We start from the raw sequence: 53778 nt of genomic DNA on the forward strand, positions 1-53778 counted from the left end.
AAAAAAAAACATGTCGTAGTTCTTTCTCTATTAGATACACAGGGAGAACTACATATTGATATGCTAATAACTACATATCAATATGTATCACCACAAATTGATATGCTAATAACTAATACATATTGATATGCTAATATGTAGTAGCATATTGATATGCTAATAACTACTACATATTGATATGCTAATAATTACATATCAATATGTCGAACTACGTGTACTTATCAATATATATTTTTATTATGACAAAATATGTACGGCAAGTTTACCTGATACTTAGAAAGATCAATATCCTTTAGGAACTCAGCACATATCTTTGTATGATTCCACCTAGCCACTCTTGGCACATACATTCCTGCAGGTTCTGTCACTATATCCTCGGGCGCCACCAAATGGGTATGCTCCGCAAACCATGGCTGCAAAATATTGATATGAAGTATTAGATATACTATCAAAATGTAGAAAACACATAAAACAAAAACATTTTGAAGTAGAATAAACAAATAAATAGATTCTTACCAACAAATAAATAGCACAACCATTTGTGCGTTCTACGGATTCCACGTTTTCATTCAGCTCTTTCTCTAAATGAGAATGGATGAGGTCAGGCCATGAAATATTCTTAGCCTTCTCAAGATCAAGAACGAAACCAATATATTTTTCAGTCAAAGCGTTTGCATCACTTGTAGCGAAAAATAATGAAGTGCACATATACAAGCAGATAGCCTAACAAGATCTTCGGCATCTTCCTCGTCTTCCTCGTCTTCTTCAGAATCTTCATTTGATTGATCACCCACGCTTTGCAGAGACTCTTCATCAGACTTCTTCTTTTTCAGATTAATTGGTGTTCGTTTAAGGATATTCAAGATTGCCTTCACAATCATTTTCCTAGTCACTTTATCACTAGCTTTCATATCAGTAGGAAAAGTCCTTTTGAAAAATTCTGTTTCACGCCATCCACCTTTTTTATTGACTTGTGTAAGCCTATAATCAAGATATTCCCTATTTGGAATTCTCGGCATCCCATAAATAAGTGTCATTTCTTCTGGTGTGGATACTAGCCCATTCGGTTGGCCATGCCTTTTAAAGACAAATCTAAGCTTGTTTGGATCTTGACCCCTAACGTAACAACGTAACATTTTCGTCATTGCATCTTCAATCTTCAACTAATGTTCCAACTCAAATCTTGTGTACCAGAACATTAGGAACAGGTTACCGAATGATGCTTCAGAAATCATCTTCAGCTGCAACTCACTCAACTCAAGGTTTTCAGTGGACTTCGCAATAGCCTTCTTAGTGGTCCTAATAGTCTTCGCAAGCCCACACAATCCCCTGAAACCGCCACGGTATAAACTTCGTGGTTTTCCATCTCCTTTCTTACGCTTATTAGCACCTACACAATAACAAGAACCAAAAACTAATACAGTACATATCAATATGGTATATCAAATATGTAGTTACATCATTAATATGTAGTTGTAATATCTACCAAGTCTTGAAACTACATATTATTAACAGTACATACGAGAATATAAGTATCTACCTCTACATATTGATATGTAATATGTTATGAGAATATAAGTATTTACCTCTACATATTGATATATAATAGTAGATACCACTACGTATTATTTTAACTACATATCGATTTGTTATAGTACGTATGGCATATGTATCTGCTTTAATACAGTAAAAATGTAAAAACACTTAATACCAAAAACAAGCACAACAATGCATCATTACATACTCATAAACATATGTTATTAAGGATACATATTATTCATACGCTTTGTTCTTATATGTAGTTGTACTACATACCTTCTACATTTGCTTTCCCCCCTTTTGTTTTTGGTGAATGAGTAGCAGCTCTCAAGGCAACTGCTTTCTTCCCCTTCTCTTCCCCTACACCATATCAAATATGTAGTTAATGTATCTACCATGAACATGAAACAACTACATATCAAATACCACAACATACTGGTAATTTTATAACTACATACTGATAACTACATATGAACCACAATTTACGGGGGTCGAGGGGGAAGCGCCCCCTCGTTATTAAGAATTATCTTCAGTTTTAACATTACAAACCTTCTTTCAGGAGCGCTTTTGCTTTCCCCCTTTTTTCTTTTCCCTTTCCTTTTGGAGAAGGAGTAGAAGCTCTCAAGACAAGTGCTTTGTCCCCCTTTGCTGGTGGTGAAGAAGTAGCAGCCGTTGTCGCTGTTTTTCCTTTTGCTTTAGTAGTTGCCGCTGCTGTTTTTCTTTTGCTTTTTGCTTCAGGAGCAGCAGCTGCTTTCTTTCCTTTGGTTTTTGCTGTTTTTGTAAACCAAAAGTTTTGTACACATTACATATTACAGGCAGATAATAATATGTAGCACACATATCAATTTGAGATGCTATCATTACATATCAATAACTACAAATTGCAGACAACATATTGATATGTAGTACAGATATAAAACATATGAATCACACACTGCATGTCAATATGTTGTGTCAAATTACATACACAACAGATGAAAAACATGTAAAACATATGACTCACAGAGATGTTGTGTTTCTATTGAACAAAAAACATATGAATCACACATTGAATGTCAATATGTTGTCTCAAGTTACATATACAACATATGAAAACATGTATACCAGACACTACATATAAATATTTAGTGATTTCATTGAGCATAGAAACACACACTGCATGTCAATATGTAAGAGTAAATTGCATATGCAACAGTTGAAAACATGTAAAACAAACACTACATACAGAGATGTAGTGATTCTATTGAGCATATGTAGGATATTAGTTGAACATCACTACATATCTACAGTTTTTCATCAGCATTACATATTGATATGTATTGCATGTCAATATGAAATTCAACAACAGTTTTCTAAGTATTGCATGTCAATTTGAAGTACAAAATTAGGCTTTACTTTCTTCTGATTTTTGCTTACCTTCTACCTGAGGAACATTTGTTCGTGACGGAGTACCAACTTTACTCATACTCCTTGTTGTCGGAGATTTAGCAGCAGGGGAGGATTGTGTTGGTGAATCATCAACATTTTTTCTTCTTCTTTTTACCTGGGTTTCTTCTACAATTTCTTCTGTAATTGTCCGCTTGATAGTTCTAACCATTTTTTCTCTTCAATTGAATGAATAAAAATTAGGTTAGGAACTGATGATTTATGTAATTGATTAGGTCAGGAACTGATGATTTTTCTGTAATTAATGATTTCCGAAATCGTTTTTCAGATGAGTTTGATTGAGAAGAAAGAAGAGATAGAAGTGATTGGTAAAGAAGAAATTGAATGTCTAAAGGAGCGGTTCTGTAACTGAAGAAACAAGAGAGAGAGAATCGAAAATGAAACTGAAAATTACTTTTAACGTGTCTATGGGTAGATAGGTAATTTTAGGCAGGTTTAAACTTTATTGGACCAACCGATAAATGTGTTATCCCTCTGGACTAGCCAGTAACACGGGCCGGAATTACTGGACTAAATAAGAAATGTCTCTTTTTTTTTTGAGCCGAGCGATCCACACCCAGATCCATATGTTAAATCGGAAGTTGAATCCCTAAATTATGTTCTCCCTAACCCGGGGAGGGAGATTTCTGGTGCTGCAAATTAATTACTGTATTAGAATGGCGACGAAAATCATTAAGAAAGCGATAACCCCAGTCTTACTAGCGTATACGAGGAAGACTCCTCTTAGAAATTACAGCTCTTCTTCTTCCATCTTCATCACCCCGCAATTGAAGAACAGCATTGCCCGTAATCTAATTTATTGACGAGCTCTAAATCTCCAGCTGTTCTCTTCTCTTTCTAAGAATAAAATGAGACCGTCTAGTTCTGATCAAATCATATGTGCTGCTGAGGTGAAAGCTGAAGATCTTCTTCACAAGGTATGTTTCGTTTTCTTCAGTTTTTATACTCAATTCTATGTCCAATTTTAAAACTGAAAACTTTTAAAATCTTCTTCACAAGCTGAAACTTTTAAAATTTGAACATCACTTCACTTCAATTTTACAGCCTACTATCTTCAATTTATTATTTTTTCCACACAACTGGTTGATTTATCTAAGATACTACTAGAGATACCACTGTGTTAAGCTGTGACAGTCAAATTGAAAGATTTTCCATTCTTCAGCCGAATAACAGTGGTTAAGTGGAACAGAATTGACGAACCGTTGTGAGACTTGTTTTATTTTCCATTTTCTTTACCTGCTGAAAGATTTTGGAATAGACATCTTAGATAAGAAAACGCTGCTCTGTGCAGTTGTCATGATGTTCGTAACCGTAAAAGTTGTCTGGCTGACAATCTGTGTAGCACGGGCACTTCAATTTTGGGGCTCTATCTGCATCAGACGCTTGGATGTGCGCTTCTCAGTGACATCACATGCATATGGCGCACACAGTTTTAGTATAATTGTCCACTAATAGTGCCCATCTTTTAGCATATAGGTTATTACATTGGTTTCTTTCTCTAAGCCTTAGGCTAGAAAGAGAACACATCGTCGATTTGGCATTGAAAAAAGGGATCCTTCCTTCTTCCAGTAACATGTTCAAATTGTTTTATCAATACGAGTGTTCCATATCGACTAACTTGCCAACTTTTTTTGAAACCATAACTCCCCAAGTAGTCGCCAATCATGTTACTTCTCTCACCATTTCCTAAGATTTAAACCAAAAGAGGTACACGAAGACTTCCCAGGCGGTCACCCATCCTGAGACTGCCTCGCCCTCTTTTAATCTATCGTTGGCTTGCGACACCTATCACGATCCCCCTCCTGTATCCTGGCTTGGGACAGGCTGTCTAGAAGCTACACAGGCAGAGTTGTCGGTTATTACATTAGTATATATACTTTTTTATCCCCAAATAATTTGTTTACCAAAATTTTATTAGTATTATGGAGAAGTCACATTTATAAAGCTATCTATTAGTATTGTTGAGAAGTCACATTCATAAGGTTATCTAGAGGAATCTGTTTAAGTTAAGAAACTACACAGTTAGATTGATCTTGACCATCTTTTGTCTTCTGCTCTATACGATCAATCATGGCTGTCCTTTGTCTTCCACAATTAGATCAATCATGTTCATTCTTTGTCTTGACATAGATTTAACGGATCATGATTATCTTTTGTCTTTTTCGATTGATGCTGGTTGTCCTTAGTCCTTACGTAGATAAATGCATCTTCTTTATATAATATATAGGTTTTAGTAAGAAATAATATCGTCGATTTTATAACGTGTCTACATCCTAGTTTCTTGAGAAATTACCCCATCTTTGTGTTCGCTTCTCGTGTCTGCTTTCTAGTGGACAATACGTCCCTAATTAACATGAAAAATAGTTTATTTAGACGTTCAGGGACATAACTTCGATATAATTATGAAGGTAGAATTTGAGATACAAATAAAAAGGTTGCCATTTTAGATTCCTTTTCTCTCACTACTTGCAAACAAAGTATATGTGAATCTGCATACACCAGCAATCAATATTGGCTGCTCATTTTGGGCCTAGTTCACTAGTTATGGACCTACGGAGTGTTGCCTACACTATATAGAGTTAAAAGTGAGTGTTGAACACCATGAACTGCTTCGCAAATAGTCTTTATGTGTTTGTTTGGTTGTGCAGACACCAAGTGATTTTCCCTTCAAAATTGAAGACAAACCAGGAAACCAAACCGTAACATTGACTAGAAAATATCGGGGTGCTGATATCAAAGTCATAGTTCACATGCCTGCTGATCATTCCTCTACTGTCGAAGAAATGGGTGATGAACTGGATAGCGAGAATCATGACCAACACAAGGATAGTATTGTTAGTGATCCGCAGTCCAGCATTCGATTAGTTGTAACTGGTACGAATTCTCTTGGGACTACGTTGGAATACGGTGTCATTGCCTATCCAGATGACTTTTTGATTGACAGTTTCTGTGTCAAGTATGCAAATGCTCCGGATGAAGAAAATATATATTACAAAGGGCCTGACTATGCGTAAGTACTAGCTTTGATATTATATACGTGTACTTTGATTTTTATCGGTTGTTGCACTTGCTATATCTTGTGGTATTATTATTGGTTTCTTATCGTGCATCTTTTATTTTCCTTGAATTGGTTTCTTATCATGCATCTTTTATTTTTATTGAAGGAAATTGGATAAGAACTTGCGGAAAGAATACCATAGACGTTTGAAGATCCTAGGAATCATACCCAGCACCGCCAACTTCTTGCATAAGTACATGGCTAACAGAGACATGTGTTTATCAGATTCATCCAATTCTCCTCCTCCTCCACGTACTACTACTTCTACTGATCAATCTACTCCTAAATCCGTAAAAACAAGACATATTTTGTTTAGTGATGAAGGGCTTGCCGTCCACCGTGTAATCGGTAAAATTGTTTAATCTTTTGATCAGATATTTAATGTTTTGATTTATTGGACGAGTCGTATATGTATTGATTCTTACTGAATTTATTATGGTTTATGCAGAAGTATACAGACAAAGAGGACATCCACTTGTCAGTGCTGATGATATCCGGAACAGTGGAAAAGAATCCCAAGGACTTTGTTTGGATTCCTTATCCATATACTCGGTATTAACTATTAACTAGTTTTTATTGTGAAATTACAGTAGTTACTTTTTTTACTGTTGTGCTGAGTTATTTTGTGTTTGTGCCAGTAGCAGTGAGAAGCTTATGTGGATTGAAGTTCCTAGCAAGGGTTTCGACACTCCTCGAAGGTGTTATTATGTTTCTTTTTCTTTTATCCTAGTTGGTCAAAGCCAGAGGACAAACTTTCCTACTTGAGGTTAGAAATTTGAGTTCCGTCACTGACCGTTCCCAAAAGAACATACCGAAATAAAAAGTCGAATGCATGTATTACAATTGTCATTGCAATAGTTTTATCAGATTAGTTGTTGATTGATAAGAAGACAAATTAACTTTGTTTGCTCTTTACTAATGGCAGTGAAGTTGAACGTATACATCATGATGATGATTCTAAGTTATTCCTTGATGGCGAGGCTTGGGGCGCGAATCCTTATAGATGTTTACCTCCCAAAGCATTCGGGACCCCCCCTGTTATCAATGAAGAGATGGATAAGATATTGTATCCTGATTTGAAACATGCGACTGATCCTAAAAAAGCTTGGAAAGAATGTGGTGCTGCCCTAAAAGCACACAATGATGAGATGGAAAAGATAAAGTATCCTAATGGACGTATTAATATAAGTGATTCAGATCTTGAATATTATCAAGTATATTGTATGTAAATTTGATATAGTCATTTACACTCTGGTGTTTTTTTTGTTTTCTGGAAGTTTTGGTAACTTTTAATAAATTAGTAACCAGAAGAAGTGATTTGTCGAATTCATCTTCAATTCACCATCTTGCTTATTGTATCGATCGTTTTCTCTTTTCAATCATGTAACTAAGCCATGGTCTAAGCTAAGATGTCCCAAATATAAGCTTCATACAATACCTGTCCGCAATCTGTAGAGTCTCTGTGGCCTGAAAGTGCCCTTGATCAGCATCAATGTACATTGTTTTTCCTTCACCACCCCCTTGATATAGTGGAAGCTGAAACGTATTCATGTACAAATGAGTGGATTAATAAGTTTTGAATAGAAGGAAAAAAAATCTCTATAAACTACTCTAGTTTGTTTGCTAATCATCAGCTCAGGGTTCTCTAGCCAGTAATAACCCTCTAGAGTCTAGTCGTTTGTGGTGTTACCAGTCATGCCCCCAACAAAAAGTCCATTAAGATATTACATAGTCTGCCAGTTCAACTCATCCAGAATGGCTCAAATAAAACTATACGCACATTCAACAGGATAAAGTACCGGTTAATGCAGGACACCTAAGACACTAAGCTTACTATCTTATCTAATGAGCACAATAATATAGGATAATTAGTTCGGCTCAAGAAACTTGGTTTAACCTACTATATTTGTTGTGTTACCAGATATGCACCCCAACAAAATCCATCAAGTTTATCTCTCAACGGCTTAAGTGCGAAGCCAGAAAGTTACCAAGTGTTCTTCTAGGCCATGGTGTAGAAAATTATTGAGCATGCAATTCTAACCAAAAGAGTATCATACCTCGTCTCTACCATCATAGAAGTTGGCTTCAAGAAGAAGTCTTGACTGATGATCAGTGTTATAGGCTCTAGCATACGCCACATTTTCCAAAACATCAGCACCATTCAGTCCAAACCTACAAGCATCAGCAATTCAGCATAACTAAGCCATGGTATATGTTAAAGCTATAATGTACAAAAAATAAGCTTCATATAATACCTCTCTGCAATATGTAAGAGTCTATGTGGCCTGAAAGTGCCTTCTGCATCAATGTACATTGCTTTTCCTTCACCACCCCCTTGATCCAGTGGAAGTTTTATTCATTCGAGAATACATATGACTGGGTTAATAAGCTTTGAGAAGATAAAAAATCTCTATAAACACAATAGCATCTCTTAGTTTTTATTCATCTCAGGGTTCTCTAGCCAGTAATAACGCTCAAGAACTACTTTTGAATAGATCAATGTAATGAAAACACGATAAAATCTTACTTGACAAGTGACGCATAATATGTGACACAGCTGAGTCTTTCCAGAGCGAAATTCACCGTACAATTCAGTAATAGTCCCAGTCTCGATCCCACCTGTTAGACGCTTAATGTTGCCACACTAAACCTATCTGCTATCTTTCCTTATAGATTTACTTTAATTAATACTTAGCTTTCCTAGTTTGATTACAACTTCTTTTAATTGCATTACTTGCTTATCAAGAAATTACGTAGTATAAATACAATGCTCGAGTTTGTATGAAAAAACACAACTTAATCAATACAATTTAGTTTATTTAATTTTTCTTCTCTTAATCTTCTAAGCAGAGGTGGTTAATCCCCAATTCAAAGGGTTTTATCTAATGTTTTTGTTCTTCTTTTCTTGTGTTCTAACTAGTGTTTGGTCAAGGACCCTAACACCTGGTTCAGAGGAGGTTTTGATCAAACCCTAAATGAAAAAGCGGGGGTCTAACAACACCACCCAATATTTCTCTTAGCAATCTGTATGGACAAACTCGAATACAATTTTAAGAGAATCGACAAGAATCAACCAATTAAAAGTATATCGACGAGTTTATATCTCTATCCTTATTTGATATCCTCAAATAGAAACTGTGAGTACTAATCAAATACAAGGAATAACTTGGACGGTACCAAAGACCAATGTCCAAGGATCAATCAATATCAATCAACAACCGTTAGGTCGGATTTCCAATTGATTAGATCAAACGCACAACCTGTATTATTTCTATTATATAACAAATATAATGCGGAAAAGAAATAACACAGACACCAGAAGTTTTGTTAACGAGGAAACCACAAATGCAGAAAAACCCCAGGACCTAGTCCAGATTGAATACACATTGTATTAAGCTGCTACAGACACTAGCCTACTCCAAGCTAACTTCGGACTGGACTGTAGTTGAACCCCAATCAGTCTCCCACGGATCCAAGGTAAAGTTGCACCCCCCACGCCTCTGATCCTAGCTGGATACTACGCACTTGATTCCCTTAGTTGATCTCACCCACAACTAAGAGTTGCTACAACCCAAAATCGCAGGCTTTAACAATAAACAAATCTGTCTCGCACAGAAAAGTCTATCAAAGGATAAATAGGATAAATCTGTCTTCCACAGAAAAACCCTAAAGCTTTTGTTTCGTCTTTTGATATTAATCAAGGTGAACATAAACCAATTGATAATATGGTCTTATATTCCCGAAGAACAACCTAGATTAATCAATCACCTCACAACAATCTTAATCGTATGGTAGCGAAACGAGAGGTCGTGGAATCACAAACAATGAGACGAAGATGTTTGTGATTACTTCTATATCTTGCCTATCGGAGAACTCTCACGATCTCAAGCCAATCAATCTGATTGTACTCATACGATAGAAGATGCAAGATCAGGTCACACAACTACGATAAAAGTAGTATCGGTCTGGCTTCACAATCCCAATGAAGTCTTTAAGTCGTTAAACCGGTTTGAGAAAAGAAAACCAGAGGGTTAAAGGAGAATCAACTCTAGCTTACAAACTAGTATCACATGGACGTGTGGGGATCAGTTTGTAGAGTTTCTAGATGTCCTCGTATATATCCTTTAAAATCAGGGTTTCGCCTTGCTCACAAAGAAAACACTATCCACCGTTAGATGAAAACCTGATTTAGATTCAAGCTAATATATCTCAACCGTTAGATCGAAATCTTAGCTTGTCATACACAAATGAACTGCACGCTTATAGGTTTTTAAACCGTACCCAAATGTGTACATTGTTGGTTCAATAATAGTCAACCAAAAGGTTATCCATTTGAGCATTTCATACCAACCACTTTCTTCTTCACCATAACTAGTTCAAATGACTCACATGAACTAGTTAGAGAGTTGTTCAATTGCAAGGAAATCGCATGTACTACACAAGACACAATTGAAGAAAAGATGATTCGATTCACATGAATCGGTTCATGAAATTTATAGCCACGGTTTGCGAAAACATTCCTTAGTCTTTATGAGTTAAATTCAGAAATCATCTTAAGATATATAACTTATACAAGTTCGCAGACTAGGTTCGCGGACTTGAAGTACTGGAAAGAGTTTTCAAACTCCAGCAGAAATTCTCGGGTTCGAGAGCTTCGCTGGTTCGCGGACTGGGTTCACAGACTTGGCTCACGCAACATAGTTTGATAACTTAGCAGAAATTCTCGGGTTTGAGAACTTCGGCAGTTCGCGGACTGAGTTCACGAACTTGGCTACTAGCCGATTTCAAGCATGGGACTTATGCACATATGTGTTTCCACAACATACTTATGTCCACTATGGTTATGTAATCTAAACTCTCATTCCAATCATTGAAACATTCTTAGAGGACGTTATATAGTTGTCACACTATTTCTCGTCAAAGCAATTTTCAAGATGATCGAAACATACATGACTTGCGTCACTAGGTAAAGAAAAACATGATCGAAGTGAAACGCTTACCAACACATATTTCGAGATATAGATAGGCGACGTATACTCGGCTCGAAATACCAAATGTGTATAATCTAAGTCTATATATATAGCATACGACTTTTGTATCAAGAAGTAGGAGATAGAATAGATAGACTTTTGAGTGACAGATAAGTTCAAGTCTTCACATACCTTTTTGTCGAGAAGTTCCACCGGTTCCTTGAGTAGTCCTTACACTTGTATGATGAATCGCCATGAAGTCCTTGAGCTCAACTACACTTACTATCCTAGTCCGAGACTTAGTTATAATAGACTAGAAATCAAGACTTATAGTTTTGACAAACATGCTTGAGATAGCAACGCATGCGAGTTTGACCGAGCAGTGCTCTAACAATTTCCCCCTTTGTCAATTTTAGTGACAAAACTATCAATACATATGGAATACAAAAAAGATAATGAAACTTTAGTAGCTCCTATTCCATAAGTCTAATTCTTCAATATTCCTTGAAATCTTCGTCCTTCCAAGTACTCCAATGATCCCAAAGGTTGTAAGTTTAGCATCACCGTTGTTGAAGATCCGTAGCTATAACAATGAGAGAACTCGAGATTCTCAATCATCATTATACAGTGTCATAGTATTACTACACAATGTCAAAGTCCGATTGTATCACAACTTCAACAATAATACTATGGTGATATGTATCACTCCCCCTTAGTCAATACTCCATCTCGATCATGGAAACCACTCCCCCTGACACAATGGTCCGAAAACCATATGTATTTGTAGTGTGAACTACATATTAATTCTCCCCCTTTGGTCAATCAAATTGGCAAAGGTACAAGAACGGGATCATAATGAATTTCCACAATAGACATTTCATGACTAAAAGAAAAGATGCACATCATCTTAATTTAGATGCAATCATATAGCCGAAGCTAATAGCATTCATCAAGGAGTTTAAAGATACAAGATAACCCCTCTAAAATTCCACATCCGCACACCCCCTCAAGATATGACCATTAAGCACAAGTTCAAAAGAACTCTCCCCTATTTTATGTCATTTGCAAGGGAACAACAACAACGACCTTAATTTCGAGAGAAAAGAAGGATTTTTATTGGACACCAAAAACCATGATAAGTGATTTTCTATATCCAAAAACTCAATCAAATTAATCACAAGTAAACCCATGATTAATTTAATCGGAATACGCAATCAAGTTAAACACACAAGGTGATCAACTTAATTGTTTTTGCTCAACATAAGTAAACATACAGAACATATGACTACCAAAACCATTGGAAAACGATTAGGATAGCCGCTCATATACTCGACACAAGAAAAATCTTATGGAATATATGAATGCTCAACTAGACTAATTACAAGAGAACCCATAATTAATATAATTGGAATACAAACAACCAAACTAATCACAAAAGTAATCAATTTAATTGTCATTTGTTTTGCTCGACATAAGAGAGCTTACGGAGCAATCAGCTAAATAACCAAACGAGATGATTGATTTAGTTTGCAAATGGTCAACATAACACACCTTATGGAACAACCAACCAAGTTAATCAAAAAAAATCAACTTAGTCGTATCGTGCTCAACATAAGACACATTACGGAGCCTCACAGTATTTCATAAGATATGAACCAAAGAAGATCAATACTGTGGAATATACAAGGATCTATTCTATTTTCAATCATTATTTGCATAACAATAATAGACTTTATCCTTGTTCACAAAATATTTTAACCTATCTTCCATCAAAGAATTGACATTATAGGCTTCACTTTTGTGTTTTTCAAAATTCTATTCATCCTTTAATCAATACATGAATACCGATCATGAACGACTTTACTTTTGACAAAATATGGGACAACAAAGTTCACGGACGTAAACGCGCAAATCCCATAAACATTGCAATATAACAAACCAAAGATTAAATATTGCAAACCATCATCCTCCAAATATTTTTAGAATTTTAAACCAAAAAACCTAAAAAAGTTGGTTTTAATAACATCTCTTCCAATGTATCAAGAAATCTTTGATGATGGTCATTTGAGCTTCGAAGTTGAAATTATAACCTTTCCATTTTCTCCATTCCTTGTTAGCTTGAGCTACGACTTCTTCATCAGTCTCACCTCTAAGTCGAAGTTTCTTGCACATACGAAGTAAAGCCATATACTCTTCCACTTTTTTGCGTATGTTTGAGAATCGAATATACAATTCAATCACATGGCGGTTATTAGTGTTACCTGTTTCACTACAGAAATTTTCAAAAATCTTACTCAAATAAGATTGACTTGGTACACCACCATTCCTTCGTTCTTCTCCCTTCTTTGGAGAGCATGGCACAAAATTTTGGCAAAGAGATAAGTCTTCATCCAAAGTAAAGTCGGGTTTATCCTTTGAGTATATTGCATTGAGTTTGTAGGAGTTTTAGTAGAGTTTGTAAGTGTGATTTTGATTTGGAATGGGCGGTTATATGGAGAATAAGGTATTTCAAGTTTAAATAGGTAGTTGAATAGCTAAAACCTTCTATAGATTAGTCTTCAAACGGATCTGTTTTTCAAAATTCAAAAAACTAGCCGATTTGAAGTGGTACAAAAGGAAATTATAGGAAATTACGGCTAGGAAATAGCTAGGTCAACCAAGTTGTAATTCTGTATAACCTGCCGAGTTTATGTTCTGTCACAGTTACGGTTGGGATTCCTGTCCGTAAATCTGATTTATTACTTTCTGTTAACGGCTGGGATTCCTGTCCGTGGAAAACTTTACGGCCTGGATATGTAGTCGTTACAAGGAGCCCTTTTTTTTTGGTTTTACCAGAATACTATATGGCTAGGAAAGTCCCAACCGTAATTGGTCACAGATGGGTTTCCAAACCATTGCAAATAACGGCTAGGAAGTACCTAGGTCGACCAAGACGTAATTACATTTACGGTTTCAATTCCTAACCGTGATCATGTACACGGCATGGATATCTAGCCGTAAATATGACTCATTGTTGTTCAGGGAATTCAAACCAAACAATGGCTAGGTTTTTCCCAACCGTGAAACTACAACGGACGGGTTTCCAAACCGTTCTTCCCTTTACGGCTGGAAGTTTCTAACCATTTTCTTGTTTACGGCTATGAAAGTTTATGTTACAAAAATTATAGGCATTTTCGGCTAGATTTTGTGAAGCATCGACCTAGCCGAAAGTGCACCAAAAAATCAATGATGTTGCTTTTTTCCTAATTTTTCTTAGATTAGACACATTGAAAGACTAACATTAATTCATAAATGCAAAGTTATAAAAATCCATCCATCCCAATCCTTAACCAAACTACGAAAATAGTAAAATTTCAAAGTCTTAGAGCACTGCTCGGTTGAACCCACTAGCGTTGATATGTCAAGTTAGTTGTCAATTTTAGTTGCATTTTTGATTTAGCATACTAAAGATAGTTTCAGACTAGATTAGGTTAAGAAGTTGAATCAAAGCTATTCTTAAAGGATGAAGGTTGAAGATTGAAGACTACAAGAAGACATCAACAAGTACTTCATCAACAAATGTATGTGATTGATTTCATTTGGATTCTTGTTCAATTCTACCTTTCTAATCTATCAAGATAAATGCTCACTCTATGGAACAATTCCAATGACGGTAAATGTACATTTATGTATATATACTTGAGTTTACTTGATTCATGACCTTGGAGACAATAACCTTTATCCTTATAAAGAATCTCATGTTATAGTGAATGAGTTTATGAATCCAACGAGCCAAGAATCACTCAATTCCGAGTTATAACGATGAAGCTATGAGTGATTCATTAAAGTTCGTTAGTAGGAAACAATTCATGGGTTGTTTGTAACAATTCATGGACTTGGTCCCAATTACGTGACTAAAAGCTATTTTTGGTCAAGTTGGTGATGTTTCCTTGTCTAAGCAAGATGGTTATTAATCCAAACATATTTAATTACCATATTAAAATGTTTGTGATAACTTTTAATTCCTGCCTAAGTTAGAATGTGATTTATTCACATAAATAAATAATTAATTATTTATGCATAATATTTGTAACTTAGGAAAGACTCTCATATTTAGGAGAGTCTTGAAAAAGGAAAATATCTTTGCTTAGCTTCCAAGCTATTGTTCATTATAAATAAAAGGTTCGTGAGTTTACACGTTTTTCATCCCTTTTCGAAAATAGTCGTAAGCTTTGCAGGTTGTTTCCATGTCTTCTGTTCTTCGTGAACAAGAGTGAGATAAAGTATTTGTATTGGGGATCACAAAGCCAAGTTGAATTAAATCTTCGTGATTGATTATACAACTTGTAATCTAGGTTTTTCACCTCTTGTCTATTCTAAGGTTTTCTCTTCTGATATAAAACCATTCATGAGTTATTGATCATAAACCCTAGGTTTTGATAGATTTCAGTTTCCGACGTATACCAACACTTGTTAGTCGAAATCGGAGACTAGAAATAAAAACTTCTATTGAGGCATCTCGTAAAATCCTTGAGAAGTTTTAAACAAGATATCTCTAGATTTATTCTAGTTGTTCTTGTTGTAGAGTTATTAGATTTCTCTTCCTATTTTTGAAGAGTATAATAATCCCTAATCTACAAGTTTTTATTTATATTACTTTTACCTAGTAATTGTTTTTATCAAAATAAACACAAGATTTCCAAAACCTTGATTCATATCTAAAGGGAAATCAAACTGGTGTTTTGTGCAAACAAAATATCGAATCGTATCAATCGTGTTGTGGTATCTTCTAAAGATAACCTCGGGTTCTGCTAGAAGATTTGCGTGAAGAATTTCTAAAGAGAATCGGTATTTTGCTAGGAGTTCTACAAGTGCTGAAGAAGGTATTACATCTAGTCCGAATAGGTAGTAGGAATTTGGTGTAACAGCTTATAATCAGTGTGTGTTTATTCTGGACTAGGTCCCGGGGTTTTTCTGCATTTGCGGTTTCCTCGTTAACAAAATCCTAGTGTTTGTATTATTTATTTTCCGCATTATATTTTATTTATATAATAGAAATATCACAGGTTGTGCGTTAAGATCAATCAATTCTTGTATCCGGCCTTTGGGTTGTTGAGTGAATTGATTGACACTTGAACATTGGTCTTTGGTACTGTTCAATTTAATCCTCTTATATTCAATCGGGCTCGCGAATTCCTATTTGCTGATTGTAGATTGAATCAAGAGATAGAGATATAAAACTCTTTGATATACTTTTTATAGATGAAGTCTAACTGTCTAGTTGATTCTCTTGAAAGTATACTGGAGTTTGTCTATTCAGATTACCAAACGAAATATTGGGTGTGGTTGTTAGACCCCGTCTTTTTCACAAAGGCTTAGATAACAAAATATCCATGAGGTAAAATACTAAAAAGCGAGTAGATTGTCATTCACTTGATTCCTCCCCCGAAGACTCTTGCAAAAACGAATCCAAATCGTCCTCTTGGACCTGTTCAACAACTTATTCTACAACTCTAGTATTTTTACCTCCTTTTCCCTTGCCAGCTTGAGTTGGAGTCTTTTTACCTCCACCACGTACGCCTCGAGCACTTGTTCCACCTCGAGCAGCAGTTGTTCCAGCACGGCCTCCTTTTTCACCTCGACCACCTTTTCCTTGCTTTGATGGAGCTTGCTCACGTGAGGGATTATCCGAGTCGTCGCTAGAAGAAGGAGACCTAGCCCTCTTACTTCTCCTTGATCGGTCATCTTCATAAGCATATAAACCCCCATTCTCAGGGATTATTATGCCTTGAACTCGATTCCGAAGTAATCTTTTTTCAGGGACGGTTAACTTCTCTCCGAATCAATCATATGGCTCATGTCCTTGACCACCCAATTAACTCGTTCAACCTATTTTTTAATATCAAATACACTTACTATAATTATTCATAGCTAATCAACAAAAAAAAAACATTTCTAAACATAATTAGTAGTATACGTACCACCATCTTCTCCCATTCATTTTTTTCATTTTTATCTTCCGCTGATTTTGAACTCTCTTCTGCTGATTTATCTCCCTGGATCCATATTTTCCACATAAGGATGAGCCCACTCTTGATACCATCCTATGTAATTAGCATCCTCTTCAGAAGTCCCATGAGCAGCTTGAAGCCCTCTTCTACTCATTTGGTTTTCTTGTTGGGAACGAGCATTCCAATCATCGATCGACGGTGTCGTTGCATAGTTCAATTTGACATCTTTGTACTTAAACACGGAGTTGGCTACGCTTAGTGGAAAACTAGATTCTTGAGGTACAATTTTCTGGACAATACCAATTTGGCGGAGCGTTCTACGAGGATCCAAAATGACGAACCCAGTTGAGTGAAACAATGGTCCCGTACAGGCCGCCACATTAGAAAATACTATATCACCAATTTTCTCATCTACATCCTCATCAAGTTTCAAATATGGATCAAAGTCCACATCATCAATTGTCAAACATCCAATGTTCTCCTCATTTCGACCATTTCATTCTCCTTATCCTTATGTTGGGTCCCGTTAAAGTGGTATTTTCCTCCTGTAGGTTTCTATAGAGGACATTTTGTATCCATAGTAGGCCCCAAGGATTTAAAATGGTCGTAAACCCATGACTTCTGAACAAAAATTAATCAATTATACATACAAACCAATATATAAAAGTAAAGTAAACCAATATTTTTTATATTACCACAAAAATATACCTGGATAAGAGCAACACATCCCGTAATTTGTGTTATGTTTCACCTAGAAGCTTTGCAAAGACTCTCCATCACACTAGCAAGGAGGGCGGTGCCCCACGAGTACCTAGGAACCTCGTTTGTTTTCGGATCGAGACTGAGAGTCTTCAACCACTGCAAATAACAATCATTTACCTTATTTCCTGAGAAATCGGGAAAAAATATGGTCCCAAGAGCGTGCAACAAGTAAGCTATAGCAGTATGTCTAGCTCTTTCTGCGTCCATCACGATCTCTCCATTTTTGGTCTTACGGGGCAGAATCCTCAAAGTGCTCCTTCAGACGAACAAGGTTAATCTTCCTTGACATATTAACTGTTTCACGACGTTCACCTGATTGTTTAAATTCCCTTTTAGCTCTGGGCGCGGCTCCATAACCAATCTCAAACTCTTCTTCCGCTTGATCTTTGCTCCATCCAAGACAGTGTTTAGCCAAGACATAAAGCTCATCATAAAGTAGAGAATTGTTGAAAACCTCATACACAGCCTTTCCTTCCAAAGCAACACCGGTGATTTCCTTTGCATCATCCAAAGTCATAGTCATCTCGCCGAATCGGAGTAGAAAAGTCATGGTTTCGGGCCAGAATATTTCTCTAAAATTACAAACTGGCACAACATCATACGACTTCTGCAGCGCCTCGATTCCAAACCATAACCCCGAAGCTTTTACCAAAGATACCACATCATCATGCTCACCCTCCAACGCCCAAAACTTTGGTTAGTTTAGGAACCGCTTTATTGGGAAACTACAAATAATATAAAATTATGGTTATTACAATTAAATATCCATAATAAAATGAAAATAACATATATTAAATTTGATTTATTACCTTTGTTGCACAGATTCTAGCAGCCCATGATGACTGGTAACTAATCAAGACAGAACGATCTCTTGGCGCACCTCAAGGTCTCCCATTCTTCTTGAGAGGTAAAAACACCATAGCATCAATGATTTCTCTTGCACTATCCTTTGGTGGATACTTATTTTTTCCATCCTTCTTGTCCTCCTCAACCACTAATTTACCTTTATCAAGAGTAGCACCACTAGAAGTGCCAACTTCAGTAACAACTCTACCTTCATTTCCTCCAGCAACAACAACTCCACCTTCATTACCTCAAAAAATAACTCCACCTTCATTTCCTCCTGTAACAGCAAGACCTTCATTTCCTAAAGCAACTTCACCTTTATTTCCTACAACAACCTCACCTTCATTTCCTCCAGTAACAACTCCACCTTCATTTCCTCCAGAAACAACTCCACCTCCATTTCCTCCAGCAACATCACCTTTATTTCCTCCAGTAACAACAAGACCTTCATTTCCTCCAGAAACTCCACCTTGATTTCCTCCACTAACATCAAGTACACCTTCACTTACTCCACCAACTCCAAGTTCACTTGTATTCCTTGTGTTTGCACCCAATGGTTTTCTGTAACGAGGTTGCGGAGTGGGCTCACTAGAAGGTGTTACTTATATTGATCTTTTCTTCCTCTTTGGTGGATACATTTACACGGCTGGGAAACCAATAGATCCCAACCGTGAGACATATTTACGGCCGGGAAATCAAGAACTCCCAGCCGTAAACACTTTCTGAAACTGTTTTTTCAGACCTAAAATCTTCGAAACAAACTGAAAGATCGATAAAACGCTTAAATAAAGAGTGGGTATTTCAATTCATACCTTATTGTTGTCATCTCAGGAGTCTGGGAGGGCTGGTGCATCTCCTTCACTCAATGCCTCTTCATCTTCAATTTCTACTTCATTTGTTGAAGTTGGTTTCTTTGCTTCAAGAGGAGGTTGATTCCACGAAGAATGACCTAATTTTTCCTTTGCTTTCATGCTTTTATACAATTAGTATTAATCGACGACGATTTTTTTTTTAAATCAACAATTAATTGTTGATAAATGAAGAAGAAGAAAGAAGAAGAAGAAGAAGAAGAAGAAGAGAGGTAGAGAAGAAGAGGGGGAAGTGAATGAATGGGGGGAGAGTTTTTTATTTTTGCAGTTTTAATGATTTTTCAAAAAAAGATTTCATTAAATGATTTTTCAGTTTTTTTTTTTTGGATTAGATTAATTAGTTAATGGAATGGTAAAAGTGTCATAAGTGAGAATGATTGAGGGTGTTTTTGAACTTTTACATAAATCTGATCTCCCCCTATCCACTTAGTCTCCACTTAGTCTTTTAACCCCCAAAATCCCACCCCCTTAAAGCCCGAATAATAGAGTTCTAAAGAAAATGTCGACTTTGCGACCGGGTGTTTGATTTTACATGACCCTAAATTTACTACAATACCCCGGTATTAAATCAAAGTTCACACCAGAAGCATCAAGGACCTTCACGACATTTTCTTTGTTTTTTTTCCTTATATTCCCAGTATCAGATCGGCGAACTTATCTCACAGAGAAAGGAAAATCCTTAACATCACCCACCGAAATTTAGAGCATAATTCTCAGGGTATGATTAGATCTCTCTTTGATTTCTTCTCTTTTTGTGGGATTTTTTCAGTGATTTCTTCTTTTTCTTTTACTTTATCTCTTTGTCTCCGTATGTGTCCTGATTTGAAATCGATTTCAAAATCGAAGGTTTGAATCTGATAGTTTCCGGTGATGGAAATTTTAATACCAAAATTGAGAGATAATGACAATATTCTACCTATAATTTTTCTCTTTTGTGAAATTTCTTTGTTTGTGCAAATGCCTAAGAGTTTAATTTCAATGTCTACTTATCTCCTGCAACATCAATTGAACCCACAGATGCCATAGAATTGTATTTACTCTATATATTTCAAGGAAAGTGAATCCATGGGGGAAGAATATCAGCAGCGTTGTTGCACACAAAATAGCATCAACGGCAAAATTATGCAGGCCGACGAGTTTCCTTTTTAAGGTTAGTGATAACCTAATTCATTTAGTATTTTCAGTTCTTTATTGGGCATAACATGCTTAAATGATTGTTTTCAGTATTTATTTTGTTAGTTTCACTGTTATTAGATACAAAAATGAAATGGGATTGCTTTGATGTGTATTTGTCTGTTCGAAAATTATTTGTGGCAACCGAATTCTGTGCACCCAACATGATGTGGCATCCACATGAGCATTCAACTCCAAGTTACACGTTTCTTTTCTTAAATTTTTCCTTCATCTCTTCTCCATCATACAACCATATATCGGGAAGAACTGATGGAAAAAAATGGGAAAAAATCATCACACAATCCAGTTTTCAAAAAAGAAAAAATTCCATGAAACAAACCCAAGAGCATGATTAAGTTTTATGAGTAAGTAAGAGAAAAATGATCAAGATTATTTCTTCAAATACTGGCTCAAGCTTATACCAAATAAAAAATTATGGGTTTTGATAATGGATGGGTTTAGGAGTAATCGGTAAACTTTTTGCGACCCGAGTGACAAAAAATTGGGTTTGATCTAATTAATACTTAGATTTGCATATTGCAAATGATTTTTTGATGAGATAGTAATATTTGATACGGGTATTGCATTTGATAAGTAAGGGTTCAAGCAGGACGATTTTTTATGATTATTGTTATTTGAGATGTTAAGCCATTAAAATACAGTGAGTTTTTGTTCTTTTAAGAAAAAATTCATCCCAGTGTTTATCTCATCTGTTAAGTTCTATGGATATGGTATTCTCTAGGGGTGTAAATTCGGGCAGGCCAGGCCGCCCGGCCCAAAAACTAAGACAGTCCGGTCAGGCCAGGCTTAACATTTGTGAGCCTGTAAACAAATTCAGATCGGGTAGGCCGGGTAAAAGTAGATAATTTACTACCCAAAGACCGTCCAAAGCCCGTTTTTATACAGGCAGGCCAGATCGGGCCGGACAGACCACTATTTTGAATTTCTTTTTCTTTTATTTTAAATTTAAATTTTCAAATGAATGGTATTAAATGTATTTATTTTTAATACAATATCCTTTCCTTTCTAACATTGCATACCGTAAATGATAGTATTATTTTATATTTAAATTACAATGACAAACTTTTAATTTTAGCCTATAATTAATGTTTTTAAAAGGCTAATTATAAGTAAAAACAACTATATATTTTATTTTTCTTGACAGAAAATTGACAATTATAAAATGGTAACTTCTAAGTCTTTTTAAGAGGATATTAAATGATTAATGGCACATAGAAGGCTTTCAGTCGGGCACCAGGCCGGGCATCATAATTAATAGCAAAGCTCGAGACCGCCGAATAAATTAATCCAGGCCAGGCCGGGTGGCCCATGACGGGCCATAACAAGCTTTGGGCTACTTCGGGTACATGCGGGGTCAGGCGGGTACAGGCAGGCCGAGTATTTTCGGGTATTATTTACACCCCTAGCATCCTCTTTGATAAAAATCAGGCGAGATCAGATCGGCCCTTCACAGAAAAAATAAATAAATAAATAATAGAGGAATGAGAGAAATCATGGTTGTGTGGATGCCACCTAATGTTGGGTGCATTGGGTGCACTGGACTCGGGCGCCACAAATCATGGTTGCTGTCTGTTTTACCTCCAAGGTGTGCCAATTGTGTGCAATGTAGTTGGGATTGATTGGATATGTGTGGTTCCACACATAGAAAGTTGGGGGTGATGACTTAGAACACTTATGGATATCTTGCATTTCTGATTACATTATTGTATGTTAACCCATTATAGGTGGATTTAGAAATATAGCATTCTTATGTAATCCATAAGTTGTTAGAGCTGAAGCAATTACCCCAAATTAGTAGTTGAAAATGTAATTGGATCCAACAGTTTAAAAGCTAATAATATATGTCCTGATATAAGCTTAGGGACATCATAGTGGTGATCTCCCTAAATAACTACCTATTAAAAGCAATTAGTAGCTTGGAACCTCACTATTAACTGAAAACTATGCAGACAGTTCAGAAACCTAAAACTTGGTATTAGAAGAAGGCTTAATTGGATCTTATCGGTCAATTTAACCATATGCAGGTCGTGAGAGGTACCTGATGTTGAGTGCTACAATTCCACATGTTGTTGATAGATTTATTTAGTGGAGTATAGATAACTCTCTCAAGCTTCAAGTTTGAAGATCTCCTTTGTAGGAGAAATCGGATAAAACATCCACTTTGTGAGTTTATACTAGAATTTTAACGTGGATGTGGTCCATTTTTCTCGGATGTTTAAGTATTCTTTGGCATGTATCTTCTTCATATCTGTGTCTTTGATTGTCTAATTACAGATTTCACTGCATATTATTTCTCTTTAGGATCAGTCTTTTTGATTGAAAACTCTATATGTTCAATACATCAACATATATTATAAATTCTTCTTTTTTTTCCTCGCATCGTTAGGGGCGACTCTGAAAGAATTAGGGGCGACACAAAAAGACAAAAAAGGTCACCCAAACCTAAAGTCAGGCCATCCCTTTCTGCGATTTTTCAAAATGGCGAATATGCCCTCAACAATCGGTAGTTTATTTGGTCTGCCTCGTTTTTTTATTTAGGAACCCCATAATCGGTATCCATATATATAATCGGTATTGTTGATGACAATAATCGATAGCTAATTTTGTAATCGGTTATGTAAGTGTACATAAACGGTAATTAGATCTATACTCGGTAGATTATGTGTATAAACTTGGTTTTAGGAAACTTTTTTTCATTATTTGGTGGGAGATAGAAGAAGAAGAAGTGAGATTTACCGTGTTTCTTAAAATCAACAAAAAACATGGATGGGTTAGAAGAAGAAGGTGAAGAACATAACATTGAAGCTTCACTACCGTTTAAGGATGACGATTTGGGATATATGTTGAATGATCCAAACTTTTGTGGAGAGGAAATCCTAGGCGACGCTTTCATGGAAGAAAGCGTAGAATCACCCGTGATCGAAGCTAACGATGCATCTAACTCACAGGTATTGTGTTAAGAAACTCATAACCCACTTCGCATGCGTTTGTTGCATTTTTACATGAGAAAGTTCGATTTTTGCATGCATTGAATGCCATAACTACCCAGAATCGGTAGATAATATGCTTATATATCTACCGATTGCTTATATATCATAAATCGGTAGAATAGGGTACTTAGATTGCTATCGATTTTGAAAATCCCCCAAACTGAAAATTTCAATTTTTGTTAATCGGTAGTTTGGCAAATTTACATAACCTCCGATTGACAAAGTCGGCCCAAATACGATTTTTTTTTCAAAAACTTCAATTATTGGTTTCTTTCATATTTCACAATCGATAGAATCTTAAAAATTTTAAACCTTCGATTATGGATGTCGCCCCAAAATCAGATTCCTCCAAAATTGAAAATTTTGGAATTCTTCAGATCTTATAATCGGTAGTTAATAAGCGTTTTTTCTACCGATTTCTTCCAAATCGGGCGTATGATAAATACAAAAGCTACCGATTATTAGAGTTTATTCATACAGTAGTCATTGATTTTTCAAAGTATTTAATCGGAAGGATATTTTCTGTTTTTATTCACCGATTATAGAACAATCGGTAGGAAATTGCTATCACGTGCGTCCGATTATGATGGACTAACTTGTTGTTGTTGTTTGTAGGCTATTGCAGCGGTGGATGATGAATTTTATTTGAGGCCTGATACTTCTCACCACTATGCAAACGATTTGGTATACTCATGACTACTCTTTTCTTTTCTTCAAATGATATATGTTAAATGCTCATGCCTATGACGTTTGTTGTGTTATATGCGCATATAGTCATTTGGAAGTAAGGAGGAGACAAAAGAATGGCTTATCAACAAGGCTAAGGAGAAGATGTGCGTGGTAGTTCAGAATCGTGGTGTGAAGGATATTCGGTTTGAAATGATATGTGAGCGAGGTGGGGAGAAAAAGAGTCACAAGGGAAAGAACAATAAATATGTAAGGAAAACGGAGAGGAAGAAATACCAAACCCATACAAAGAAGATTGGATGCCCATTTAATATTGTCTTCTATAAGCCCGATGGTAGGGATGGTAAAGAGTGTAAAATGTCTAAAGTTGCTAATGGTTGTCACAACCACGATGATCCGGATACTCTTGTTGGACATATAATGGTTGCCAAGTTAAAACCACATGAAATGGATATGGTGAAGTCTATGCGGATCCAAAAAGCGAGTGTCATATTAAGTAAGATACAGGCGGACGACCCCGACAACCTTTCTTTTTTGTCTACGATCAAGGCGGCCTTAGATAAGATCAAAAGGAAAGAATGGGATGGTAGAACGGTTATGCAACAATCGGAGTGGTTAGCGGAGTTACATGACTACACGTTGCGAAAGGAATAAAAGGATGGTAAAGTGGTACGTATTTTCTTGGCACATCCTTTGATGATCCAATTGGTACAATGCTTTCATCAAATTTTGTTGATAGATGCACCTTATAAGACAAACAAGTATAACATGCCGTTGTTGAACATTGCTTGCCACACTTCGGACAAAAACACGTTTACGATTGCATGGGGTTTAATGGATCACGAGAACGAAGTTAGTTTTATTTGGATGTTGGAGACATTGAGGTCAATTTATAACGACGACGATTTTCCAAGGGTTATTGTAACGGATAACAATCAAGCTCTAATGAATGCAATAGAGGTAGTGTTTCCGGAAGCCCAGAACTTGCAATGTACATGACACATTCAATGTAACCTCCTATCCAATTGCAAGCCCCATATCCAATATAAGAAACCAAGGAAGGGTACCAAGAGGTCGACGGAAGAGAATGAACGTCTTAGCAAATTAACCGTGGAAGAGCGGCAAGAAGAGAAGAGGCTATTTGAAGAAAAGTAGAAGGAGAAAGGAATAAAGTGGAAATTATTTATGAAAGCATGGGACAAGATGGTTTGGTCGATAACCGAGGAAATTTATGAGGTTAATTTGAAGAAATTCGAGGATGAATGGGGCACTGACTATCCAAAATGTGTGGCTTATTATAAAAAACAATGGTTGGCACCGCATAAGGAGAGGTTTGTGTATGCATGGATATATGAATATCTTAATTTCAAGAACGAGGCGACAAGCATTGCGGAGGGGTCTCATGGACGATTAAACAAGATATTACTCGGTAGTCAAAATGGAGTTGTGTCGATCCAAGAAGCAATCCATGAATACACCAATCGAGATCTCACGAAAATTAGGGGTTGCATGCAATTTAGTATACATAAATACCCTTTAGAGCATATAAAGGAAAAAATGCTTCTAAGGGGAATTGTTCAAAAAGTTTCAAAATGGGCAATAGATCACATGATGAAACAATTGAAGCTTTATAGAGATTACGATGACGAGAATACGGTTTGTGTTTGCAAGGATATGATAGGTATTGGACTGGCGTGTCGTCATATGTTTGGTAGGTATGTTGAAGTGATTGACATTAATGACATTCATCCATTTTGGAAACAATTAAATTTCACTACAAGCACCGCGGTGGTTGAAGTTCCATCGTTCTTGGAGTCGGAATTGTGTGCACGAATAGCCGAGCGTTACACTACATCAAATGGACCCAAAAAGCAAATTTTGATGCACCATTTGGAGGAAACCCTTCGCCATTGTTTAAGGGAGGTTGATGAACCTTGTAAGCAAAAGGCGGCGGGTAGGCCGGACACCGAAGTGTCGAGGACCATCGAAAGAAAAGAGTTGAAGGAACATTTATCAAAAACAAGAGATTGGTCTAGGTACGAGCATGTGCAAGCCGAACTTGAAGGTGAGCCGGAACCTAAGAAAAGAGGTGTGCCGGAACCTAAGAAAAGATGTCGTCCAATAAAAGATAAAGGTGGACCAACCGCTCGAAACTTGAAACAAAAGGTCTCTACGGAGCCATCTCAAGTAAGTCAAGCCGAGGTGGTGGAAGAAGAAGTGTTCGTGGAGTCTCAAACTAGCTTAGGATTTTTTGATCAAATGAGCGACTCGCAACAAACCCAACCAATGGAGATGGTGACTATAAAAGAGAAGTATGGTACTATTCTTTGTCCAAGGGATCTCCATGTAAGACCAATTCGATCAACGTATACGATTATAGAAGAGTACTTGCAATAACTCCCTCCAATCATTGTTCCATTTGTTTTGTCCACCGACGAGGTTGATGGGGATGGCAATTGTGAGTTTCACGTCGCTACGGAAAAAATTGGTTACTTTGACGAGGCGAATATCCAAAATTTCACCCAATGCCAATATTTAAGAAATAAGATGATCGTGCAACTAATGAAGGACAAGGATTTCTATATGAAGATGATGAGGGACGGAGATAGACACGACAAAGAAAAAGAGTGCAAAGACTTATGTACGCGTGTAAAGTGACGAAATGGATTGAAAACAATCGAAGCCAAGTATTGGATGACAATGCCTGGATGCGGATATCTCCTAGTGGACGTTTTGAATTGTGTGGTGCATGTATTTGTTCCTCCGTTGCAAGGAAGTAGTATAACGTTTGTACCTACAAGGACGGTTTGCGATGAATCGGTTAAAGATAGAAGAATTGTTATGGCAGTTGTGAATGAGATGCATTTTATCGCTTTAAGGGTAAAGAAAGATTTCCCATTACCTCCGGTGAGTAAGTGGACGGAATACTTCCCAACGAATCATTGTAAGGATTGGGTGAAACAATATGAGACCAACATGTTGGATTGGGATCGTGTCATGAACAATGATCCAGAAAGCCTACTCGAATTGATCCCATCGGATGATGACGATGAATGATCGTTATGTTTTGAAGATGTATTTGAACCGCCCTTTTTGTACATGTTTTTTGTAAGAAAATGCCAAGATGTAAGCTACAATCGGTAGTTATGTCATATGATATACCTACCGATTGTACAATCTTTTCAATATAAATTCAGCTTTTTTGAGATATTTCCAGAATCGGTAGATTACTGTATATAAAAACTTCCGATTGTTACCAAATTCTGAGATTAAAATTTGAAAATTTTCCCAGAATCGGTAGATATATTAAATACTAACTTCCGATTTTAACCAAACTCTGAGATTAAAATTTGAAAATTTTCCCAGAATCGGTAGATACATTAAATACTAACTTCCGATTATAACCAAACTCTGAGATTATAATTGGAAAATTTATTCAGAATCGGTAGAAAACATCATATAATAACTTCCGATTATAACCATTTTTTTGCTAAACTGTCACCACGGACTTCAGGAATTCATAACTTCCATCATATATGAATGGTTCTCCCTTTTCCTCTAAGTAGTGCCTTTTTGGGAGTGTTTCCTACATAAAACAACCAAAACAAAAGAATACTAAGTTCGTATAGTGTAACCACCCGGTGTTATGTAAAAGAGGTACACAAATACTTACAAATTGTTGGATCGATAAGCTTAAGTGGCAATTGTTAAAGATCCTCTTTTGTATCGTTATGTAATCATTTACCCCTTTTTGGACAAGTCGAAAATGATCATGAACTTGTTGGAGTGATCTTTGCTTTGGATTTCCATACTCTTTCACAAATTTGCTATATACCCTACCCAAAAGATTTTGGGTGTGATTCTTCTGGCTATGACATCTTCACGTATTTTTTCGTGATACCATGTTTTGACAACGACTAAATCTTCAGCTGCGTCAAACGTTTCCATGCTTGAAAGTTGAGATATAGAATAAATTCACAAGAGTGGACGATGAAAAATCTATTTGTAGAATACACAACGCTATAGATGTGTTGTTTGGTGCATTTTTAAGAAGAATTTACCCTCCTTATATAGATGAGAGTCCCAAAGTCTTTCTTTTTTTTTTGAAAATATGGCCATTGAAGCGTACTTTTACAAGAGTGTACTGAAATTTCGTACAATAATTACATACAATCGGTAGTCAAGGATTTAACTCGTACTACCGATTGTTTTTAATCGGGCGATATGTATTATCATGTCTTACCGATTAGTTGCATTTTTGTCATCAGGGTTCTCAGTTTCATTCAACACCTATAATCGGAGGATTATCAATATGTACTATTTACCGATTGTGTGTGATTTTCGAGGCATGGCTAGTTTATTTTGAAAGAAATAGTCGTTGGAGTATAATCGGGAGTTAGATAAATAATTAAAACTACCGATTGTTATAAATTATTTAAAAATCATAACGATATCACCTACAAATCATAATAATTTTAATTTTACAATCATAACTATTGATTGAAACCTCAATTCTATACAATGACTAGTGATTAGCGTCGTGGACGTATTGGACGAGCCCTAAACGGATTAAATCTCTCCATCACCTTAAGGATTCTGAAATGAGCTTCATAACGGAAGCTTGATCTTTTCCATTTCCGCCATTCCCCGAGAGATCGTGATATAACCTCATCATTGGTTTCACCCCTCAATCGATATTGAATTACAAGATAAGTTAAAAGGACAATTTCATCGACGTGTCTGTGTATTGAACCAACGGGTTGGGAATAAAATAATCGCGCCTAATTCTTTCAGGGTCGCCCCTAATGACGCAAGCTTTTTTTTCCCAATTGTTTTTCCAATCAAATTTTTCGCATTAGAGCGCAATGCAACTCATATTGTTAAATCTGTTGAAGCTCTCGACCGATAGAGCAGGCCCAACGTCTAAAATCATTAAATCCACAGAAGCAAATGTTGTGCAACAACAGAGAGGAATCAGATTGCTAATTGATTTGCCGATTTACCGACCAATACTCTTGAGATACTTTTGTTGCTTTTTAAAAAATTTCTTTTGTTATTCTCTTTGTAATTATAAATTGATATTATTGATTAAAATATTATTGAATGAAGAGTTCGAAATTATTTTTTAACGGAACAGCGCGTGTCTTTTTCGTTCTTGGTTGTGCATTTTATGCCTTTGTACTGGTTTGCACACTTGCTTTGTTCACAGTTCATGGCGGGAAACTTATAGTATTAGTTTAGACAGAGCTTATGGTTTAGTGAAAATTTATCCCTGGACTCAATAGGAGGCTCTGTTTAGTAACAGGTGGTGCAATTTTATTATAGTAGAAACCAAGATTGCGGATTATATCTAACCGAAATTCTCCGTTGACTAAAATTAGGCGTCTGATGAAACCCATAAATTCTACAGGAGATTATTGAGGATGGGTCTTATTTGTATAAGCCAGTTTGTATTTGATATTGCCGTTTATGGCTTCATTATTTTTCCAGTTTGATCTGTTTTAATTAGGGAAATGACTTATGATTACGTATTGCAACATGGATATTTTCTGAATGAAAAATTATCGACTAAAAGGCTCGATTTTAGTTGGAACGGGAAAGGGACGGCAGGCGCTTTGTGCGTGTGTTTCATACTTAAAGAAAAAAAAACAAAAATCGGCAAAACTTTTACTTCGGTTATGTTACTGTATCATTAGTAGTAAGTACTAGGAATACCCGATTTGAACAAATTAGGTTTTCCTATGGCTAGGTTTGAGCAAATTAGACTCTTTTATGGATAGGTTTCAACCCATTTTTCCCCCAAATCCTTCCACACACTCGTAATTGAACGAGTGGTTGGGAGTTTCACACTAGACGGGGGACTATCCCCCGTAAAAAAAAATAACAACAAACGGGAGACAGTCTCCCGTAAGGTTTTTATTTTTTTCTTTACGGGGGACAGTCTCCCGTTTATTTTTATTTTTTTTCTTTACGGGTGACTGTCCCTCGTTTCATGAGTCTTTAAGATAAAAACGGGAGACTGTCTCCCGTTTGGTATTTGAATTTTGTTCCCCCAACGGCTACATTTCAGCCTATAAAACCAACCCATAAAACTCTTTTCTCTTCGTTCCACTCCAACTCAATTTTATTCTACTCCATTTTAGTTTTGAAGTTCTCTTCTTCTCTTTATCCATGTCTTCTTCATCAACACCGACCCCTTCAACCCAAAAAGCTCAAAAAGCTCGTAGGAAACAACAAATTAAATTTACTACAGAGGAAGATGTAGCTCTTTGCGAAGCACATATAGCAATAACGGGTGATGGTAGTGTTGGTGTGCATCAAGGAAAAACCAAATATTGGGATCGTATTATTCCATTATTTATCGAGGAAATGAAAGATAACCCAGATGATAGAGACAAAACTAGTTTAGAAAACCGAATATATGCTATAAAGAAAGATATTAAGCTATTTGTCGCCGTTTTTGGAAATTATTTCGAGGAGGACGAATAAGTGGTTACGGAGCCGAGCACAAGGTAAGTATTTTTGTTTCGTACGTATTGCTCGTTATGTTTGTAAAAATGAATACTCATATGATAAATTTACATTGTAGATGATACGCGGTCGGTGTGACTTCCACAAGCTACATGGGAGACCCTTCATCCTTGATGACTGCAACGAGTTATACAAGAATGAACCCGGTTACGATTACACCAAGTATGTTGAAGTACCCCCGTTACCTCCACCACCCGTTGTCCAAGTTGTTGATGATGATGGTGCCGAGGGTGTCGATGGTGTCCAACGTATCGATGGTGTCGAGGAGGAAGAGACGGGAGTCGATTGTAATACAAAACAAACGAGTGACGCTCAAGCGAAAAAAAAAGGGGACCCGGGAAGAAAGCTTCAAACTCAAAAACAAGCAAAATTTAAAAAAATTATTAAACAGTGGACGATCCCCCGTCTAGTTCTTCTTTTGTATTTGCTCACAGTGGCTATACTCGTTCATATGGACGAGTTAGTCTCCAAATGGGGACTATCCATAGCCTTTTCTCTAAGATGCAGAAGGGAGAAAAGAAAGAGGAAGTGGGTTGCTGCATTGAGATCTCTGCAATATTAAGAGATTTTTTTTTTCATTACTAAATTAAGATTAAGGCAGAGGAAAAAGAAGAATCTAATAGGTACCGAGTCTATTGACAAGTCTGAGCCCTGAAACAAACAACTCATTCATTCTTGAGGATGATGCATCATTGTTTATCACTAGGAAGGTAGAAACACAACATCACGAGAATCGAGATCATTGTAATCAACGGCTTTTGTTCTGCCTCTTTCTCTTGTTTTATTATTTGTTTACTACTGCTATTTTAATACAGTAACAATTGAGAATAGAATAAAGAGAAAATGCAATGCAGCGATGCTGTTACTATGGCTGCATGAGAAACAAAGAACAAAGCAAAAGCAAACAGACCCCAAATGCCGATGCAAACGCAGTGTTGAAAAAAGAGAGCAAAGAGATACATCTGATGAGGTGAAGAAGAACATCTCAGAGCCATAGATATCAGAGATTAGAGAGGGTGTGGGGTTTTCTTCTTTGCAAATATAAAATGGGTTTCGAGTTTACCCCTAAATAATAGTGATTGAGTTTTCCCCCCTAGCTTAATAATATTAGTAACTTTGCCCCCTAAACTAATATTTTGGACGAAAAACCCTTGTCATTTAATTGTTAATTTCATGCGGGAAATCTGTTGCTTGAATGAAGTCAGAGTACCGTTGTTAAAATGAATGAACTCCTGGATAAGGAAATGTTGGTCGACCATTAATAATCTTGTGTGAGAGAGATATAATGTATTGCTTGTGATATGAAGAAGTGGAAGTGGGTCTTCTTTAAGCTTCCATGCCGGATGGAATTCATCTTGTTGATTTTTTTCAAATTTAATGAAGTTACCTCATATTTGCATCTACAGTAGTGATTGCCCGTATAATATGGCATTACAAAGTTCTTTTCTCATATTAAAGTTTTCCGTTTGTGATTGGTATTCTAGTCCCAAGTTTCCATAGCATGTATCTCCCTGTTTACAAACAGTATATATAAAATGAAAGATGTGGTTCACATACTCAAGGAGGAAGAATCGAAGAAGACTCATTTGGGTAGATTAGTAACTACTATTTTGCTACTATTAGTGAATTGGTGTGCAGAGAAGAGAAAAAAAGTATTAGTGCTAAGCAATCTTCTTCTTCGTCATGATCATCAAACAGCAGCAGCACCTGCTCATTTTGCAATCTTCTTCAGTAAAGGAGGTGCCAAAACGTTCGCTGATAGGATGCAACAGTAGCAAAGCCGTAAAGGTGGTGACAGATGCACATCGCATTCCTAATAGACTGAACTCTGAGAAACAAGTGCAACATACCACTAGGTTTCAAGCTGAGAGTGTTAAGGTGAAGGAGTCTGACTCTGTAAGCCAGCAACATTCTACTCTGCCACGATCCGCGCGTGTTCTCATTCTCTGTACATGAACTAGGCAGTTCAATGTCAATCCCATTGTATGGCTGAATGGCGAAACCCCATTTTTTTACCTTCTAGTATCTGTACTTTTGTGTATTGTATTTTGAGACATGATGTATTGTTTGTTCTGTAGCAAGTCTGTAGTGTTTTCCAGCATTAAATTTGAGAGCCCACCAAATATAGGTGGTGGTATAGCTTGGTACTGAAAGTTATGAATTTCTACCACCATGTGAAGAAAATTGGGAGTCTCTAAAAATTTGAATTTCAGCCACAAATCAAGTTAATATGATGGAACGGGACATTCTACTGGACCCAATCACTGTTAAATGCTCCTTTATTTTGCAACAAAAAATAAAATAACTTATTTATTCTGATCAAAGAATTTTAAGGAGTCTATTCCCAGGGTCGGAAAAATTATTGCTACAGCTAGAATTCTTAAAGTTCTTCTGATGACCAAAAATGATAGATATTTCGGCACTTCTTTATTCTTTGATAAAAATAGAAAAGCAGACTTCGAGCCACTCCTACAAAACTATTACTCCACTTTACAAGGCTGGAAATCCAAACTCCTATCTCAAGCGGGAAGGACAGTTCTGATAAAATCAGATCTTCAAGCTTTCCCAACGTACCAAATGCAGGTGCTTGCCCTACCGAAAGAAACCTTAAATCAATTAGATCGTATACAAAGAAACTTCTGGTGGAATAAAGAAGGGACAAAAAGACTAGGGAGTTTTATCAGAGCTTGGAAATACATATGCAAGCCTATTGCTCAAGGTGGTTTAGGTATTAAAAATCCTCATCAATTTAATATAGCTCTTCTCACTAAACTAGCCAGCAGATTAATTTTAGAGAAAGACCAACTTTGGCAAAAATTCTCAAGGCAAAATATTTCTCAAGTTCTCATCCTCTAGAAGCTTCTAAAGTTTCTAAATTATCTTGGATTTGGACAAGCATCCGAAAAAGTCTAGATTTAATCAAAGGAAATTTTGTCTGGCAAGTCAAAAATGGAAATTCGGTTAAAATATGGGAAGACAGATGGATTCCAAATTCAGAAATAATACCGCAACCACAAAAAATACAAGACACGGCTCCAAAAAGAGTTGGAGAGCTAATAACTGATGAGAATAAATGGGATTAAGGAAAACTAGACAGTTACTTTAGTCCGGAGGTTAGAAAGAAGATTAAAGCGATTACCCCAAAAAAAGAAGAAGAATACAAAATCCAATTGTTACACCACGACTCAGGACTCTTCTCGGCAAAAAACATCTATAATTTCTTAGCAAATCAAAATCAAGAAGATGATAATTCCTTATTGGATTTCCCATGGAAGAGTATTTGGAAAATTCAATCAATACCAAGAATTAAACTTTTTGTGTGGAAACTAGCTGGGAAAGCTTTGCCTACATCTTCGAGACTAGGTGCGCATAACCCGAAAATTGACCCAATCTGCCATCTATGTAATTCGCAAGCGCAGGAAACAGAGAATCATATATTCAGATCTTGCACTTTCACAAAATCTATTTAGTTTAGTTTCTCGCTAGGAAATTTAGCTTCTTCGGCTAATACGGATCGATTACAACTTGGGTTAAAGGGTGGCTTTCAAACCCAGATATGGATAATTTGATTGGAAAAATCTCAACCATATTATGGTTCATATGGAAATACAGATGCTCGGTGGTTTTTGAAAACTTAACCCCAAATCCAATGCCACTAATTGATCAGATCAACAGATTTTTGCAATCCATCCCTCAAAAGAACACAAAGGAACTGGATAACAATCAGTCAATGAAGATCAACACCAAATGGTCGGATATAAACACATACTGGATAATATTTATTGATGCTTCTTTCAAGGAAGAAGACCTTTCAATGGGATACACACACATCGTTTATTCAGTAGACCACCAGACTTTTATGCACATTTCAGCAGGCTCGGGGACAGCTAATTCGGCCTTTCATGCAGAAGCGAAATCTTTACAAAAAGTAGTTGCATGGATAAGGGACAACGTTTTGTCTAGCGTTTCAATAGTAACTGATTGTAAAGCCTTGGCAGACAGCATCAGCAAGGAAAACACAAACCCTTCATGGACAGCCGAAAACACAGTTCAAGAAGCCAAGAAAATCTTAAAAAATCTTCCTCAAGATCAGGTAAAATTTACAATGAGAAAATATAATTCAGCAGCGGACCAAATCGCCAAGGAAGCAAGAATAAAGAATTTTCATCATATGTCTATGAAAGTACAACAAAAAATCGAGCATTCTAGCATTATTTCTAATTTTTTTGGTAGAAACGAAATTGTAAATCTTATATACTATCTTTGCTAGTTAATATATTCGTCTTTCCACCAAAAAAAAATATATATTCCTGTGTCGGGATCTCATGAAGAATGTCAGACTATTTACACCCCGTAGGCCCTAACAGACAAAAACATAAAATCTTGTGCCGACAACAGCTGCTCAACTACTGATACAGTTTAGCGTTTGCACATTAGAGACCTTTTGGCTTATGTACGTAATTGGGGATTTAATTCTAAACATTGTTGAGTCATGAGGGATTTGAGATTGGGTACAAAATCATACCCAATCTCAAAACCCGTATATCCTTTTTTTTGATTCATTTTGATTTTTTTTTTACTTTTTTTTTAATTCCATCATGTAGAGATTTTGAAATCATACCCAATCTTAAAGAGATTTTGAATTTTTATTTTTGAAAGGTTTTAGGTTTTAGTCGGCATGGTTTAAATTTGGTTGAAAATAGTTAGGACAATTTGGTCTTTTAGCATCTTTTAGACACCCCTTAACACACTATCTTGGATGGGTTTAAAATTGGTACACCCCAATTAATTTGGGTATACCCCAATCAAGCTTATATACCAAATATGAATAGGAAAAGGATTAATAAAAATGGTAGACCACTCTGCCTCGCATGAGTACTCTATGTTTGAAGTCAAATTTTGTAGGCGCTATTTTTTCTCCCCTAAACGGAAACTGTAACTACCGAAAATCCGGTAGCACACCCAAGTAAGAAAAGAAACAGATCCAAGACATAATAAAGGTTTGAATGAGATGTTCTTTATTAATTAACCACTCCAAGTAATGAAAAATACAAGATCTCAAGTATAAGGAAACTCTAGTTTTTCCCTTCAACAAAGCTATCTCATCTCCCAGAATACGACCTTCCTTACATTTACCCAAGGACCCCTATTTATAGACCAATCGACCCTAATGGTGTACATCTCATTTTACTTTGTGAGGATCTCGTGGAGATACACTTCTCCCAGATCATTTTTCATACATTTTTCCCCTTTCTTTCGCTGACAACTTTGAATGTTTGTCGAGACAGCTGTTTCTTTTATGCTCCATAATCTACTGACTTCGTCGATTATCTTTTCATCCAAGTAACCTTACTTCGTCCATCTTTATTTCTTGGTGGGTGTCTTGTTGGGTACTCCAACTGATTCTTCGCAACTTAGACTATTCAAGCGAGTTACCTCGCTTAATTATGATATCTCGTGCCTAGATTTTCACTTCGTCAATCACTAATAATCACGATCCTAACTTGATTTGACAAGTCACTGATGAGGATTTTTGGGGATGTCGTAAGATGTTTCGGCAGGATCCCCTTGAATGATTCGTGTCTTCTTCAACGTCCACGTGGCGAATCGTATCTTTTGGTATCTACATTTTATCTTTTCTTATTCTACTCGAGCGAAGTGAGGGTGGAATAAGAACCGTCTGAAGTTGTATAACCGTCATGTCTCCCCTCTCCTGCTCTCCACGTGGTCTCTTTCCCCATGCAACCTCTAATTACCAGTTCGTATTCTTCGATCGTGGGTGACCCGGTTGACCAGATATAAATACCCTCGTCTTTTTAGAATTTTGTTTTTAACTTTTCTTCTTCTCCCTTTAACCTTCTTCTGCAAATTTAGGACTTGTTTCATTCTGCTTCAATGGCTCCCAAGAAAATCCCTAGCCCTACCGTATCTAGGACTTATGAGGAATTCAAAGTCGACTTTCAGAAGATGGGTTTCTCTCTGTCCCCAGCGATTGATTCTACTGTTTCTCCTCCAGTTACAACTACCAGGTTCTTGGAGCTGAACTACCGATGGATTCAGACGGGGATTTGGACTCCGACGAAGATGCTGATTACCGTCGGTCAACTGAAAGCGGGCCTTTCTTTTCCCTTGTATGATACAAATAACCCTCTTTTTTATGAGATACTAGTTAAGCTTCAACGAGGTGTCTTTCAGTTGTGTGGAAATGCTATTCTTCTTTCCAATGAGTTCGTCAGAAGGGCTAATGGCGGTCCTTCCCAGATTCCATACTTAGTGCAAGATTTTGACCCTACGGATTATAATATTGACTCATTCTCGGCGAATTACGTTGGTAAATCTATGACCACGAGAGTCTATCCGGAATGGGGTATCAAGCTTTCTCGCAAGACTTTGGATGACCCGTCCAAGGCCCTTCTTTTGGATGTTGATCCTACCGGTACGAAGCGAAACAAATATCTTCGTTTTTCTAATGACGAGGATTGGATGATGTTTCCTCTAGTAGTTTAAGGACCTTTGGTGTGGGGTTTCGATGAGAATGGTAACGCTCGGACCGGTCCTCTTCCAGAGCATGCCCATCTCGCGGAATATGAACCGGACAGACTTCGTTGGTACGAGATGCCCAACGAGGTTAGTTTTATTTTAACTTGACTTCTTCGTCTTTTATTCTCGTCATTTTCTAATGTCCTTATTTTGTTTCGGTATCCGCTTCCCACTCCTGGTTTGGTGAAGGATCTCACGCGAAAGCCAAGTCAAGTGCGGGTTTGTATTTCGCAACCTCTCTGTTAATCGTTACCTTGTTGATTTCTAACCTTCTATTTTGCAGGAGGGTGAGCCTCAAGCCATGGCGGGCCCTGCTACAAATCTGAGGAAACACAAACGTCATGTGGTTCCTTATGGTACCACTCAGGTATCTCTTTATTTCTTGGTCTTGTCTCCTTCTTCTTACGTCATTTACTAACTTCGCGAATTTTAGGACAATTCTTCCTTACCTCCTCCTGTCTAAGACCCCCAACATCGTCGTCGCTGAGCTCTTGACTTGGATATTTTGACTCAAATTAACCGTCCTGCCCAGCCTGCTTTTCCTCATCACCAGCAACTTTCCCCTTCTTACGTGGTTTCTCCTTCTCATATTGCTCCAAGTACCTCGTCGGCTGAACTGCCCAAGGTTAATAGCCAAAACAAGGCTTTCGAGGTGGAGGATCCATGTTACGTTCCCAACATGGATTTATTAAGGGAGATCTTCATCTCTACTCGCCAGAACCCTGCCCTAAGATCAGCTTCCGCTGAATCTTTGGCCCCTTTCAGTTCTGATACCTTCTTGGCCGATGATAAATCCTTCATAGTGAATGCTTCTTTGAACCTCTCCTTGCAGCAGCACGCCGCCATAATGGGTTTGGTGAGTTTGAAGACGTTAAGCCTGAATTTCCCCTCTTTCCCAAATTTTTCAGAATTTTCTGATATATCTTTAATTTAGGGGCACAACCGGGACATAACTCATCTCGTGGAACTTCGCGCGTCCTGCGAACTACTAGAGAAGTCTAGTGTTCAACTTTCCCAACTGAGGGAACAACTCGCAGATGAGAGAAGGAACCCATCCAACTTGGAGAAGCAGATAAGTGAACTTCGCGGTAGGTTCTATTTCTTGAATTGCTTTAATATTGCTTTAGTTCTTCTAAAAGTAACATGCCCATTCTCCCCTTTGGTTTGTACCTTTCTTTGCTTCTTTAGGGTCTGAACAAGAGCTTAAGGAGCAGGTTTCTCTTCTGTCTCGCGAGAAGGACAATCTCTCCGAGAAGGTTTCTACTCTTCAAGATGATGTTCGATATTTGAACGAGGATCTCACTACCATGGAAAAGGACGCAGCTAAGATCGTGAAGCTAATTCGCAAAAATGCTCAAGATGATAAGGTCAAACTCTTTAATGAGTTATGTGATTCCCGTGGCATTCCTCGCGTGCCTCTGGCGCTCGAAGTATTTTCTGATGATGAACCCGATGTGGATGAGCCAATTTCTACTGATGAGGATACAGAAACGGACGAAGATCTCCAAGTTAATAACTCTAAATGCAAGACCCCTTTAATTCAGAAAGCTGGCAACGTCGGGGCTGGTCTTCGCCAATGTTCCCAAGAATCGGGTGGTGATGATGACGAAGAAGAGAACTAGTGTTGTAACCTTTTCTAACTTTATTGGACTGGGTGCTCCCAAGCTTGGGAGGCAAGATATTCTTTCTGTAAATAATGTAATTACCTTTACTTCACGCCTCCATTGTCTCATCGTAAATAATGCCACTGCCTGTATTTCGTTTGCCTCGTGTGTCAAGTATATACTGGAAAGCGCCGAGTCTTTCGAGGAAAATGCTAAATAAGAACACAAAATATAAAAGTATATACTTTCCTCTTGTTCTTATTGAGCATTAGCTGATTAACACAGGATTACACCAGTCAAATCGATAGTTTGCCTTTATTGTTTATTAGTTCACCTTCCTCGCTGGTCAGACTGTGAATTGTCTTAGGCAAAGTTTTGTTGCTCTACGAGGTCTTATTGTGACTCCTAGTTAAGGTCTTATTGTGCCCCATCCTTTTTCAAGGATTTTAATTCGATGAATTATCAGGCGCTTATTATTCTTTCAAATAATAATCCATCAACTTCGTCTTAACACTTTTATGAACCCCATTTCGCGACAGTGTGACGGGCCTAGCCATTCCCATGAATATTAGCCCCATGACATTTCCGTCTTTTTTGGTCACGCAGCTCCCTGATCCGGAGGGTTCCATCCCTTTATATTCCCTCTTATTTACCCTTCAAGGAGGTTAACCCTAACATGCATGTTGGTCTCCTCCTGTCCAGTTATTACGACATTCAGTTGATTTCGTGACTTCTTATCCCCCTCGCCGATATGGCTTGAGGTTACGAAGTCACCCCCTAAGTGAGGTTTCTTTGGGATCGAGTGCTTTGTAGCTAAGACTTGCCATACGGTCATGGTCGGTAACGCTCCAGACGTCCCAGGCACCCGCAGCTCAACCGAATACGTCGGCGCCTTGGTCATACTCTACACTCCTTACCGAAAGCCATCATAAAAGGGACCCTCAGCGGATATGTCTTATCATTGCCCCTAGCTTTCTTTCTGAGAGTTGTTCACGACATGCGTTAGGTCTTGCATCTTGCACTTTCATTCGAACTAGGGTGCATGTCGTGGATTCTCAGCCTTCCTAGGCGAAGGGTTTAAGTTTCCCTATAAACTGTTATTTCGTGGATTTATGTGCCTCCTAATCTGAGGTCTTATTTTCCTGTTTCGTATGTCTTACTTCGCCAAGATGTTAATTCAAACACGAAATATATTATATTAATAATCTTTGTTCAACTACAAATTTTATTTTGGCATTACAATTTTATTCATGGATAATACTTCTTGATATACACAGGGTTCCAAGGGTGATCCAGCCTTCGATCTTGCCTTTCGATCTCGCCGTATATTATCTTCCCTTCCGCGTCTGTGCCTTTCCCTTCGCAATCCGCCAATTCGTACGCCCCGTTTCCAACTACCCTTTTCACGATGTATGGACCTTCCCACGTGGGTTCTAGCTTCCCTCTTGATCCCTTCAGGTATGGTGCAATCTCCCGCAGTACAAGCTCGCATGGCTTAAAACTTCGTGCCTTCACTCTCTTGTTATATTCTCTTGACATCCTCTGGTGATAATTCGTCATATGTTGTAACGCAGTTTCTTTGTTTTCTTCGAGGTCATATAATTTCGCGAGTATTAAATCTGAGTTCAGCCCCTTTTCCCACGTTTCTCTCCTGGTTATCGGGAGAATGGCCTCGGCTGGCAAGACTTCCTCCATTCCATATGTCAAGCAAAAGGGGGGACATTCATGTGGCATCTCGTCTAGTGGTCCTATATGACCATAGCACGTTTGGGATCTGCTCACACCATCCTTTATGGTGACCTTCCAATTTATTTTTCAGCGTGGTCGCTAATAACTTATTTATGGCCTCCGCTTACCCGTTGCTCTACGGGTATAGCGGAGTCGACTTACCAGATTGAATCTTGAAGTCGTTGAATAGCATTTTCACATTCTCCCATTCGAATTTCTTTCCATTATCCGAAATAATTAGGACCGATATCCCGAATCTACATATGATATGCTCTAGGATGAAATCATATACATCTTCATCTCTTGTGTGTTTCAGGGCTTTAGCTTCCACTCATTTCGTGAAATAGTCCGTGGAAACGATCAATCTCCGTTGCTTCGTCTCAGTTACAAACGGTCCCACGATATCTATTCCCCACATGGAAAACGGCCAAACACTCAATACAGATTTCAAGCTAGTGGATGGGGCGTGTATCCTTCTCCATACCTTTGGCATTCCTCACACCTCGTGGAGATGTCTTTTGCGTCTTTGTGCATGTATGGCCAGAAGTAACCTTGCGTCCTTGTCTTGTTAGCTAAGGATCTGGTCCCGCTATGGTTTCCAGCGTCTCCATAATGAATCGATTTCATAATCTTTGTTCCCTCCTTCTGCGACAATCATCTCATCAAGGGGCCCATATATGACCTTCTGTACAGTATCCCTCATCGCACCTCGTAATTCGTGGATTTGCTTTTAATCTTATTTGCCTCATGTCTATCTCGCGGGAGATATCCTTTCGTTAGATAATTGTAGATAGGAGCTCTCCAATCGTTGTCGTCTATCTCCATTTCTCCCTCTTCAATGATCATAACCCTCAGTTTCTTCTCTTTCCTGCTTACTTATGGTTGCATCAACCGCTCGATCCGTATATGCCCAATTTTCGGGTCTTCAATCATTGAAGCTATAAAGGCAAGGGCATCTGCGTGTCTGTTATTATATCGGCCTATGTTCCTCCAAATTATACTTTGTATCTTGGCAGAATACTTCTTCACGAGTTGTAAGTACTTTTGCATCACCGGATCAACTGCGTTATACCTTCCCTAAATTTGACGAACTATCAGCTGTGAATCGCTGGTAATTCTTACGTCGTCCAATCCCATTTCGATCGCAATCCTTAAATCCTGTACTACCGCTTCATATTCGGCTTCATTATTAGTTGCCTTATATTCTAAGCGGAAGAAAAATACAATCTGGACCCTCCTGGCGAAGTGAATACTATCCCCATACCTCCTCCGGAGCTATTGAAGGATACATCAACGAATATCTCCCACCTTCGAGGGTGTCTTTCTTGTAGCAGGTCCTTTGGGTCCGGGCATCCTTCATCTACGTCCATCATCTCCTCTACCCCTTCATCTTCTGCTGACGGAAATTCAGCTAGGAATTCTGCAATGATGTGTGATTTCGTGGAAGTCTGAACTTCGTATTTTAACCCAAACAAATCAATCTGGGTATTCCATCTCTCGACTCTTCCTGCCCTATTCGATCTCTTCAAGACTGATTTTATAGGTATTCTCGTTAAAACTTTGATTTTGTGAGTTTGAAAATAAGTTCGTAACTTTCGAGACGCGTATACCAGTGCTAGTATCAGTTTCTCAATCTTCGAGTAGTTCCTTTCTGCTGAGTTGAATGTTTTACTTACGTAAAATATTGTCTTCTTCACCCCTTTATCTATTCGAAGTAGTACTGCACTCATGGCATTTGGTGTTGCTGCAAGACAAATAAGTAATTCTTCCCCTGACTCTGGCTTTTGCAGTATTGACAAGTTGATTAAGTATTCTTTGATGTTTTGCAGCGCTTGCTCACATTCTTGTGTCCAAGAAAATTTTGCACCCTTTTTTAAAATGTCAAAGAAATGTTTACATTTATCTGAAGATCTCGAGATAAACCTTCCTAAAGTTGTTAACTGCCCATTCAGTTTTTGCACATCTTTTACAGTGGCAGGTGACGGCATTTCTAGTATGGCTTGTACTTTAGCTGGGTCCACCTCGATCCCTTTCCTCGAAACTATATGTCCCAAGAACTTCGCAGATTCAACTCCGAAAATGCATTTTACCGGGTTTATCTTCATTTTGTACTTCTTCATTTGCTCAAATATTTCCTTTAAATCTTCTACGTGATCCCATGAGTCCTTAGTTTTTACGAGCATGTCATCCACATATACCTCCAATGTTGTATGCACCCATTCGGCAAAAAAATTCTCTACCATCCGTTGGTATGTGGCTCCCGCGTTCTTTAACCCGAATGGCATTCTCGTGTAACAATACAGCCCTTTTGGAGCGAAGAATGTTGTATGTTCTTGATCTTCTTCATCTAGAGGTATCTGGTTGTACCCTGAGTAACCATCCATTGAGGAGAGTCTTTTATATCCTGCCTCCGATTCCACCATTTGTGGGATGTTGGGTAATGGGAAGTTATCCTTTGGACATGCAGTGTTTAGATCACTAAAATCGATACATATCCTTATCCCATTATTCTTCTTTGGTACTATCACCATATTTATAATTCATTCCGGATATTTTGCTGGTCTTATGATACCCGTATCCATCATCTTCTGTAGTTCCTTCTTAATTTGCTCATGATAAGTGGTTCGATCTTCCTTATTCGTTGTCTTACCGGTTTAATTGCTGGATCCAAGGCTAACTTATGACATGCTACTCGTGGGTCAATTCCTGGAATTTCGCCCATGCCCCACGCGAATACTTAGCGGTTTTCACTTAGCAACTGGATTAACCTCACTTCTTCGACGGCTTCCATCTTTGTCCCGATCTTTACTATTTTCGGCTCTTCGTCAGTACCCAGATTTATATCCTTCGTTGGTTCTACAGCTGCGAAATTCATGATTGGCTCGTTCAGCGCGGTAGGTTCCTTCAATTTTAATATCGGGTCACCCTCCTTTTCGGGTAGTTCACTGGGTATCGCCCATCCCTCCTTTGCCTTGGTCATGTATACCATTAGTTCCCTTTCTTTCTTTGACTCCAATGCGCTCTTCCTCCTTTCCTTCCTCCTTTTCAGTATCTCTTCGTAATTTTCGATATCCTTATCTCCACAGCTCTTCGTGTCTTCCCAATTTCCTTTTATCTCGCCAATCCCGCTCGGCATTGGGAATCGTATCGTCTGGTGGTATGTTTATGCAACCCCCTTTATTCCATGAATCCATGGCCTTCCCATGAGGGCATTATACGGCGATTCCACGTCCACCACACAGACAGTAACTTCCGTCTCTAGCTCTCCCGCGAAGATCTTCACGCATATTTCACCTTTTGGTTTTGTTGCCACCCCATTGAATCTGTACAGATTGTATGCAGAATTCATCATGTCGGAATCTTCGTATCCCAAAGATTTAAATGCACGATAGAAAAGGATGTCCACCGAGCTTCTCATGTCCACTAAGACTTTGTCCATAGCCCAGATCTTTCCCTTACCTTTTCGATCCTTTTTCCCCGTGAGTATTCGCCAATAGCCAAAGTGATGACCAATGAGTTTGTGTGCGACCCTTCCTCTGGTGCATCTTGCACCGAGAACGATATATCCCTTTTTTTCCATTCCTCCAGAGATTCCCTCTTCACCGCAGGGATTATCTCATTTCCTTCGTAGTCCCTTTTGTACACCCTTGAGAGCACATTGTCGTGGAAATTTTGGATGTCTTCCTTTGAATGCACTATGAAATTACAGTCGTACCTCCACGTTCCCTTGTTTATTTCGGAATGATGTCTCTGATTGGTTCTTATGGTAATCACGTTGCAGCGGTAATGGCATCCTCTGATCTTCCATGTGGTGTGCGAGCTTTCCTTGTTTAATGATGCGAAGTATGACCCTTATGACATTCCTACAATCGTTCGTATGGTCCCCGTGAAAGCGATGATATCGAAAAAACTCATGATTCCTCTTCCCCGGTTGTGGTTCCTTTCCCAGGTTTGGGGGGCTGGGATGTCTTCAGTCAATATGACTTCCTCCCATATCCTTTCTATAGTTGTATTAAGTCATGGGAGTTTCAACTCGGTCCACGATAACGCATTCGATCCTTGCTTCGCAATCTTCATATTCTTCGCCTCCTGATGTCTTGCCTTATCATCTCGTGGTCTTTGTTTTCTTTGCTGCGACTCCCTTTGCTTTGGGTTTTGATCATCCCACTTCAGTTCTTTCTCTTGTGTTGTTTTCAATCCTTCATGAGACAGTGTGGTTGACACATCTTCCCTTTTCCATTGTATTTTCCTATCCCTTTGCGATCTCCCCATCTCCATTCTCATACCTCGCAGCTCCCGTAAGATCTCCTGATCTAAGGTTCTTCCTCTTACTTCATAAATGCTTTTTTCGCTCTTGTTTCGTTTATTCTCGTCCTCGCGCATCCTTTCCTCTTCGTATTTTAGTTTTTGATTTTTGCATCTCGCCTCCAACAATAACCTCCTCATATCTCTTTCCCGATCATATCCTTCCCGCATCTTCCTTTTCTGCGTTTTTCTTTCTGTACTTTGCCCATCTTCCTCGTAATCTTCCCATGGATCATTTCCTCGTTGTGGAATCTTTATTTGGGACGAAGTAGTTATCGCTTCTGAACTAGTATATTCTTCTTGCAAGTTTCCCATCTCCTCCTCATTGCTTCGTGTGTAATCCTGTCATGTCACTTGACCTCCTTGCTTTACCGTTCCCGCTTGCTTCTCAGATTTGTACCTAACTCACCCTTTCTCCCGACGGGATGCCTCATTTGGTTCTTCCAACGTCGTGCTCTCATGAACATCCTTTCCCCTTTTCTTCCGGGTTGTTCCCCTTCTTGCGATAGCCTTAGATTTCATGATTTGTACAGGTTCCTCCATAAGCTCAGTTATTTCCTCCGCCTTGCCTTTCCGTCGGCTTACGGTGCCTTCCTCATCTACGAATGATGCCTTTACTTTCATTTCTTCTCTCCGTGCTTCCAGCCGCTTACTCCTCCTTGTTGCCACACGTATCTCGCCCGATTTGGTGTCCTTACCATCTTTGGTGCCCTTACCATCAATTAATCCTTGGTTCGATATCTTCCGATTAGTTTCTTGCCTTCAATATTCCGATGCAACACCCAATGATTACTCTCTCTCCTAGATTTCTAGTCTTAACTACAAACAAATCGTTTAAGATCTATTAAAAGCCTAATCTTAAATCAGCTCGCCAAGATCTCTAATCTCCTAATAGTTTCAACCTTTCTCAAACTCTTAGATGAGGATAAATCCCCGATCTAAGTCACTGTTTCTGGGCGCCAAAACGTAACTACCGAAAATCCGGTAGCACACCCAAGTAAGAAAAAAAACAGATCTAAGACATGATAAAGGTTTGGATGAGATGTTCTTTATTAATTAACCACTCCACAAGATCTCAAGTATAAGGAAACCCTAATCTCTCCCCTCAGCAAAGCTATCTCCTCTCCCAGAATCCGACCTCCCTTACATTTACCCAAGGACCCCTATTTATAGACCAATCGACCCTAATGGTGTACAACTCATTTTACTTCGTGAGGATCTCGTGGAGATGCTTTACACTTCGCACAGATCATTTTTCATAAATTTTTCCCCTTTCTTTCGCTGACAACTTTGAATGTTTGTCGGGACAGCTGTTTCTTTTCTTGCTCCATAATTTACTGACTTCGTCGATTATCTTTCCATCCAGGTAACCTTACTTCATCCATCTTTATTTCGTGGTGGGTGTCTTGTTGGGTACTCCAACTGATTCTTCGCAACTTAGACTATTCAAACGAGTTACCTCGCCTCATTATGATATCTCGTGCCTGGATTTTCACTTCGTCAATCACTAATAATGACGATCCTGACTTGATTTGACAAGTCACTGACAAGGATTTTTAGGGATGTCGTAAGATCTTTCGGCAGGATGCCCTTGAATGATTCGTGTCTTCTTCAACATCCACGTGGCGAATCGTATCTTTTGGTATCTACAGAAACAGCAGAATAAAAATAATCTATGGAAAACCCAATCGCCGGTTCTTATTGCAATCATGACTCTGATCTTGATTTTCGTTTCGTGTTTGTTGCTAACATATAATCTCAAGAATTGCGATCATATGATCTCAAGATTCAGGAATCGGCTGAAAGATAAGAGCCTGATTGAAGTAATGGACTACTGCTTAACAGCCCAACTAATGCGTACACGTATTGTTCTTGATTTGTACATAAAATGAACAATTGAACCACAATCAATAAACACGATATCAAAAACCAAAAGAGTATGAGAGGAGAAATTGTAACCCCAAATACTCTTTCTTCATAAGGATCCTTACTCCATGACAAAGTTCCCTTTCTATATTTACTTTCTTGAATACTAAATGCTTTCTTCTCTCATATGAGGAAAAATTAGCTTCCAAGAATTTTCACCAATCAAAAGATCTGAATGCCCAAAAATTTATGTAACCACTCTTGTATGTTTATTACCAGGCTGATGTAGTTTCATATACTGATTTCTAGAAATGAAGTTCCTGGTGTATCTAGTAAACTTTTTCCACCAGAAATGTATGTTGTATGAAGTTTCATTCTCTCTGGATGTATCAGACTATCAGTTATGTGTTGTTACCGCTAGAATCCACCAGAGATCTCTTATATAACGACTATTGATTACACCGCGGTTTCCAACTTCTTCCGCATCCTCAATTTCTGGTTTCAGTATCTGACTTGCAACTTGAGTGCTGGGAAATTGAGGAGGGGGAGCAGACTTCTTGTGCCTGAGAACATCCTGAACTAGGTTCCGGTTTATATGCTTGGCAGCCGCAGCAATAGTAAGACGCGGATTAATGCCAATACAACATGGAATCAAAGATGTGTCAGATACGTTGAGGCCTGGATGCACTGTTGAAGGAGAAGCAGGATTAAAAAGTTGACCTTTGGAGTTGCAAACACCTAGAGAAGGATCTGTTGACACATTGCTAAGAGATGAACAGATGTGCCTGGAGATGAAAAGAATCCCTCCAAATCTCTTTGAAAGTTTTGAAGAGCTTGGATCTTTCGATTGAGTGGTGGATCAAGGGGTGGACAAAAGTAAGTTTTATCTGAATTCTCTTCAAGCATAATTCTCCCATCACTTTCGTCACTGTCCCACTCCCATAACATTAAGCACAATCGCTTGACTACCTTTTACACGCATCACGCGCTTCATTTTGTCTATTAATTCGTGTAACAACCAGTAACCCATTGGCCATCCGTAAGTAGTTACTTCCTTGAATAGCAGAGATGGAAAGATGCTGGTAGTACTGCGCTCGAGAAATATAGAGAGAGACAGGGATTCAGGTAGTCATGTCATAGAAACGCTTTCAGTATTATGTCTGCAAGAATGAAAGAATATTCAATGATGTATAGAAAGAAGAATATACCTGGATGGTGAACCCCAATCAAGAGATGTATGATGAGGAAATTGATGGTCCCGGTCGACCTTGAAAACGTATCTTCGAACACGGCTCTCGACTCCCTGACCATTTATAGTGGAGCTGCACTACCAGCAAGATAAGCCACATTATTCCCATTACAGCTAAATAAACCCGTAACCAAGGCAATCCGAGACTTTTAGTCCTCTTCTTCCTGACTGAAAAAGAATCTTCGCTGTACAAAGACTCCAGCTGAACAAAACACATTCTTATGCTTTTGCCGTATCTCCCAGTAACTCAAAAGGCATTCTTCCTTTGTTATTGGTGGGCATCAGTTAGAAGACAATCTTTTGGAGTTTGATCACGCACGTTTAAGATTAGGTTTGAGTTCATCACTTCTTTGCAGGCGGACAGCTTGCTCTAACTTCAATTTGGAATATAAGTTTGTCATTCTGAGCTAGTTCTTTGGTATAGCTGTAACTGAATGCCTCCTGGTTTGCATTTTTTCTTCAATGAGAGCCTATATGGCACTGCACCCATGGTACTAATTGCAAGTTTCCTTGTTTCAATTCCAGATCAATTTGGAAAAGTTTCAACATTTTCCTAAGATACATCTAATTTGGGTAGGAAAATGCTAACCTCAATTGGCCATCTAGTTCAGCCAACACTTCACAAACTTCATCGGACAAAGGATGAGAATTATCAGAAGCTACAAACTCTTCAACCTTGCCATCTATTTCAATTGAACTTGAACCAGGAAATTTCTTTTGAACTCCATGTCCTTTCATCATCCCCCTAATTTTTTCAGCTTCACTCCATTGATTTGCTTCCACATACATACTGATAAGAAGACCATAAAGCCCACTGTTATCTGGTTCCAAAGATAACAATTTTTCTGCCACAACTTTAGCAATTTCTAAGTTTCCATGGAGTTTACACCCACCGAGAATCGCACCCCATATCACATAATTCGGTTCAAATTTCATATTTCTAACCAGATTTAACGCCTCTTCAATTAGCCCAGCTTTGCTTAGGAGATCGATGACACAACCATAATGTTCAATAGTAGGAGATATTGAATAATCTTGAGTCATGCTTAGGAGAATTTCACGTGCTTCTTCTACTAAACCGGAATGCGTACAAGCACTAAGAACACTAATAAAGGTAACCTCGTTAGGTTTAATTTTCTCCTTTTCCATTCCCCTAAACATATCCAACGCAGCTTCGCCATATCCATGAACCGCAAGCCCTTCAATGATAGAATTCCAACAAAACAGATTCTTCTCTCGTAATTTGAAGAATATCACCAAGGATCTGTCTAAATTTCCACACTTGGAATACATATCAATCAATGCTGAACCAATATAAACATCAAGACTGAATCCATTATTCATTACGTAACGATGTAATTCATTTCCTAATTCAAGAGCTCCTATATGTGCACAAGCCGAAATAACAGTAGCCATTGTCACTTCATCTGGCCTAAACCCTGCATTTTTCATATCTTCGAATACTTGTATTGCTTCCCTACACCTTTTATTCCGCGCATAGCAAGTGATCATTGTTGTCCATGATATAAGATCCCTCGCTGGCATTTGACCAAACAATATGGCAGCAGAATCAACCTCCCCTAACTTCGAATAACCATCGATCAATGTATTCCAGGAAGCCGTATTCCTTTCTGGCATCTCATCAAACAATTTCCTTGCAGAACTCAAATCTCCAATCCGGACATAAACTTTAATCATACTAGTCCATGCAACAACATCTCTTTCAGTCATGTCATCAAACACATTCTGAGAATCATTAATCCTGTGCAAACTTAAATAAAAACCGATCAATCCAGTTTGTACAAACACATGAGATGAAAACCCAGTCTTCCATATCTGACTATGAACTGCTTCTCCATACTTGACAGATTGCAATAAACTACAAGCTTTTATCAAAGCCGAAAAAGTAAAACTAGTCTGCAAAACCTGATTTTTTAACATCTTTAAGTATAGCTCTAAGGCTAAAATAGGTGAAGAACACTGACTATAAGTTCTTAACAATGCATTGTATACAAAAGTATTTGGTTCTTCCATTTGATCAAAAGCTAAAGTAGCACAATCTATTCGATCAAATGTCCCACAGACACTAATGAATTGGTTAACTAAGAAACAATCTTGATGAACACTAGTTTTTATCATTGAAGCATAGATAGGTTCTAAAATATACTGATTTGAGCAATTCTTAAGGTGAGTTTCGATTTGATGAAATGGGTTGGGTCTTGATGTTGTTAGTATTGAAGTGGAAAAGGAATGCACCAAGAACTTGGTTACGTTTCTTCTGACACTAAAGCTTATCATTGTAGACGAGAAACAGAGTGAAGGTGACTCTTAACTTTGAAAGTCTGACATCGTCAAAGTTTTTTCTTCTTTTCTCGTAATGACAAAGCTAGGCCCGACCTCTGGCCCGACCTAACCTTATGGATCTGGTCCGACTACCAAGCCCAACCGCCTAACTTCCACTAGAATGATTTTTTGGGGACCATGGTTTTGTTAGACCATCCTCCCTGTAGTTACAAGGGATGTCCTAAAGCGTTGAAATGACTAATCTACGTTTAGCCTAATTTAATTTAAAACCAACCTAATAACCATATATATATATAACCACCACCTCCTCCCACCACCGCCGCCCACCACCGCCGATTACCACCACCACCACCTCCGATTACCACCAGCACCAACCACCACCTCCTCTATATATATATATATATATATATATATATATATATATAGTTTAATTTAAAATATTAACAAAGATAATCTCACAAACCCATTACTTGTCATTCGTTTTTGGTTGAATAAATGAGAAGTAATCATCAAAATGAGTTGAAAATGGAAGTTGCATAGAGGTTTAATGGAGTTTTTTTTTTCGAAGAAAGGTTCGGTTACGTCGCAAAACGTTCGGTTTCGTCGCAAAAAGTTCGGGTATCATGAATTATTTTTTTCTTAATCGAACTTAGAGTTCGCTTGATTCGCAAAAAATATTTTTAACCGAACTCCTTGTATTAGAACAACACAAATCCATAAGTTCGGTTCCTTCGCAAAATAAGGATATCACCGAACTTTAGTTTACGAAAATAATGAGAAATCCAAAAGTTCGGTTCGTTCGCAAAAATGTTAAGTTTTCTTTGTAACCGAACTCTACCTTTGAAACTTCGTAACCGAACTCTACCTAATTCGCCAAGAAATAAATTTCGTAGTAATCGAATGTTTGCCTACTGCATATATGCATATATAAGCCCAGTTCGGTTGATTCGCAAAATATGTTGAAGTTTGCGAACCAACCGAACTTCTAATACTAGGTTACTTTTAACCTGCAGTTCGGTTGGGAACTTGGTTGCGTTGAAGTTTGCGAACTAACCGAACATACCTCTGTAAATCTTATTACTAAAGTTCGGCTACCTGCGTGTTTGAAGAAAGAAACCGGACTCTGTGTTCGGTTATATGTTCTTGACATTTATTAACCGAACTCCGTGTTCGGTTACCTGTTCTTCACACTTGGTAACCGAACTACCTGAACCTAGCAGGAATCTTTTATAAAAATTTACAGTTTTATGAATATTTGGACCAATTCAACCACCATTAGCTAAATTTGAAGCACACTTGGGTACCCAAATACTCTTCCTCCGGTTGTGGTTGGTAAGATCCATCATTTTCATCTTGAAATTGAGTTTGTGGAAGAATACATTCACCATCTAAGAAACAACTCATATCTAGATCATTGTGAAGATTAACAAACACTCTAGGAGAGGATGGAGATGAAGAATCAGATGAGCTATCATCACTTGAATACTCAAGCTTAGTGAATTGGAAAAAAAAAATATTTTCCATATTTTTCTTCTTCATCTTCTCTAATTTTACTCTCTCAATAATTCTACTTCTTTAGCTTAATCATTTCACTAATGATTTTACTAATCATTACTCAAAATTAATCAAGAGGGTAGTTTAGGTATTAATATAAATATCTAGCTAAGGGGTGACCTAGATTTACTTCTAAATGTCATACTAAAAATAGAACCATGGTCCCCCAAAAAAACCATGGTCCCCAAAAAATCATTCTTCCACTAGCACTTACATTTTAAACAAAAAAAAAGTTTTTAAAGCTTCTCCAATGAAAATGGAATGCATGTGAAGATGAATGTCTAAATCTGTAGAACCTATCTAACCCCAACTTCTTAAAAACATATATCTAACCCCAACTTCTTAAAAATATATATTTAACTCTAGCTTCTTAAATCAATGTGAAGATGATGTGGTTTAATTTTTGGTAGACATTCTTGAGGTGAATGTCCTAGTAGACTTTTGCTTGACTATGCGAAGACGAGTCACGGGTAAGAACACATTTACCGACTCATCTTCCTTTAGAGGATGTGAAAGATCCATGTCTTCTTTTTTTTTTCTTTTTTTTTTGTAAGTTAAAATACATTCAAAAGACTAACTTAGGGAGTTAGTAACCCTTACAACATGGTGAGTAGAGCCATCTAATGTTGGGCCGGAAGTATCAACCCTAGCATTAGATTTATCTACTTCTAACTATTTTAATACATTCAGGAGGATCTTTTCTCCAGTTAAGAGTTGATCTGAAGTTTTTGGCTTCTTTAGCCATTAAGTTAGCTACATTGTTAGTTGTTCTCGGAACAAAATAAAAACCCAAAAAAATATTACAAGATTTAAGTTCATTGACAGCTTCTTCTAATATCGATCCATGTCTTCTTTAAACCAATCAAAATAACTAAAATAATACTCTCTCCGTCCCTAATTAGTTGAGCCATTTGTAGTTTGCACAATTATTAAGGCAAGGAAAGAAGGGTAGTATGTTTAAGTATTTTTTACAAGTATGCTCTTATGGATAATAACTTGTAAAACTTCGAAATGATTTATCTCTTAAACTATACCACGGTTTTTTGTTAACTTTATACCGTTGAAAAGCATTTTAAAACACCTACGTAACGAATATAAACATGACTATCAAATTATACATATTTCTTATAGTAACAATAATTCATTAAAAGGGTAGTTTTAGAAATACCTCCTTGATTAGTGAAATGGCTCATCTATTTGTGGGATAAAATTTAAAACCAAATAGCTCAACTAATTAGGGACGGATGGAGTAATAATTTTATAAAATAATTTTTAACCAATTAATGTCTCCCAACTAAACAACTTGTATCGATAAACAAGATTGGAGATGATTTTCATAAAATGATGAAGCACAGAATTCAATTGGAGATATCTAAAACACTCAACTCTTTTACATTACAGATTTTGTTTTCTTCAGTAGTTAATCCTTTGTTCTCTGACAGTAACTGGAGAGACACCATGTTATCTACGAGGGTATTGTAAATACAACATGGAGGCATGGCTGGTAAAAAAAAAATGACACCCACCATTTGCATCTTTGTCATCCGATCATCTCCACATCTTTGGCTTCCTCCGCTACATCCTCCGAGGAACCCAGGGACGCAACTAGGTCTTCGATTTTTAGGGGAGAATGCCGGGCAGTGTACTGAAACAGGATCTTCAAGTGCATTTCAAGAAAAAAGTTTAATCCATGTAAGAATTTCAAACCGATTGACAAGATAAATAAAATTTGAGTTCTGACATTTG

At 37.7% G+C, this 53778-nt stretch overlaps 4 protein-coding genes across 11 annotated transcripts in view; 2 read left to right on the top strand and 2 right to left on the bottom strand.

Moving 5' to 3' along the window:
* The first annotated feature begins 3589 nt into the window (after positions 1–3589).
* LOC113338962 (uncharacterized protein At2g39795, mitochondrial-like) lies at positions 3590–7369 on the top strand. 4 transcript variants are annotated; one of them, XM_026584359.1, is made up of 6 exons: positions 3590–3902; positions 5634–5995; positions 6150–6391; positions 6492–6595; positions 6682–6809; positions 6969–7369. In XM_026584359.1, exons 1-5 carry the CDS (start codon positions 3834–3836, stop codon positions 6682–6684), a joined length of 780 nt encoding a protein of 259 aa, XP_026440144.1. In that variant the 5' UTR covers positions 3590–3833; the 3' UTR covers positions 6685–6809; positions 6969–7369. The 4 variants fall into 4 exon arrangements, with proteins under 4 accessions (XP_026440144.1, XP_026440145.1, XP_026440142.1 ...); XM_026584360.1 differs by having other exon boundaries at positions 6682–6741; XM_026584357.1 differs by having other exon boundaries at positions 6685–6809.
* Positions 7370–20086: 12717 nt separating this feature from the next.
* LOC113338862 lies at positions 20087–27555 on the top strand. Of its 5 annotated transcripts, XM_026584260.1 has the most exons (5): positions 20087–20198; positions 20498–20630; positions 23357–23622; positions 24280–24348; positions 24439–27555. In XM_026584260.1, the coding sequence occupies exon 5, from the start codon at positions 25537–25539 to the stop codon at positions 26746–26748; it is 1212 nt and encodes a 403-aa protein (XP_026440045.1). In that variant the 5' UTR covers positions 20087–20198; positions 20498–20630; positions 23357–23622; positions 24280–24348; positions 24439–25536; the 3' UTR covers positions 26749–27555. The 5 variants fall into 5 exon arrangements, with proteins under 5 accessions (XP_026440045.1, XP_026440044.1, XP_026440047.1 ...); XM_026584259.1 differs by having other exon boundaries at positions 20117–20630; positions 23389–23622; XM_026584262.1 differs by having other exon boundaries at positions 20117–20630; positions 24439–25508.
* Positions 27556–48618: 21063 nt separating this feature from the next.
* Positions 48619–50472, bottom strand: LOC113338471 (pentatricopeptide repeat-containing protein At1g06143-like). Its single transcript, XM_026583887.1, has one exon. It carries the CDS (start codon positions 50470–50472, stop codon positions 48739–48741), a length of 1734 nt encoding a protein of 577 aa, XP_026439672.1. The 3' UTR covers positions 48619–48738.
* Positions 50473–53275: 2803 nt separating this feature from the next.
* LOC113338295 (snurportin-1-like) overlaps positions 53276–53778 on the bottom strand; it is a 4183-nt gene continuing 3680 nt past the window's right edge. The window contains exon 7 of the mRNA XM_026583740.1: positions 53276–53689. Within this exon, the coding sequence (XP_026439525.1) occupies positions 53573–53689 (117 nt within the window). The 3' untranslated portion in view covers positions 53276–53572. The remainder of the gene's footprint in view (positions 53690–53778) is intronic.

Source organism: Papaver somniferum, unplaced genomic scaffold (assembly GCF_003573695.1).
Source record: "Papaver somniferum cultivar HN1 unplaced genomic scaffold, ASM357369v1 unplaced-scaffold_19, whole genome shotgun sequence".
In the NCBI taxonomy this organism is placed as follows: domain Eukaryota; kingdom Viridiplantae; phylum Streptophyta; class Magnoliopsida; order Ranunculales; family Papaveraceae; genus Papaver; species Papaver somniferum.

Bases quoted from the DNA above. Each gene is read 5' to 3' on its own strand.
- LOC113338471 (XM_026583887.1), bottom strand. From the start codon at position 50,472: ATGATAAGCTTTAGTGTCAGAAGAAACGTAACCAAGTTCTTGGTGCAT.
- LOC113338962 (XM_026584357.1), top strand. From the start codon at position 3,834: ATGAGACCGTCTAGTTCTGATCAAATCATATGTGCTGCTGAGGTGAAA. The intron at 3,903-5,633 runs GTATGTTTCGTT...TTGGTTGTGCAG, and splicing joins CTGAAGATCTTCTTCACAAG to ACACCAAGTGATTTTCCCTT. The intron at 5,996-6,149 runs GTAAGTACTAGC...TTTTTATTGAAG, and splicing joins TACAAAGGGCCTGACTATGC to GAAATTGGATAAGAACTTGC.
- LOC113338862 (XM_026584260.1), top strand. From the start codon at position 25,537: ATGAAAGCATGGGACAAGATGGTTTGGTCGATAACCGAGGAAATTTAT.